General features: G+C 35.2%; 5 protein-coding genes, 1 long non-coding RNA gene, 1 other non-coding gene and 1 pseudogene across 8 annotated transcripts; all 8 read right to left on the bottom strand.

Annotated features, from left to right (window-relative positions):
• Positions 1–3,405: 3,405 nt before the first annotated feature.
• Positions 3,406–5,615, bottom strand: LOC145625204 (cysteine-rich receptor-like protein kinase 44). The gene is made up of 7 exons (XM_081678279.1): positions 5,420–5,615; positions 5,278–5,340; positions 5,009–5,145; positions 4,671–4,881; positions 4,319–4,556; positions 4,048–4,201; positions 3,406–3,979 (listed from the first exon to the last, which is right to left on the bottom strand). Exons 1-7 carry the CDS (start codon positions 5,613–5,615, stop codon positions 3,686–3,688), a joined length of 1,293 nt encoding a protein of 430 aa, XP_081534405.1. The 3' UTR covers positions 3,406–3,685.
• A 258-nt stretch (positions 5,616–5,873) lies between these two features.
• Positions 5,874–7,465, bottom strand: LOC145614648 (uncharacterized). Its single transcript, XR_014107133.1, has 3 exons — positions 7,261–7,465; positions 6,662–6,712; positions 5,874–5,960 (listed from the first exon to the last, which is right to left on the bottom strand). It is a non-coding gene; the product is annotated as an uncharacterized LOC145614648 (long non-coding RNA).
• A 459-nt stretch (positions 7,466–7,924) lies between these two features.
• LOC145614641 (cyclin-L1-1-like) lies at positions 7,925–11,551 on the bottom strand (annotated as a pseudogene). Its single transcript, XR_014107132.1, has 7 exons — positions 11,472–11,551; positions 10,881–11,114; positions 10,483–10,564; positions 10,230–10,370; positions 9,948–10,131; positions 8,830–9,110; positions 7,925–8,660 (listed from the first exon to the last, which is right to left on the bottom strand). The product of XR_014107132.1 is annotated as a cyclin-L1-1-like (transcript).
• Positions 11,552–15,286: 3,735 nt separating this feature from the next.
• LOC145624033 (uncharacterized) lies at positions 15,287–16,162 on the bottom strand. Its single transcript, XM_081676955.1, has one exon. It carries the CDS (start codon positions 16,044–16,046, stop codon positions 15,468–15,470), a length of 579 nt encoding a protein of 192 aa, XP_081533081.1. The 5' UTR covers positions 16,047–16,162; the 3' UTR covers positions 15,287–15,467.
• Positions 16,163–32,013: 15,851 nt separating this feature from the next.
• On the bottom strand, positions 32,014–44,042 carry LOC145625203 (uncharacterized). The gene is made up of 3 exons (XM_081678278.1): positions 43,405–44,042; positions 32,983–34,040; positions 32,014–32,915 (listed from the first exon to the last, which is right to left on the bottom strand). The coding sequence occupies exons 1-3, from the start codon at positions 44,040–44,042 to the stop codon at positions 32,014–32,016; spliced, it is 2,598 nt and encodes an 865-aa protein (XP_081534404.1).
• On the bottom strand, positions 35,591–35,697 carry LOC145625834 (small nucleolar RNA R71). Its single transcript, XR_014110735.1, has one exon. It is a non-coding gene; the product is annotated as a small nucleolar RNA R71 (small nucleolar RNA).
• Positions 44,043–53,913: 9,871 nt separating the features above from the next.
• On the bottom strand, positions 53,914–54,465 carry LOC145625202 (uncharacterized). Its single transcript, XM_081678276.1, has one exon. The coding sequence runs from the start codon at positions 54,463–54,465 to the stop codon at positions 53,914–53,916; it is 552 nt and encodes a 183-aa protein (XP_081534402.1).
• Positions 54,466–61,122: 6,657 nt separating this feature from the next.
• Positions 61,123–63,229, bottom strand: LOC145625201 (uncharacterized). The gene is made up of 2 exons (XM_081678275.1): positions 62,788–63,229; positions 61,123–62,744 (listed from the first exon to the last, which is right to left on the bottom strand). The coding sequence occupies exons 1-2, from the start codon at positions 63,227–63,229 to the stop codon at positions 61,123–61,125; spliced, it is 2,064 nt and encodes a 687-aa protein (XP_081534401.1).
• Positions 63,230–72,089: the final 8,860 nt, after the last annotated feature.

Here is a 72,089-nt window from a genome sequence, read left to right as displayed (position 1 = left end):
GGTCGGGTTGGTGAACCACGGTGCTTGGATGGTGGTTCTAGGATTGGTTGCGGGGTCTTTTGCTAGGGTTTCGTTTGTAGGTCTCGTTTTTAATTTTCCGTCTTTTTCTTATTTTAGTCGTTGTGTGTGTTGTTCTTTAGGGTTTGTTATTTTTGCTTTTTGTGTGGTGCGTTTGTGTGCTATGGGGTGTGCAGATCGGTGTGCCGATCTTCTGGTGCATGATTTGAACCGGGTGTTTTGGCTTTGGGGCTTTGGTTTGATCTTCTGTCGGTTTATGCTAAAGGGTTACGCTTCCAAGCTGGGGTCCGTGTTTGAATTAGAGATTGTATTGTCAATGGCGAAGTGTATGGTACCAAGTCTGATTTCTGGTCGAGGAGTACGGGATTCTGAGTCAATGAAGGTTCACGTCAGAAACTGCAACATATTGCCAGACCCCCTTGCAAGAGGCTGCATAGGACAGCGTTATATGAGCCAAGGGTATTTAAGAATGTCATTTTGCGCGTGCAATTGTAGTTTCCTTTATTTCGAACTTGTAATTGGTTCTGTTGTCTCTGTATTGTTCGATTACGATCTCTTATGTAAGTGTCGTATGACTTATTATTAATGAATTTTAATCTCCCCCCTTCAAAAAAAAAAAAAAAAAGGAAAAGAGCTTATGCACTAAGCCCATATCCTTTAATCTTTATAAACCCACAAGCTTCTTCCCCTTCCAATCTCACGTAAATCCCACTCCCTCACAAATACTACTACCTTGCCTCTTCATCCTATTTCACGCATAAAAAAAAAAAAAAAAAAAAAAAAAAAAAAAAAAAAAAACCTACTGTCGACGCACCCCACCTTTGGCGACCACCTGCTACCACGACGCCCGACCAACACACGTCGCCAGCCACTGTTTGCCTCCTCCTAGGGTTGTACACAATTTGGTCTGAACCGTAACCAAACCAGACCAAATCGTATTTTAGCGGTTTGGTTTGGTTTACGGTTTATAAAAATAAGGTTTAGCTTCGAATTTTTTGTAAATACGATTTACGGTTTGGTTTGGTTTTTTAAAATTTATAAACCAAATCAAACCATATTATAATTTTTAAATAAATAAAAAAAAATTATTATATATTAAAAAAAAATTTAAAAAAATTGTTATTTTTTATTGTAAATTTGTAATACAATTTAATCCGTTGGGCTAATTATTTAAACTTTATTATAAGAAAAAATGTCATCTCAACACAAACCAAACCGTATTTTGCGGTTTGGTTTGGTTTGCATTCAAACCGCATCAAACCAGACCATGTTCACCCCTACCTCCTTCTCTCTTCCCCCTTCTTTTATTTATGCTATTCACAAGTCCTAATTTTTATATTTTTGGATGTGATTTGCTATTATTATGAGTTGATGGTGTTTATTTGAAACAAAAGATTACAAGTTTATGATCTTTATTATGTTTAAATTATTGAATAAAATTTCAGACTGGTGTAATTAAGAAAATAAGGGTTTAAAACTTGATTTTTATGGATTTAAGGTTCAAAAACGTGTTGCTTACAATGTTATTTGATTATACTATGTTTAACTTATGTTAAAATTATATATTTATGATTAAAACTAATTTTTAGGTTTGTTAAAGTTTTAATTTTGGGTTTTATTTGAGGTAATTTCATCAATTCATGATTCTACAAATAATTATTGGGGTGTTACATATACACCTTGGAGTAATGAACTTATGAGAATATCCCTTAATAAACTCAGTAGCCAACAAAATGTTATCCCCAATATGTTTACTAGGATTAAACCTGGCTTGAGCACCATCCATAACCTCCCCTATCACCTTAGCAAGCCTAGCTGTAATGATTTTAGAAACCAGCTTGTAAATTACAGTGCAGCATGAAATTAGTCTAAACTCTTTGACATAGGAAGAGTTAGTAATTTTAGGGACCAGGGTGATAGTGGTGCATTTCCACTATTTTTGCATATTATCAGTGTCAATGAACTCCTGAATACCTGAATATATGTCATGCTTAATATCATGCCACACTTTCTTTAAAAAATAAAAAAATAATAAAAAAAAGTGAACCCATCAATTCCAGGAGCTTTAGAATCATCAATATTCTTTAATGTAGCGTCAATCTCATCATGAGTAATAGGAGAGAGAAGAAATTGTTGTGAGTAAACACTCAAATGTTCCCCTCTCCTCATAGTAGTCATATCTATAGCAGGAAGCCAAGTAGCTCTTTGACCCAACAAACTTTTTTTAGAACTTACTGATCTCACCAGCTACTTGCTCAAGATCTATAACTCATCCTGCTCATTAAAAATAAAGTCAATTTTTGTTTCTTGAATGCCTTTGCTTCATTATAGAGAAGAGATAATGATTATTGGCATCACCCAACTTCACCCAATCTACCCTTGACTTCTGTCTGTAGATACTCTCTTGAATACCAGTCCAGTATTTTATCTGATCATTCGCATTAGTTTCTTGATTCTAAAGATTAAGATTATCAATATTACCAGCTAACTTTGGATAACTTCAAAAGCCATATGAGCAGCCTCTAATTTCTCAGTTGTCTTCCCAAAATACTGTAAGTGCAAAGCCTTAACCTTGCCCGTAACATTTTTAAGCTTATTCCACACTTTCATCATAGCACTACCAAACACAAGATAGTTCCAAGCTTCCATAATAGTATCTTGTAACTTCTCATGCATGTTTAGCAATGCAATTCAACAATCTGAATGGCCTACCTTTAGCAGAAGTCGCAGTAGAGATTTCAATCAGCACAAGGATGTGATCAGAAATAGCATGAACAAGGTAAACAGCCTCAACATGCCCACAGGCCACAGACATCCAACCAGGCTTGGTTAACCAAACCTCTATCAATTCTGGAGCAAATTCTTAGAAATTTTTAGAGAAATATAATTCCAACCAATTAAGTTTTAACATTTTTTAGGAATAAACTTACATGGGCATTAAATATTCCAAGAAATGTACGCAGTACTTTTTACATCAAATCAAACAAGCAATAATGATCCATATGGTAAGGTGTCATAAATTGTGAGAATGATAATGAATTTGAGAGTAAATTTGCGAAGAAATCCTAATTCGTGATGCTAGGCATAGTAATGACAATTCATCCCCACTAGCTCAGTTTCTGAGCTGTGGTATTGGTGGTGTAAAATCCGTAAACAAAAATTACATGTTTGAGGTTGAAGTTCCATTACCATGGTAATAATAACCATAAGTTTTCCTTACAAATTTACATGCAAAATTATTATCATTTTCATAATTTATAACCACGTACCAAACGAGCAAGTATCCTACTACTGGTACTATAATTTTCATTTAATAATTGTCCATAAAACATTTTAGCCATAATACTAGCGATTAAGAGTTGGTATAATAAAGTACCAAAAAAACAAGTCATTGGATGGATTCATGATTGAAGACGCGATATCATACAACCAATTTTGTAATAACAGTACTAAAGGAAATTTTATAGTTAGTCCAAGAGTATGCTGGGATTTGCCAAGAGCTGCACTTTACGATGTTTACAACCAATTGGATTACACTTCACTACCTTACACATATCAATCAGATTGATGATCAACATAGGTAAGGAAATTGCAAATTTACGTATTGTCCATTCTAGCAACACTTCACTCCCTACACAAAACAATCATATTGGTGATTGACACATAGTTAGTTCTGAGACCAAGGAGTTGAATCAGTGTAACTTCTTCTCGTCGTAGATTGGTCTGAACTGCTGCTGTACAGGAATGCAGGGGGTTGAGGCGTCGAAAGGGTTCCATCAGCTGCAGAGTAAGAGTTGAGCATGTGGACTATAGTCGCCATTGTAGGCCTCTTGTTAATATCCTCTTGCACACATAACAAACCCAAATGTATGCATTTTATGACCTCATGGTTTGAATATGTGTTTCGCAGCATGGAATCAAGAAGCTTTAAAGGTTCTCTGTCTAACCAACAACTCCAAGCCTGATAACATGCCATTTATCAATTTCATGATTATAATTATGAATAGAGAATAATAGTTTACAACTTACATGGCTCAAAAGCTTTAAGCTGCCTCCCGATTGGTAGATGACATCGCCAACCTTTCTGCCACTCACTATCTCCAAAACTAGCACGCCAAAGCTGTATACATCTGATTTTATAGAGAACTGTCCATGAAGTAAATACTCTACAGCCATGTAACCACTGTAATTCACGATAAAAATTAAAGAAAAGTCAGTAAATAAAAAAAAACGCCGTAGTCTATAAAATCACCATTCTGCTATTAAATTCTGATTTCTTTCTTTTTCAGGTTTAACATACTAAGTTCCAACAACTTTGCTTGTATCAATATGAGTTTGATCAAAGGCACAGATCCTCGCCATGCCAAAATCTGCAATTTTTGGGTTCATCTCTATATCGAGCAACACATTAGCAGCTTTCAGATCACGATGAAGAATTCGATCAGGAGAGTCTTCATGAAGATAAAGCATTCCTCGAGCAATGCCTTTTATTATGTTGTAACGAGTTGACCAGTTCAATTGTCCCCGTTTTTGAGAATCTGTTGTTAAGTTTTTCATTAAATTCCATTAGCCAAAACCCAGAATGTTTTGTATCTAAATACTATAGAGTGTAGACATAATTCAATAATGCAGTGGCTATAATATCTACTTACCAAATAGAAAGTAGTCCAGACTTTTATTAGGCACGAATTCATACAGAAGTAACTTTTCATATTCTGTTAAGCAAAATCCAACCAGCCTCACCAGATTCCTATGTTGAAGTTTTGCTAACAATAAAACCTCATTCTTGAACTCTTTATCACCTTGATTAGAAGTTCTTGATAGCCTTTTGACTGCTATTTCTTGTCCATCTGATAAGGTCCCCTGAGCCATAAATTATTATTAGTTTCGAATTAGTTTCTAACAAGTAAAAATAGTCAAACACCAATATATACCAAGACAATGTCAATTTTTTCTGATTATATGGAAGTAGTTTATTAACTTTATTTACCTTGTAAACAACACCAAATCCACCTCGGCCTATTACATGATCCTCAGAGAAGTTGTTAGTAGCAGCCTGAAGAGTGGCCACATCATATTGCAAGGAGTCGGCTTTCATGATATAATCTCCTGGTGATGGAACCAAAGCTAAAGGAGGCAGAGCAGAAGGAGCCAATTCATTCAGTATCACATATCTTAAGTCATAAGGAATAATAATATAACGATCAGCATTATGCTTCAATGTGCCTAAAGAATTTGAGACAGCAGTATATATAGCACCTTTATTCGGATTATCTGTAACAATTGTTACTGGAAGCGGAACAGGAGGCTGAGTCGGAAGAGCTACACTTGTTAAAACATTTTAATCAACTACGCAGCATTACTTGAGAAGATTTAAAATATACTTGGTTCAGGACATTACCATATTGAGTATTATTTGCAACATTTTGTTCTGTTGTGTGCTTCCTTTTACAAAGATATAAACCAAATATAACACATGCCATTGTGATCACTGCTAATGGAGCAACAATGGCAGGAACTATTACTTGAAGCTTAACTGCACAGTGCACACTAAAGCAAACTTCATTAAATGGATCAATAAGAAAGAAATAATTCATTGAAATACTACCTTTTTCTCTATGCATTTCATCAAAATTACCTTTTTTGGCGGGTGATTCTGAAGGTGGGAGATGAGTATGCGGAGATGGAGGTGAATTAGCTGTGATATGGAAACCAAAATTGTCTTGCTGTAATCCTCACTATGGCAAATATTGACAAAATCTCAAATAAAAATGATCTCCGAGACTGTAAGCTACAAGCTAAGAGACTGTCCTAAGGCTAAAGACTTTTGCAAGTGTGATGAGTGCAAAAATTACAAATACCTCCCGTCGGTGTAGGCGGTGTAATGGAGGAAATGTCACTTGGCGGAGGCTGTGTCGATGTTGGTGGTGGCACTTGGACATCTATCACATTAATATAAAAGATAGAGGGAAATAAACAGGATTAATCTATGATGCTCCATATTATAGAACTAAATGTTAGTAAGAAAGTTCATGAATTCTACACACATAGCAAGTTATGGTCTAGCAGGGTACTTAGAGCTTTAGAGATCAAATCAAATTAGCAACGCCATAGGAACCGGTACTTCCCTCACTCCATAAGTCCATAGGAGCCATAAGGAATTAGATCCAATATGATCATTCACCTTGTCCAAAAAACTACAACATCTTGAAAAATCTCATGTCAATTATTGTTTATGTGATCCTTAATAAAGTATTAGAGCTAGAGAAAAGATCTTAAAGAAGCCACATAATTGACATGTTCCTAGAACTGAAACAACTATTAAGCCATTAAGGTAATGAATATACGAAAATTTAAAACATATTGAGATTTTATATTTATGTACTGATGTACAAAGTTTATATACAACAATTAGCTTTTTTCTTTTTCTTTTTCTTTTTTCTTTTTTTTTTTTTTTTTTTTTTTGAAGTTCTTTGAAAGAAAATAAAAAGATAAAACTATTTTTCCTCTTCCCTCAAAAAAAAAAAAAAAAAAAAAAAAAAACTATTTGTCCTCTGTATGACCGTATCTATACAACACACACCCAAGGAATTACGGATACCATTTAACATATAAGAACTTATGTAAAGGAGGGTATTATTACCTTGGCAAAAGGCATTGAGAGAAGCCACAGAATCAGCAATGCCACAGGCACCTAAAACAAGGGTAACATTAGGTGCAAAGGAGGGATTTTCAGTTATAAATGTGTTTACATTGCAAAAACATTGCTTCTCATTTACAGCACTTTGTTGGAGGAGATCACAGCAAATAAATTCAGTGATATTAAACGAAGGGCTGGATTTATCAAATTGCGGCTCTGTGCTATTCAAATTATTTGAGACGCATTGATCATATTTCTCCCAGCAAATCCCTGATTGTGATTGGACTATTGGAAGTGATAACCAAGTTATTCCAAGCATGATCACCAACACACAAAGTTTGGCCATTTTTAATCTCCTTTGATGATGCAAAACTAATTATATTTCATGTTGTTTGAGAATATAATGTAAAATTGATGAATTGAACAGCATGAAAGGGTGGATATTATTGTAGGTTTGACTTGACCCCAGGATTATATTAAATAATTTGGTACTTAAATTATAGTTTGAAGAGTTCTCTAGTTTGAAAATGATTAGTTATTAGATTGTGGCATTGTGCCTATCAACTGCTAAGTCATGTTTCCAGGTTGTCAACATGGCATACCTGAATTTTGTTGGCACATAGAGCCTGATGCCTGCCTCCACTTAGATCTTTCAAACACCTAAATTGAAGTCATGACTTGTAGTAATTCTTCAATTTTGCTCAAGATAATGGTGGATTGGAGATATACTCGTGACTTGCTTCATTCTTTCTGTGGATAGACTTGATTGTTCATCGGAAGAACTTCAGATATCATCCTCAGGTACAGTTTCCTGAATATTTAAAGAAGGATAATCACATCCTGCAGCAAAACCCAGCCACTGCACGTAACATTTGAGAATAATATATGTCATCCTGACTGAAAGGCTAGATGCCATTGGTGTGGCAGGACTTCTAAGAGCAGACAATTATGGAACGGAGGGTAGCTAGTAGCTACTAATGACTACATCCTTGGTAAATACACAACAAGGCAATCTTCCATCAAATTCCTATAATCAAAGTTTTTATCTTACAAAATGATGAAAGGGGAGGCTTGTGGTATTTACAAACTGGTGTTGCAACTAGCAGTACTGTATCTTTCATGCGAAACAATAGTTGATCAAACTTACAACACCATGCTTTGTAGACAAAATTTGAAGACATCCAAAGTGCAAAACATTGTTTTCATCAAGAATATAACTTAAGTCACATTAAGACATGCATTTATAGATGTTGCAAAATTACTCCGTTCTGATTTTGAATCGTCCCTTCATCAAATATGTATTTCTGTAGATGAATTAACCTTTACACAAAGTGATAAATAATTTGCATGGAGTTGTCATGAGAATACAATTTTACCGTTGGTGATATTGGCATGCAATAACAAAGTCGACTTGTCTCTTCACTCTAACGTGGGCCCCATAAAAAAAAAAAAAAATTAAAAGCAAGCTCCAAACAAATTGCGCAAGACACAAACCGGTTTGTTTTTACAAACCTATTCAACATTTTCTTCTTCTAGCAATAAGAGGTTTATCCCGGGATCGGTGACTTCTTTCATTCACTATCTCCCATTCAATATCATCTCGCTCTCTTTCCCTGTAATAATCTCTTCCCCTCTCACGATCCCGGGACTTCTGTCTATCCCTGTTCCCGTCTCTTTCTCTATCCCTGTCCCTAACCCTGTCTTTCTCTCTATCCCTATCCCTATCCCTATATCTGTCCCTTTCTGTATCCCTGTTTCGTACACTACTAGTTTCTGTTCTGAGTTCAGGCTTCAACCTGACCATAATGTCCTCTCTTCCTTCACTGTCATTTGCCGTGTCTCTGGACTCACCATCACTTCTCTTAGAATCTTTCATCTTGTCAAGTGCCTGTTTTACAAGTGCGTCTCTGGATCCCCCAGTATCAACACTAGCTGCAGCACCTGAAGCCGTCTTTGTCACACCAGTATCAGCACTAGCCACTGGTGTATTCACGGAACCTTCCTGGAATAATGCGGAAACTATCAGAAAAGGCAAGGCAACTTAAACTAGGCAAAACTATAGCATAGTAATTAAAGTTAACAAACATGAATATGCTAGAGGCAATCAAATAAACATTGCTGGACCTAATAGTAGAGCCAGTATGGTAAAATGACAGACAGGTGATGCTTACTTTGGGTACTGCAGTATTCTGTGAATCCCAAGACTTGTTCGATGATGTGAAGGAAACTGACTCCTTACAAACAGGTATATACTTGGCCTTTGGACGACTATACAAATGAGCTAGAACTCTACAGAGTACAGACTTCATCTATACCAGATTTATCTGCGTCGAAGACCTTCCACCATGGTGGATTCTCGGGAAGGGGGACTACAAACCTTCCCGCAGCAGCATACACAACTCCACAAGCGACCACTTCGCTTTTAAATCGAACACACAGTGTAGTCTGTAAACTGAGATAAAACATAAATGCAGAATTAAAATATGATATATATAGCGAAGAAGAACTCAACTACCACAAAGAGTACCTAGCCAAACATATACAGTATACTTTTTAGTACCCACATTATTAATTTAAATAGTCCCAAAAAAAGAAGGAAATATAGAAATATCATAATAGGCTGCAGCCTGCGGAAGACAGATAGGCAGACAAGGAGATAGTCTGGTCAATCTAGTGAACATAGTCTAGCTACAATAACTAGCGGCAGTAGGAGACTAGATGGAAATAGAAATAACGGCATATTGTGGCTGAAAGCCAGTAAGTACAAATAGCAATCACAATGGTGATTTTGTATTTGTTGATAAACGAAGGCTTTAGCATGTGGTAGTCATCAATTTAATCATTTCCAATGGTTAATATTTGATGAATTAAATTTAACCATAACAGCATATCATTACTAAAAGTTAAATACAAGCATACAGACCAGGTAACTACAAAGAGAAATTCCAACAAAAACTCTATGACACTTGATACAGAATAGGAATTCTCCTAATTGAATGCCATATCATTACAACGCCAAACCAGCACTCTCCAAAGGGCATAGCACTCCATAATTGAATGAAAAAACAGTAGTTGCAAGAGATTAGGAGCTGCCTGAAATTCCTAGCCTAAAATTTCATCTGACTTTAAAATGAACTATGAATCAATGTCAGCCTACAATATGAATGCATGAAACTTCAAGAAGATTATGATTTTAGGATAGAATTCAGTTATTCAAGGCAAAATAAAATAAACACAAATTCAAGCACAGAGAACAGAAAGATGTATGATATTAATTGATGTGAGATACCTATCATTTCCTAGATTCCAAGCATCTTGCCTTAAATTTGAAGGTTCTTTAAGTTCAAGGACAGGCTGACAGCTAGGTAGTTTGATATGAATTTGTGCGGGTGCTCGACATGACAAATGAAACACATTTCTTTCAGGAGGTGTCTTTCTGTTCTTATCAACTCCATCTTCAGCTCCGAATATTTCTGTTACAAAAGGGGGATGAAAAATAATGGTGAGTAAAAAGTTTCAAACTTAAAAAGACAAAGATACTAATAAGAGAAATACCCGACTTGATACATACTTTAGAATAAAGATCCAAATGTTGGACAGGTAAATTTTCCCTTCGACATTCCATTCGATGGAAGACAAAGAGGACTTGTCTGGCCTTCCTTGGACTCTCCTCAAGTTTTGATGCCAGCCAAACACAACTGGCATCTTCTCTCTGAAAATCAGTAAAATTAAGAGGCAGCAGCAGAATTAGTCCAGAAACCAGTAAGAAAATCACAGAATTTCATGTCCAACCAAAATAAAAACAACAGAAGTAGAACATTAACCTTAGCATAAAAGCGGGCAAATGACTTTTGGCAGTAAAATCGATGGAACAGAACTTGACCAGTTGCCATAACAGCTTGAGGTCTAAGTTTCACAATTAAGGACAACAAACTCCATAATTTATTATGTAATGGCACAAATACTGTATGGGGCACAAACACTCCATATCACCTCAAGCTATAGTAGACAAAAATCACGGAATATATACAAAAAACAACAACAAAGCCTTAGTCCCAAAATGATATGGGGTCGGCAAACATGAATGGTCATAAGGAATCGTACCCATGTCCAACGCTAGGACACTTACTTACCCATGTCTGACAAGAGTACCCAAGTATGAGTAACATTAAAATACATGGAGAAATAAAGAAGCAAAAGATAGAATGGATGTGAAGGATACAATCTAAGAAGGATACCGCTCTCTTGGATCAAATCACAGCCATAAATGAGGAGAGTAATTTTGGTTTCCTGATCAATGGCATCTTTCCTTGAAGGCGAATTAGTTAGGTGGTCTTCCGTCAAGTAAAATGTGTCGATTGCTGTGTAAATCATCTTCCACCAATGCCCAACAAAGCTATAACAAAGGTTTAATATTATAGTTCAATCCTAATTGCCCTGTGCCATTGCCGCCAGCCTGCAATGGGCGCAAAGAGAACAGAACAGATTCGTATTCATTATTCCATCCTAACAAAAGGGGTTACAAATAGAATTCTGCGGAAATTAGGCAATCATCAAAAGGAGGAAGAAGAGGTTTAATTGACTAATTTTACAGTTCAATCTTAACATTGAAGGATTGTGCAATCAACTTTGATTCAATTATCACATAATTTTAGAGATATGTGATTCAATTATCAAATTTGTAGCAACACAATCGCTGGATATAATCTTTGTATTTAGTTCAGATTTCGAACCCTACACTTGACAATAAATTGAATTAAATCCTAGATTGAGAAATTGATATGATAATTACTTAAAGAAATCAACAACTTACCTGCAACAGATAATATGTAATGGAGAACGTCAAGTACGATGTTCAGTGCGTTTCAATGGAGAAATCTGTCCGGTTTATAATGATTTAAAATTAAAAACATCAATTTCGCTTTTACCCTTCTATTTTAGGAATTCTGTACGGAATATCTTTTATACTCGTATAATTTAAGAGTTAATTTAACGAGGAGCCTCCAAAACCCCAATACTAAACTTAGTACTTGTTCTCATTGACTGAACTCAGCTGAACTGATCTGGGCTGAAATGAATATTTTATAAGAGAAGGAAATTAAAAGCTGAAATGAACTAAGCTAAACTGAACTGAATTGAAAATAAACTTATGAGAACAGATCCTTAGATTTTCAATAGTATCAAAGGTTGTTAGGTATTTTTTTTAATGCCTAATTGTTAGACATTCAAACTTCCTCAATTGGCAACCCGCTACTCGTTTGGTTGACACGAGAATTTAGGAATTTGTATTTCATGAGAAGCTATTTCCCTAATGAAATTCCTACAAATTACCTAAACTTGTTTAGTTGGCAATGTGGGACTTTAAAAATCCCATGATTTTTTATTAACCAAAGGGGGCTAGGTAATTAACTTATCATGTTTTTTTTTTTTTTTTTTTTTTTAAGGAAAACTTATCATGTATTCCCATGAATTTAACAATTTTCCAACTCGTCAAATCCCATTAATTCTCACTTCCCCTATTTTACATTGTTAACCAAATAAGTTCTAAGACTTCTCAATTCTCTTCACTCAAGAATAATCTGAAGCAATTTGAAAGAAAAAAGGAATACTAGTTGAGTAGTTGACGCCACTACCTCTTAATCCAAGTTTTGTTGACGAAAAGTCAATGGAGCATCAGCAGACATTCAAAATGATAGAAAATGACAGAGGATTCGGATCTGCACCAAGACTTCATGAAAAGAATTAAGTACAAATTTCCACAGAGATTATCAAAATTGATTGAAGATGACACTCGGACAAAGCCTTAGAAATAGTACCATTGGACTATTGGAGTCATCCATGGAAACAGGTAGTTGGGCGATAAGAAGCGTACATACTAAAGTGACAGGTTAAGAATATGTAGAAGCTGCTTTAGCTATGATTCTATCCTCGTATACCTTCACGTCCAATGTTACTATTAAGTCTGATAACCCCCTAAAATTTCACAGAGAACAAAACATGAATAGAATACACACTGAGGATTTCTAACCCAAAACATAGCTTACTTTACATCAGATACTTGAACAAGCTATCCATACTCAATAGAAAGCAACATGTTGTACTCAGCAAAGCTAACAAGAAACTAGCACACAAGATATAATACAACAAGAAAATTAGTAAGAGATTCTGATCATTAAATGATTGTTTGAAGCTCACCGTACATGGCTTACAACTAATCAACTATGGAGAAAAATGAATGGAAGATAAGCATATCAACGGGCTAGAAAATTAGCAGTTGTTTCCGCGCTTACAAACAGAGTGTTCGAAGGATTCTACTACCATTTGACTGCTCGAATTCAAGAAAATGACATAAATTCCAAAGGAATTCGTCAATAAAGAAACTGAATTTGCAAGATAAGGTGGATTTTGACCACTGTATTCTTCAGAAAATTTTGCTAGAACAGGATCATTGCATGAGAAAATAGCAGCAACTATCAATATGTGATATAATCCAAGCATCACGTTTATTTATAAGCTTAAACACAAAATTATTCCCAGGCAGCAAATAGCACAAAATATAAGATATATATAATACAGTTATCAATACCTATCTAGAAAGCTTCAGCTTTTTCACATATCTTCAATTCATCTTTGAAAGGAATGGAAGTTTAGGAACCAAGGCTTCAACAGGCACAACCGCACAACTGCCGGGTATCTTTTGAATCAATTCTGCATAGCTGTTTACTCTTGAATGGTGGACAAGAGGCAAACCCATCGAAAACCCAATACAGCATAGTAGTACAACCTGAAATGTGCTTGTCAAAGGAAAAAGCTCAAGGCAATTGTATCAATTCTTCATGGCCACAGATAGACAAAGGTAACAAATGTAATTACAAAACTAGAGCAACCTCCCCATGTGCCCTCCCTCATAAGTGAACCTCGTTAATCATCATACTAATCATCAAGGTTTTAAGGAAGTCACTCTACCCAAACATAACTAAAAAACAAGTGCCTATTCTACACCACCTTTACTTAGACTCATTATCAACTTTCAAGCTATGCTATCTAACTCTGCTAGTAGAATCATATGGTGGAACCCAATAAGTTATAAAATCAAACCTAAAGAATACATACTTTTGAGGATGAAAAGTCCATAAAGGCAAAAATTTAATAAAGTAATCTCAAGCTTTCAGGAGCCCCCAGACTGCATGCACTGGTAACTGACAGAAATTGCAGTTGTACAAACGCACTACTGGTAGAATATAGCCTATACAAATAATTTTAGCGACAATCTCATCGGAAACAAAATAACCCTAATTTCCCATGGCCGTAACTCAGGAAGCCCTCTAAAGTCTTTTTAAATTTCGCTTCCTTGAAATGTCGTTACCTTGCAGGAGCTGATTCATAGCTACCAGCCTACCATCATCATGCCAAAGACAATTCATGTTTTTAGTTAGTGGATGAAGGATGATATGCTGAGCATCAACATGAAAAAGCAAATTATCTGGAAAGAATTAGAGCCACTTTGAACTCAAAAGTATGAGAAGCGAATGCCCAAATTTCACATTGATTGCAATCCTTATTCGGAAGTATTTAAATACATAGCACATGTATGTATTAGGATTCTACATGGTAATCAAGCACAAAGCAGATAACAATGTGTGTGAACACTCATTTCTTTTGATCAAACAAAATCAATAAAGATTGAAACAACAGTGAGATTATAACAACAGGCCATGGCCCATAACTGTATGAAAATCATAAATCTGATCCAGCTAAAGCATGAAGGTTATGATCAGAGTTATTACCATCACATACCTGGTAAAAATTGTATGCTTCCGTCTCCTTGGTGTTTCCAGAGGAATCTACTGGAGTTGGCAAGGTCTTGCATTATCAAATGAAAAAGATATGGACAACTTAGGGTCTTCCAGACTTCCAGTGATTCAACTAGCTTTAACTGCATATATTGATTATGATTCCTTTGATAATCATTTTCCTTCATCAAATGAGACCAATTTATACACATATATTTTTGTTTACCACTTTAGCTGAGCTATCATGCACAGATTAAATAACTTTTTCTTTCTCGTTATTAGCAAGTCTTATCAACTACATCAATCGACTAGCCCACATTCACAAGTGAAGCTTACAACAGCGAATACGCCTTGAGAATTTATCAACCCTCCTATACCTTATCAGATAAATGTTGTCGATATCTGCAGAATCATTTTTTAGGCCTTGAAACACCAGTAAGACGTGACATACCTGGTTTTCACCATATTCTTTCTACTGCGAAAGAATTCAGCTTCCTAGATCCTACCATTACTAAAGTAATATACAGAATTGTTGATACAGACTACAGAAAAATTTTATTTTGTTTAATTTGTTACAGAGAGGAATTATTAGTCGTTCTGATTTTTACATTTCAATTCAATCTCCGAGTTCATACATACCAACAATTATATTAGCTCCACAATAAAACAACTGAACTCGAAGCAAAGTAGAATATATAAACTCGAGATTGGTTCTTCCGACATGTTCAACTCAACCCCCTAATTCATTGAAACAACATAGCACCATAATCCTAATCAACAGCATTCACAGCAACAATACAGCATAATACAAAAAATAAATGAAAATTGAAACAAATTCAAACACAAATTCTTGCAGAAAAATTTCATTTCAACTCAAGATCTTCTATTGAGTGTACATTTCTCCAACTACTTCAGATTAACATTACACGCAACCAAATTCGATAAACAAAGTAAAAATTAAACGAAAAATCGCAACAAAAACTCAACCAAACAACAATTGAACTAGTAATAATAATCTATTTTCTAAGAAGATCATCAGAAACGACCTTAAGCTGCTTGCGTTGCTTAGATTTAGCAATCTTCTTAAGAGTTTTAGGGTTTGTAATTTTCTGAAATTTAGTACCAGATTTCAAGATATTCTCTTCTTTCTTCTTCTCTCTCTCCTCTTTCTGCTTCCTCTTCGCAATCTTATGCTGCCGAATCTCTTCCTTCAACTCATCCTTCCTCTCTTTGTACGCCTTCTTCAACTCTTTGTCTCTCTTCTTCTGCTCCAACGACACCGGCTTCCGACTAACCGCCATTGCCGACGACCGATGCTTCCTCGGCTGCTTCCAGTTCCTGCCGGAAACTCTGCCGGCGATAACTCCGTCGTACGTCGGCCGACCAAAAACTGGCTTGTTTGGATCGTCAGCGGATGAAATTGCGGCTCGTTTTGCTGGTGGATTCACGATTTGATTGTCGTTGTCGCTGTCGACCTCCATTGATGCATCAAATTGAGCTGTTCCAGAGGCGAAAGATTGAGCTTCGCGCTTTCGTTTGGCAGTTTTGCCGCCGAAACCTTCGTCCAAGCATCGGAAATCGATTGTGCACGCCATTGATGAGGGAGCTTGGGGATTGATTGATGAAGAGAGGTTTGTAGAGAATTTGGTGCCGCTAAAACCCTAATTAGTGGTTTAGGGTTTCAGAAAGTTGAAGAATGTGTATGGCTGGGGTATTTATATGGATCAGCCTGTTTTCGTAGCTAAAGAATCAATTGCATATATGACCATTTTATTGTCTTAACTTTTAAAAGACCGGTCGTAAACTCTTAACTATCCAAAAATTTTGCTAAGGGTGTATATCTTGATGTGTCATAGTTGCATAGCCGAGAGAGGTAATATAACCAATTGCCCGGTTTTCTTTTAGATATATATGTCTTACTTGAAAGCTCAATAAAGAATTCAAGATAGTCTTGACATCCGTCATAATAGACAGCTAAAATGACCCTCGCCTTCAATAAAAATTTTAGAAATATTAAACTCCCTAGCAAGGAGGCCATTTCGAAGGGCAATAGCTTTTGCAAAGAAGGTCGGACATGAGCCTAAATTATAAGTTCGACTGGCCACGTGATTACCCAGGTGATCCCAAATTACAACACCTGTAGTAATAAAATTTTGAGTAGCAAAACCATCAAAATTAAGTTTACAAAGGGCAAGCAGGGAGGAGACCATGAAACAACAGGGGAAAGGGTAGGCGGGGGAGACTGAGGGGGTGGCGTAACAAACAAGTGTATTGCATCAAGAAGGAGCGAGACTCCCATTCCTTAAACATAGAGAAAGCTCAAATGAGTATATTTAATGACTTAGAGTGGTGTATAACTCATTTATCATCTAATTAAATGGTTTAACGTAAAATGAAGCATTTAATTAAATAAGACGGATTAATATTCATATTGCCAACGTGAAATTAACATGACTCAATCCACTTAGGGGGCAAAAATTATGGCATAGATGAAAGTAATTTGCTAGAGGGGAAAGCAAAAAATTAGGGTTCCTTAATCCAGAACCGAAACCTATTAGGAACCACAGGGTCCGGAACCAAAACCTATACAAAAGATTCCGGTTCTGGGTAGCAAAATGGAGAACCTGTTGCAACCGATTCAGATTCTCAAATTTTTGGAACTGGAACCTGTAAAGTACCATGTAACGTCATAAAAGTATCACTTATACACCAATTCTAACCAATTTTTTTAAATAATAAATATCAAAATTACCATTAGAAATAAGTGTATTAAATTTTCTCAACAATTACTATTTACTTGTTTTATTTGCGAGTTATAAACATTATAAATTAGTGACCATATAGTTTTTTTTTATAAAAAGTTATGTAGCAAGTTATTAATTATATTACAAGACAGGGTACTCTGAATCGAAAACGAAAGATGTAGGTTCCGGTTCCCAATTTCTAGGAACTTGTTCAACAAGTTCTAGTTCCGGTCCCTAATTTAAGGAACATGTTGCAATAGCTTTCGGTTCTGATTCCCTATTTAAGGAACATCAGGTTCTGGTTCAAGAATTTTAACAAGGTACCCTGTTATGCTCACTCTTAATTTGCACAGAGTGATCATATTTTTACTTAACATGACCACGCAGCACAAACCACGCACAAAAAAGCGGATTAGTGTCAACGGTTGTTGACAACCTTAATTTGGGACAATACATCATGTTTAATTAAATGGAACAAATTTAATGTTCAGGTTCTCTAACTTGTTTGCTTCCAAACACAACAAGAGCACAACATGACACAACATATTTGTCAGCTCTAGTCTTTACCTACCAAATAAGACACTAGGCCCTTTTCTTTTGAGCTTCTAGGGAGAGCACAAAACTGTAGGAATCAGCAGAGCAGAGTTGAGCTAAACAGATTTTAGCAGAGTATAGCAGATTTTAGCAGAGAAGAGCAAAGCAGGACAGGATAGAGCAGATTTCACTACATGGGTAGAGCAACTACTACTACTACTACTACTACTACTATTACAAAAAATTAGTGGGAAGCCGAGATACAATCTAGGCCCCCACTCCTCTAGCTATATAAAAGTCTATCCTAGTAAAAATATGAGCAGCAGCACGAGCAATTATTATTATTATTATTATTATTATTATTATTATTATTATTATTATTATTATTATTATTATTATTATTATTATTATTATTATTATTATTATTACTACTACTACTAGATTAGTACTATGTGTTACACAGTGATGATAAATATTTAACCTGATTTATATTATATGAGATTAAATATTATCATATGTTTTTCATTTAGTGGGATTATATAAGTTTACTTGCTCTTTTCTTCTTTTAATGTATTTATTTCATAATCAAATGAGTATGTTAAAGTAATCATAAAACAGACGTTTAGAAAAAATAGAATTAATATAGTTTTGTATGTGACTTGAGAATTTATTTTGAATATATTATTAATACCTTTTCATCAAGAAATATCATCTCAATGCTATGCCTATAATTCGTATCTTAATTATCATATTTTCCTTTAATGGAGTTATGGCTTCAATGAACTCATATTGATGTGCAGACATTTTCATATATCCTACATGATTAGAAAAGTTACTACCGAATAATCACAATAATTGACATCAACATGAGTAAAACTAAATTGCAAATTGAAATATGGAAGAAAAATATTTTCATACCTTCAAATACATAAGACACACACTAAAAAAAGGTAATGTTGAAAAAAAAACTGGAACATATAGATATATTGGAAGCTTCTACATTACAATTAAAACCTATCAATTTATCTTAGAAAATTGAAACAATTTTAAATAGCACACTAATAAATGACTTTTTACATTGAAGTATAAATTTTACAACGTTGATGATACATTGATACCATATCATAATTGTGATGAAAATTAAAAAAAAAAAAATTACAAAATATACGTAATTCTTATATATATTCATGTATAATAGCGATTTATTTTTAAAATGCACAAATTAAAAATAGGTTTTATATAAACCGTGCATCGCACGGATTCTAACCTAGTTATCTAATACTTCCTCTGTTCTTTTTTACTTGACCTGTTTCTTTTATCACGTTTGCCAATGCAAAACTTTAACGGTTAGTAACTTTAATTCTCTATAATTAAAAAAATATAAAAGTTATATATTATAATAGTACTTATTGAGACGAATTCAAAATGATCCAACATAAATATGTTTTTCCTTACATATTATTCACAAAACACGGTCAAAGGAGGGGTGGTGAATACTGTAAAAGTCAATACGGGTCAAGTAAAAATGAACGGAGGGAGTACAATACTTGTAGTTTTTTATAAAAAAAAATTTTTAAAAATAATAAAATTTTGATGGCATGATACAACAAAATGGCGGAAATTTTTTAAATGTGGAAGCGGCACTTAGGATAGAGAGGGGGTGTATGATGTCAGCAAATTTCTATTTTAGTAATAGTTAATAAATTATTATTATTTTATTTATTTTATTATTATTATTATTATTCAATATTATTTTTACTATTATTATTATTATTTTTTATTATTATTATTATTATTATTATTATTATATTTAAATATTAGTTATTATTATTAATATTAATTATTACTTTGTACTATTATTATTAAATGTTAATTATTATTTTATTAAATTTTAATAAATAATTGATAATATTATTATAAATACAAATTATAATTATTATTAAATGTGAAATATTAATATTATATATTACTATTAAATATAAAATCATATTTATTATTATTGAATATTAATTATTGTTATTATTATTATTAAATATTTATTATTATTATCATCGTTAAATATTAGTTATTAATATTTAAAATGAATTATTATTATTATAGTGTATAATTATTTTTATTATTAAATGTTAATTATTATTATTGTAGGAAATATTTCAAGCATCCCACACATAAGCTCCACTGTGATCATACACTTAAGTATGGTGGCACTCAAAGGGAAGGAAGCTAGAGCAAAAGAGTCGCCGATAAGTTATAGGAACTTGTAAACTGTTCACAGGGTGAATGTTACTTCCTTTCACGATCCAAGAGATTGCTAACTCCATAGTCGTCTGGAACCATGACTGATATTCAGGGATGAAGGCACAAATCAAACCTAAAAGAGATTGAACCTGCCCTAAATAGGCTTCTACTTTATTCTTCTCAAATTCATGTGCGCTTTCTGACTAACATGCAATCAATATATTAATCCTAAACCTGTTTAATCTATGTTAGTTGAATATTAATGCAGAAACAAATTTATTATTGACAATCACTTGAATTAAAATCATATTAGCCTAAACAAAATTGTTAATTATCTTATTAAGCGTGATTACAACACAAATTCCATTTAAACCTACGAGAGAGGGCATGATCAAGCAATAACAATAATATCAAGCAACATAATAACAACAATCATCATAATAATATCCTCATCAAAGCATAATAATATTAGCAAGATCCTAGGCACGATACTAACATGATTAATAAAAAATCATAGCATGTCATTAAACATTGAAAATCAAAACTTTAGCCCTAACATGATACTAACATGATAGAAGAAAATAGAAAGCAACCTAAACATGATACTAGAAAGCAATAAATAACATCCTAACATGATATTAGGAATTAATAAAAGCATCCTAACATGATACTAAGAATTAATAAAAGCATCCTATCATGATAATATACTAGGAATTAATATAATTTAAGCATGCTTCCTATAGATATATAACAATAAAACTACTTACTTTGTTTCCACGTATCTCTTTCTATCAAAACAATACACACGATAGTAACTTCAAGGAAAATATTAAATAAAACAATTAATTTAAATAATTGAAATAGGGATTTGGGACCAAACCCTTAGAACTTGTCAACCTTTTACATCTAGGGTAAAGGCAACTTCAAGCTTGTCTAGGTGTGCCTAAGTCTCGTGAATGCGGTATTGTATTTGAAAAGGCAAGTTTAGAAAGAGGAAGAAATAACAAGCTTCTAGCTTTGAAGAGAGAAGAGAATTAGAATTAGATGATTGTTGATGATTAAAAACGAGGGGAAAAGACCCTATTTATAGAGAAAACATCCGAAATGCTTCGAAAAAGTCAGAATCCTACTCGAAGTATAACAGAGCCTATCGCGGCGCAAAAGGCTCTCCGCAACGCGATGGATTGATCAGGATAAAAGTCATGTACGGAGTCCTTTTCCTAATATAATTAGTTAATTAGACTTCGTAATTATCTTAATTTAAAATCAGTTTTATCATCTAAAACACTTGTTTTATTTCAAATTAAATTCCTTATCTTTTCTAAAAATAATAATAATAAAAATTATTATTAATCCTAACTCCATTAGAATTTAAAAAACCTTCTAGATTATTCTAGAAAATTAAAGCAATTCCTAATAAATTTAGGAACGATTATTAATGGGCCCTCCACTTGATCATTGGGCCATATAAAACCCTTTTTGGCCCAATTTAATATTTTAGCCATACGTCCCTCATTATTCATCGGAATTGGGCTTTTAATATATTATTGGAAAACTCCTTTCAAGCCCTATCCAACTACACTATTATTATACCCATATAATGGACCAAACTAAATTAGGAAGGACATTTCCCATAAATAAGGCACAAAAAAAGAAATATTTTTGAAAACAGAAAGAAGTATTTTTTTTTTAAAACACAGTTGCATCACGAGACTCTTTCATATTTCACCTCATTCGATAATCAAATGACGTGAAAATTATTCATCACTGGGTTTGGTTTTTGGGGAGACACAATCAGGTTTTTACAATTATTATTATTATTTTTAAATATTATTAATTATTATTATTAAACATTTATTATTATTATTAATTATTTTTAAGCAGAACAAATTAAAATAGAGCAGATTTCAACATAATAGAGCAGAACTTATCAAAGTAGAGTAGCTCAAAAGAATAAGGCCTAGGTCTGCTACACCTAGAGGCACAATGTGCATAAATGTTGGATGGGCTTGGTCATTTTTATGGAATATGCAAGCCTCTCATATTGATATACTAGCAAAGCATTTCAAAAGGGGTATGCTAATCTTTTTGCATAGCAAGTTGAGACTATTATGTCGTTTGCTTTGTTACATGTTAGGAGTTATGAATAAGGTGTTAACACCTGAAGTTAGGGGTGTTCGTTCGGTTTTCGGTTTGGATTTAGTCTAAATTCAATCCAATCCAATCTAAAATACTATTCGATTATCAAATTCCCAATCCGATCTACTCCGAATTTTTCTCCCAATCCAATCCGTATTAAAGTTCAATTATTTGGATCCGATAAGAAAATCCAAATTATAATGCATTAATTATTGGCGCCTAATATGATTATAAAAATAAAGCTTTAATATTAATACAAGTCTTCAAAAACATGATTAAAATAAATAGTTCAACTATAATACCCTGTATTTTCATACGTATTTTCTAATTAATTAATTAGGAATTATTTTATTTAAAAGGAATTTTAATAAATTTGTTACTTGGAAAATGATATTTGAATTTTGGCGCCAAAAGTATTTTGAAATCTAATTATTATTTTAGATAAGATTTATAATCCATTTATCTTATGTTAAAAACCGGATTATTTATATATTTAAGATATTTTAATTAAAGCAAAATTATATTTTATTAATTATATTAAATGGCCAAAAATTCCCTATTTAGCTAGGAAATTCAAATTTTCTATGTGTAGAAAATATGATTTTCTTAGTTATTTATAGGTGAATAATTGGTATTTAATTAATTAATTAATTATTTTATATTATTTACACAATTATTTTTATTCCTTAAACCGAGCAAAAATCTTCCTAAATACTACTAGGGGAAAGATTTTCGGCCCTCTTGAATTATTTTGGGGGAATCTATTTTGGTAAATTGTATTTTTAATTATCTCCCAAAAATCTATTGTTTTCCTTAATTCTATTTTTCCATCTTCTTAATACTTGATCATCCTATTCTCCTACCTTTTATTCCTCTTAATTATTCCCCAAGTAATTCCAATTTCCATATTATTTTCATGACAAACATACCTTCCATATTTTAATTTATTACACATAATAACCTTAATATCGAAACTTTCCATATTTCTTTCATTCACTTCTCCAAGTAATTCCATAAACCTTACTTGCCATAATTCTTCATACATTTTCCTACCATAATTCATGCTCATTCTAGCCTATAAATACCCCTTCAATTCATGATCAAACTCTCACTCTAATTCTCATAATTCTCTCTTATACCTCTCTTAAATTCTTTTCTTATTTCTTTCTCTTTGCTCCTCCTTGCGCACCACCTCCACCGTGCACCACCACCTCTCCGGCGCCACCTGCAGCCGCCCTCCACCTCCGGCACCACCTGCTGCCGCCGACAGTCCCCTTGCCGCCACCTCCTCTTTCTCTTCTTCTTGGTTTCTTATCTTTTCTTCTTATTTTCTCTTATTCAATTAATTATTAGTATTATGGGAGATTTATAAAAATTATTATAACTAGTTTTATTTAAATAAAATCATATTTTTAATGATGTTTATGAGAAATTAATTTAAAAGGTTCATGTACATATAGTTGGGAGGTTTTAAATTTAGTTATTGTGATTATTTGTTAACCTTATATTGATTAAGGTTATATTTATTTGTAGGGTGTGTTCGATCAAGATTCTTGAGGTTCCTTTTGTGTGATTTTGCTAATCAAGGATCAAGGTATGTTAGGTGGCTAGATACCTTGAAAGTGATTGGTATGAATAAGTATGTTTGAATGATTTTATGATGATTGAATTAAATTATATTGAATTGAATTATGATTTATGAAATAAAAGTATGTTTAAATAATTGGCTTTAATAATTAAATTTGAGTATTGATTTTATATCATGTTTTAAATAACTAAAATTATTATTCATGTTTAAAAGGTTTGATTTTGAAAGCGTGTGGAACTAAATAAAATGGAGTTTAAATTATTATTTTTAAAAGTTGAAATTATTGGATTTAAAGAGTATTTATTGAATTATTATTATTAATGCTTTACAAGCATGTTGGTAATCCCACTATGCGGATTTGGTTTATTGATAAGGCCCTGGAATTGTATGACCGGGTCTATCCTCAAGGATAGCCTTGTAATATAAGGAGACTAGCTTGGGGGGTGTGCACACTTGGGTGAGGAATTGGTTTTAAAGGAATTAGATTTTATTGAGAAATTGGTCTTATTGAATTGACTATTGATATTGGTTATTGAAATTGGTTTTGGAATTTTCAGTTGGAATTATTGGTTTAATTATTGGAAAGGATGGAATTGATTTCAAAAGCATGTTTGCTAATAAATTGAGTTTAATTATCTTGCACTTATCCTACTTAGCATATCACTATACATAATTAACCTTAAGTAACACCCTAAAAGTGTTACACAAAGTGGTAAAAGTGTTATTATAGACAATAGGTAACACTTTATTGGGTGATACATCCGCCCGTGTTACCTAAGGTCTAATGTAACACTTTGGGTAACATTAGGTAACACTTTCAAAAGTGTTATTATAAACCCTTTTATGTATCACTTTAACATGATTAGTATCATTTTTAAAGTGTTACTATTTATTTCTTATGTAACACTTACTTATCTTTAGTAACATTTTTCAATCATATAGTATCACTTTATCCGACATTATGTATCACTTTTTCGAACTTACATAACACTTTGTTGATTATTACGTAACATTTTTCAATCATGTTACGACATATAGTAGCACTTTATTCGACATTATGTATCACTTTTTGCAAAGTAATGTAACACTTTATAGATTAATAAGTAACATTTGTTATTTTTTTGGTGTTTAGAGAGCCACAAGGGTGGGGGTGAGAATCGATCCCAGGATCTCCTGGAATCGGGAGGGAAGCTCTAACCACTTGAGCTATTCCTCACTCTCAGTAACATTTGTTATTATTATTATTATTATTATTATTATTATTATTATTATTATTATTATTATTATTATTATTATTATTATTATTATTATTATTATTATTATTATTATTATTATTATTATTATTATTTACTATATTTTTTTTAAATATAAGAAGAAAAAAAATTATATGTACAACAACTATATGAATAAGTAATCAACACATGATAGAAAACAATTTGGATTGAAATACTTTCATAATTCTCACAAAAAAAAAAACCATAAACACCAATTTTAATGTTTGGCCAAACAATATAATAATCCAAACACAAAGAATATTAAGTTCTATCTCTAGCTTGGAAAAAGTAAGGAAAAACAAAAAAACTTCCAAATTTCAAAAAAGACAATGATAATCATATAAAACATTAATAATAACAACGTATAGCAGCACCTACACAACTAGCTAGCAGAACGACAGATGTAGTAACAGAGGCTGCCATCAGCAGTCTTTAGCGGCAACTAGCAACAACAGACAATAGTGGAAGCTTCCAGCAGTAGCAGACATTAGTTGGCAGCAACTAGCAGTAGTAGACATCAGTTGGCAACAACCAGTAGTAGAAAAGCAGTGGCAGCAAACCGAATGAGCAAGAGTCAGCAACATAGACAACAGTAGCAGCAAAAAACAGCAGTAACATAAAAAAAACAGCAGCAAAACATCAGCAAAACAGCGGTAGCAGCAACAAAAAAGCGGTAAAATTAAGTTCTTGTAGATCATCAGTTGCTATCCCTATTCTTCATCTTCATCCATTTGATCCTATGTGTGAAAGCATCATGTATCAAACAACTAGAACAAAGATGAAATAATTCAATAATAAGAGTTAGTGCTTTTAAAAATATTATACATTAACCATTACCTCATTTCGCTGTTGCTCATTAGAGTGTACAATGGGAATATGATCTGTAAGTTCTGGATTGGATGACACATTTTCAAGTGATCATGTCAAAGTATTCAACACTTCAGGATCAATTTGCTTGGGCGTCTTCATTAATTCTGCTACAATTTCTTTCACACTTTGGTGTTTATAGGGCTTTAAGAACTCATCGGGAATTATTGGATTGTTGCTCTTTCCCCTTAGTGAACATAATCTCGGTTGCTTTTTTCTATGGCCAAAGTTATTTGGTTTATTCATTACTTCATAGTATGCAACATCTCCATCAATTTCATTTTGAATTTGTACTTCCTCCTCTTGTCCTATAATGGAAATATAACAATTAAACAACTAATTTTAGACAAATAATCATATTCAAAAAAATATGCATACAACAGGACTTACGATGTTACTTTGGGTGGGTTCATAAGATGTTTTGTATTTATTGTCTGCTTTCCTTTTACGATTTTCTTTGTACATGAGTGCTAAGGATGGTGGCTTGTTTTCAACATCTAGTTGTTGCTAAAATAAAAAAACACATCCAAATAAGAATTGAATAAATATTGTTTACATGATCATAGTGAGAAAGATAAAGAAGGAAGAATGGTATAAAAACATACCAATTTATGTTGTTTCCTCGCGAAAGTCATAGGACCCATAGTGTGCCTATCTTTTTTATCTATACTTATTTCCCTTTTCTTTTTGCTGTCTTCCTCCATGCATGCATAACACACGGTTTATAGTTTAACACATTTCAATTTGAGAGGGAAATAAGCAATTGTAATATAAATGGAAACAAACAACATAACTTTACCTGGACTGGTTCCAAATTCCAAAATTCTAGCAACTCTTTGAAATGTGCTTCTGGAATTGTATTAGGTGGATTTGCCAACCTATCACCATCATTATCGTACGGACTAAAGTGTGTTGCCTTTACACTACATTTATATCTACGCCAAAGCCTTCCCATAGATGACAAAACACAATCTTTCCCATTTTTCGAGATAATGTATTTCTTCTGTATTAAGTAAAATATTAAACAACAAAATTAGGGAGCAATAAATTATGCCAGCTTTTGAATTCGTTAAAAAAAAAAAAGTGCATACCTTAACGTAACTCCAAATTTGTTCCTTGTCTAGAACATAATGCCAACTAATCTTGTTCAACGGCGCTAGAAAAGAATTACGAGCTAAAGTGCCTAAGAATCTTGTAAATGTATTCACAGTCTTATCATCAGGACCAATAGGCTTTCCCATTTCATTAAGAACAATAGGCTTACGCTCCTCTAATGTCCATTCATGGACATCTTTACACATAGTTGGTCCTCTGGTTTGCTTACTTTTTAGAAGTGCTACATGAATATTAACTCTACAAAGTCATTAAAATCATATATGGCTCTTAACATATCTATCTTAAAATATTTAAAACGGAATGATAGTGATCATTACCTATTTGTTCACTTTCGTTCTCTTGATTCATTAGTGGTACATCTTGTATTATTCCTAGCTCCTCAGGGGTAAGAGTACTCAAATCCTTACTAAAATCATCTTCTTCATCTTCATATTATTCCAAAATGCGTTCATTTAAGCCCATATGATTCTCATAATCTTCTTGTAAGTCATGTCCAAATCTTTGTGGTTGTGAAAAACTTTGTGCTTGTGAACTCCCCAAATGCACTTGTGAACTAGCCATGTTAACAGGCTGTGAACTAGTCATGTTAATAGGTCGTAGTTGTCGTCGTAGTAATAAATCACTTTATTTGGCTCTCCTCTCTTTTTCTAGCAACTGTGTTTGCATTTTCCTATAAGCACCGAGTGAACCAGGGGCAACCATTGCCTTACTCTGCCCTGTCTTAGTTTGGGCACCATTCCCAATCTCAACCTCTTTCTCTTGCTAATTATGGACTGCTGATTTTTTCTGTGTAGTAGACTTGCCCAATTGGATTTTTCTTTGCGTTGAATCTCTCCCTTGTAACCCTTGATCTATGTGTTGTCTCTCGGTGTCTTGAAGATGCATCTTAATTTGATTAGCCATTGGTACTGAAGAGACACATGTCGTGTCCTTAATGTTTGTGGTTATCTTCTCTCTCAATGCCACAACCTTAAATTAAGTATTCACGAAAATCATTAAACAAGTATTACATGATTTTTGAAAAATTATGATTCACAAAATTAAGTTGAAAAAAAAAAACCACCTTCTTTGAACGAGATGTAACACCCCCAAAATTCGAGTCTTTAAAACAATAAGCTAGAGTAACCTTTAACTTTCAAAAACCCAACCATCGAACTCTGGGAGTGTTACTGCTACACTTATTTTCCATAGAAAATAAATGCAAAGCAAAAATAACATAATATTTAAATAAACTAAGTGGTCTAAGTTGTGGCAAAATAAAATAGTCATTGCATCAAAACTGCAATTATTTGAAACCAATAATTGAGAGGAAATAATTAAATTCGGGAATAAACTAAATTGTCTTAGCTACATGATTATTCTAACGTCTCCTCACACGTAACCGAGTACCTTCTTTACCAACCTGCAAAATAAATCAGAAACAAGAAAAGAGAGAAAACTCCCAAAAATCAGATAAACTGAGTAATTCCAACTCCATCCCGTAAAATAAATAATTTTAGTTCAAAACATTTTATACATAATATAGTCTCATAAATATTTTAATACTCAACCAAGTTCAAATAGTCACATAACATATTATTACTTTATTTAAGAAAAGGAAAGAGAAAACCAGTAAGCCGGGACTAGTCCTTGTCACCACCTACTTTACAGAGGGTCGCGCGTAACCCCAATTGGCCATAAAATAAACAAAATGTCCCTAGTGTGCACATCCCTCACTAATACCTAGTGATTAGGAGGAAGACTAACAACAATATACAATAATTTAAACCAACTAGTAGCAACCATAACTACTAGTGGGCTACCTATTCTTCACCCTTTCGGGTTTCATTTCCCTTCTTAAATTAAATTTCACTGTACATTTTATTAGATTATATCATCCAATTACACTATACACAAGTATTGCACAAATCAATTTAATTTCAAGTAACAATACTTCAATTTCAGTATTATTAGACCATAATCATCCTACATGACATATAGACCATCAATCACGTATAATCAATCATCTAATACCCAAGATTATATTAAAAAAAAAACTCATACGCTAACAAATAATCATATTTTTTCGAAATTACATATACTAGTACACAAAATAGAAAACTCATAAATAACATATGATTCCATAATATCATACGATAACACACTCATCACATATATTACATAAGCACGTATTTGACACATAATATTTCAAAACAATTTCCTAACGGGATTCTAAAGATGATGGACATTGAAAATTACCTTGATCGTGCGTAAAAACTCAAGGTAATTAACCTCCGTAACTTTCACTTAGTAGCCTCCGTCTACAAATAAACGATTCTAAGTTAGATAATTATACGACTATATATATAAAAAAATTGAGGGTGTGATTAATTTATCACAACCCATAATCTAGACACCCCAAAAACAAAATATAAACAACTAATTATAGAGTTAGATGGATCGTATTATATCATCATCATCTCCACCATTATCATCATCACCATTCACTATCATTATTCGTCCATCATCATCACCAAAATCCCCAAATTTCCACTAACCCAAATCCCAAATTCCACTAAAACGAAATTCCTTTATTTTTTTTTTTTATAGAAGAGATAGTTTACCTGAGAAAAGATTGAAAGTACGGTATTGAAATTTGAGGTTAAGGGGGCTTTATATAATTTGAGTTGTTTCGCATTCGAGAAATTTCATAAGATAAGGGTCAAACTTATCTTGAGTTTGTTACATAAACTCAATAAACAGATTTTCAAAATTCCTTTTTATCAGCTTTCATACTAATCTCTGTATGTTATCCAAAATCAGTTTTTTTTTTTTTATTTTTTTTTATCAAATCCGAAAATAATAATAATAATAATTTTTACAATTTGAAAATAATAATAAATAGTTTTAAAGTTTATTTATTTATTTTTGAAAAGAAATCGTTGACTAAAAATACTCCAAAATTAATACTCCAAAATTTGGGTTATTACATCTACTCCCCCTTAAAACGAAAGTTCGTCCTCGAACTTTAAAGTTAGCTCTCAAAAAGGCTCACAGGACGATAAAAGATAAGTTAGTATTACATTCTACCCCCCTTTAACAGTTTCGACCTCGAAACTCAGCGTACCTGCTCAAAAAGTTATGGGTAGCGCTTCTTCATATCATGTTCCGCTTCCCAAGTCGCTTCTTCAGAATTCTGATTAGACCATAACACTTTAACTAACTTTACCGCCTTATTTCGGGTACTTCTCGTTTTGGTGTTGAGAATTTTCACAGGGCGTTCTTCGAAAGTTAAGGTCTCATCTAGCTCAATAGTCTCGGGTTGGATAACATGGGCAGGGTCATGAACATACTTTCGGAGTTGGGAAACATGAAAAACATTATGAACATTGGCTAACTCCATGGGTAAGGCTAGTTGATATGCTACCTCTCCAACTCTCTTCAATACTTCATACAGGCCAATGTATCTAGGACTCAACTTCCCTTTTCTACCAAACCGCATGACTCCCTTGGTAGGTGAAACCTTAAGTAAAGCCTTTTCCCCAACTTCAAATTCCACTATTTTCCTATTCTGGTCTGCATATGACTTTTGTCGATCTTGAGCTGCCTTCATGTTTGCCTGGATAAGCCTAACTTGCTTCGTTGTTTCTTCAATCATTTCTGGCCCCAAAGTCAAAGACTCACTGATATCGCTCCAACACAAGGGACTCTTACATTTTCTCCCATACAACGCTTCATAAGGTGTCATTCCTATACTCGCATGATGGCTATTATTGTATGAAAATTCAATCATAGGTAATCTTTCGTCCCATGATCCACCAAAGTCCATCACACAAGCTCTCAACATGTCCTACAAGGTCTGAATTGTTCTTTTTTTCTATCCATCTATAGCAGGGTGAAACGCTGTACTAAACTTCAGGATAGTGCCAAATGCTTGCTGAAACATTTCCCAGAACTTTGATAAAAATCTTGGATCTCTGTCTGAAATAATATCTTTAAAAACTCCATGTAGCCTCACAATTTCTTTCACATAGGCAGCTGCCAACTGATTCACATTCCAAGTATCCTTTATTGCTATGAATCTTGCTGTTTTCGTTAAACGATCAACTATGACCCAAATAGCATTCTTTGCTGCCCTTGTAAGTGGTAATCCAATCACAAAATCCATAGAGATAGACTCCCACTTCCATCCTGGCACATCTAAGGATTGCAGCTTCCCTCCAGGTCTCATATATTGTATCTTCACTTTCTGACATGTAAGACACCTTGCCACAAACTCGGCTACCTCACGCTTCATGTTTGGCCACCAAAAATGTTTCTTAAGATCCTTATAGAGCTTATCTCCTCCTGGGTGTACAGAGTACGAGGTGTTGTGAGATTCTTCTAAAATCTTCCTTTTGAGATCTTCATTTTTAGGAATACACCATCTCCCTTTGTATTTCACTGTTCCACTATCATCTACATCAAACTCAGTTGTCGCTCCTTCTTCTTTCATCTTCCTCACCTTGGTCAACCACTCATCTAACATTTGCTTCTCACGAATCTCATCATATATGGTAGGTTTGACTGACATTGCATTCAACTGAGCGTTCACCTGACCATACTCTACAACCTCCAAGTTCAACTTCCTAAATTCTTCACAAAGTTCCTTGGCTAAAATCATCAAGTTCACTGTGTGACTTGTCTTCCTACTCACAGCATCAGCTACCTTGTTCGCCTTTCCTTCGTGATATAGAATGTCTGGGTTGTAATCGGTTAGCACCTCAAGCCATCTCCTTTGCCTCATGTTCAAATGAGTTTGTGAATATGTATTTACGACTCTTATGGTCCGTATACACCTTACACCTCACACCATACAAGTAGTGTCTCCAGATCTTGAGAGCAAACACTACAGCTCCTAGCTCCAAATCATGAGTAGGGTAATTCTGTTCATGTTGCTTGAGCTGCCTTGATGCATAAGCTATAACCTTCCCATGTTTCATAAGTACACACCCAAAGCCATTCTTAGATGCGTCAATATAGATTTCAAACCCCCCAGTCCCTGATGGTAAGGTTAAGACTGGTGCTGAGGTGAGTCTTCGCTTCAATTCTTGAAAAGATTGCTCACACCTCTCGTCCCACTGAAACTTAGTAGTTTTCTCATCGAATTTGTCAAGGGTTTAGCTATCCTCGAAAAGTCTTGTACAAATCTCCTATAGTATCCAGCAAGCCCTAAGAAAATTCTCACTTCGGTCACACTTTTGAGTCTTGGCCAATCAGAAACTGCCCGAATCTTGGATGGGTCCACCGCAACTCCTTCCTTTGAGATCACATGGCCTAGAAATGCTACCTTCTCTAGCCAAAATTCACATTTTGAAAATTTGGCATATAACTTCTTCTCTCTAAGAATCTCCAACACTTTTCTTAGATGTTCTTCGTGCTCTTCTCTATCCCTCGAGTACACTAAAATATCACCTATGAACACCACCACAAACTTATCCAAATATGGATGAAAAGTTCTATTCATGAGATCCATAAAAGCTGCCGGCGCATTAGTGAGTCCAAAAGGCATAACAGCAAACTCATAATGTCCGTATCTCGTGCGAAACGCTGTCTTTGGTATATCTTCCTCAGCAATCCTCAACTGATGGTATCCTGTCCTCAAGTCAATTTTTGAGAATATCCCAGCACCTTTAAGCTGATCAAACAAGTCCTCGATCCTAGGCAATGGATATTTGTTCTTTATAGTGTCATTATTCAACTCTCGGTAGTCAATACACAACCTTAAGGATCCGTCCTTCTTTCTCACAAACAAAACCGGTGCTCCCCAAGGTGACACACTTGACCTTATATAACCCTTCTCCAGCAACTCCTCCAACTGTACCTTCAACTCTTTCATCTCTGCTGGTGCCATTCTATATGGTGCTTTAGAAATAGCTCCAGTCCTAGGCACTAAGTCTATTTTGAAATCCATCTCCCTAACCGGCGGCATCCCTGGAATTTCATCTGGAAACACATCTTAGAATTCTCTCACCACTGGAATGTTTTCTATGGATTTCTCTTCTACACTCACATCTTGCACATGGCATAAATAAATAGGGTAGCCCTTTCGGATATAAGAATGAAAAGTCATGGCTGACACAATACTGATCCCTGGTTTTGACACAACCCCCCTGGTAAGAGATTCTATTCCCCTTTGGCCCCCTAAGAGACATCTTTTGGGTATGACACTCAATTCTAGCCTTATATTTGCTAAGCCAATCCATCCCCAATATCAAATCAAAGTCAGTTAAGTCAAACTGAATAAGGTTTGCAAGCAACTCAGTTCCAGCAATGTTAACTGGAATGTCTTGGTATAGGGATCTACAAGGAACTACCTCCCCTGACGGAATTGTTATATTGGTTTGACACAAAGATGAAGGTTTTAAAGCATGTTTATTCACGAAAGAAGTGACTACAAAAGAATGAGATGCCCCAGAATCAAAAAGTAAGTAAGCTGGTTTTGAGTTCACGAGAAAAGTACCCGTCACAACATCGGCATTAGAGTCAATCTCGCTTTGGTTCATGACATAGATTCTTCCATTACTGGTCCTACCATAGCCATTGTGGTTGCTTCCTCCGCCATTGTTGTTGCTTTGGCCATTCCTTCCTTGAGAATTGCCATTTTGGCCCTGATAATTGTTGTTGTTGAAGTGGTTGTTGTAGTTTGAGTTCCTCCCATAACCACCTCCCTTATTGCCATTGTTGTTACCTTGCCCATTCTGAGCTTGATTATTGTCATTCTGCTTCTTTGGGCACTCAAATTTCTTGTGACCAACCTCCCCACATTCAAAGCAAGTAAGCAAATCTCCATTGTAATTGCGTCCTGGATGGCTCTTGTCACATTTACAACATGGTCGGTTGCGAGATCCTTGCTCATTTTGTTGCCCTTGGCCCCGGTGATTATTGCTTTGATTGTTGTTGTTACGGCCTCCCTGCTGACCATTTCCACCATTCCCATTGCTATTACCCCCTAGGCGTGGTCTCTTGTCATAACCTTGAGGGTTCGATGAACTCTCACCATTCCCTTTCCTCTTATGCCTATCCTTGACCTCCTGCTCACGTTTGGAAATCCTCTCAATATTACAAGCTCTATCATAGGCCTCTTTATAAGTAGCAGCAGTACCAGCCCCGATCACCTTCTTTTTAGTTGACCTTCTTTCTTAGACTTTCTCTCTCTACTTAGTATTTTTCTCTCTCTTAAATTCTCTCTAAACTTTTGTTCTTAATACTTCCTTTAATTCCAGATTTATTTTTGGTACAATTTCTTCCCTTTTAATCTCAGCTATTTTAATTGCTTTCTTGATTATGATTTTAATTATTTACTTGATTGGCTTAGTTATGATGATTTGTGAGTAGTTTCATTCTAGGGTTTATGGGGATCCATAATTAATATGAAGGGATAGTTTGTTATTATTAATTATTGATATTGCATGATAATTTCTTATTGAATTGTTTTAATTCTTTGCAATTAGATTATGAATCGAGCAGATGTAATTTGATTGTGAATGTTTAGCAATATTGAATTGATGAATCGAGCAGATGTTAATTTAATATTAAAGGCTATTTTCAATAGGAACTTAGATCTAGTAAATTGCGAGAGCCTGTTAGATCTATGTTGATTAATAAATTGTGAGAGCCTGTTAATCATGTTATTTGCGCATTGTTAATTATTAATTACTTCGTTCTATCCCGGAATATTAATTATTGGTGAACCTGTGACCCTAGGCTTCTCTATTATTGTTTCTTTTCTCCCTAAACTTATTCTTCGTAGTATAGAATTCTTACCTAAAAATATTGGTTACTTAGATAATTTAGATTATAAAAATTAATTAGAATTAAAAAGACCTGTTTCCCTGTGGAGTTCGACCCTACTTCCCTATCTACTTTAGTTAGAGATTTAGGTAATTATTTTTGATTAGGGGATACGACTTTACCTTGTCAAAATTTGGCGCCGTTGTCGGGGAAACGGTTTTATTTTTTATTTCTGATTGTTTTTGTAGTCTAGATTATTTCCCTCTTTGTCTCAGAGAGCGTTAGTTCTCTGAGACAAATCTCATATTTGCTTCTAGTTTTTGTTTATGCCCAGGTGTTCCAGATCAGGTTATATCCCATTCGATCCTGAGATCGAACGTTCCTTCCATAGACAGAAAAATCTCTACAAGCAAATCCTGGCGGATTCTGGTGATAATAACAATAATCACCGCGACCCTCCAACTGATTCCAGCGATTTAGAGGTATCATCAGACGCAGAATCAGAGATGACGGCTCCAAAGAATCTTATTGATTATTCACAACCAAAGCTTACGGATTTTCCACATCTCACCCCTACTCCGGCTCTTGATGGGGTTCAATTTGAAATTAAACCTCAATTTATAACGATGATAGAGAGGAAGAAATTCAGTGGAGCCAAGGGTGAAGACCTGAATCTTCACATTGCCGACTATTGTCAATATTGCAACACCATCAGGCAAGCCGGGGTCACTCAAGACCAAATCAGGGAGATTCTCTTTCCCTTCTCTTTAACTGGAAAAGCTAAATTATGGTTTAATGGCTTAAATAGAACTACACTTGGTATAACTGACTTGGAAACTCTTGTTTTGAATTTCTATAACAAGTATTATCCTGCAGAGAGAACAGCAGTACTACGGAGTGCGATTCAGAACTTTTCCCAAGAAGCCGATGAGTCTTTATATGAGGCTTGGGAGAGGTTCAAGGACTTACAAAGAGAATGACCTCACCATAATTTAGCGCAATGGCAGTTAATCCAAGCCTTTTATAACAGCATTGGAAATTCCTCTAGAATAATTTTAGACTCTGCAGCTAGTGGGAGATTTATGAATCTTAATGTTGATGATGCAGGTCAGGTTATTGAAGATATGGCGATACACAATTCCCAATATGGGAATCCCAGAGGATTTGCTAACAAGGGGAAGCATAGTGTCGACTCTGTATCCTTTTTGCAAGCTCAACTAACCTCTATTTGCCAAAAAATAGATAACCTGAGCACTGCTAATGTAGCTAATGTTTCTGCGATTAATAATAATTCTAATGAGGCTTTCTGTGAAAATTGTGGTATTGTAGGTCATTGGGAGCAAGATTGCAGGAGTTCCGTGGAGCAAGTTAATGTATTCCAAGCTTATATGCAGAATAACCCATACTCCAACACCTACAATCCTGGGTATCGGAATCATCCGTACCTTTCCTACCGGAGCACTAATGTTCAAAATCCACCACCACAAGAACCACAGGCACCACAGCAGCAGAAATATTATCATCCCAATGCTAGCCAGAAGAACCAACCACAACAAACCCCCTCATCTTCCGACCCTTCTCTGGCGGAAATTAGAGCAATGTTGGTCAATATGCAAAAGCACATGGAGAGTAGAGATGCGACAATTGATCAAATTCTAGCGCATAATAAAATTGTAGATAATCAAATTGCGCAACTCTCCGCTACTCTACAAGCCCGCCAACAGGGAGCTCTGCCGGCACAGCCGACTAGGCCTACGGATCAAGCATTTGCAATTACTCTACGGAGTGGTTCAAACTATAAAGGGCCCCCTATGCCCAGAGTTGATGAACCTGTTTTATCAAATAATGCTAATCTTGATTCCATTAAACCAAACAATGTAGTTGATAGCCCTGCAGGGCTAAAGGATAATACTAACATATCTAATTCTACATTGCAGGGTAAAACTCCAGAGAAGGTGGCTACTCCAGACAAGAATAAGAATGCTCCAAAGCCAATTATCAAACTTCCTTTCCCAAATCGTCAATTGAAGATAAACTTGGATAAGCAGTTTGGTAAGTTCCTGAAGGTGGTAAAAGATTTGAAGGTAACAATTCCCTTTACTGAATTGATAACACAAATCCCCTCTTATGCAAAATTTATGAAAGAAATATTGACGAGAAAAAGGTCTATTAGTGAGGTAGAGACAATAGCTTTCACTGCAGAGTGTAGTGCCGTACTTCAAAATAAGTCTTCACCTAAATTAAAAGATCCGGGTAGTTTTTCTATCCCTTGTCATATTGGCAATCTCTTGATTGATAATGCATTATGTGATTTGGGTGCTAGTGTTAGCGTCATGACATTATATGTGTGTTCTAAGTTGAATATGGGTAAATTAAAAGCTACCAATATAACTCTACAAATGGCCGACCGTTCTTTCAAATACCCCTTAGGTGTTTTAGAGGATGTCCCCGTTAGAGTAGGTAAATTTTATATACCTGTAGATTTTGTTGTTCTTGATATGTCTAAGGATATGCAAACCCAAATTATTTTGGGTAGACTATTCCTTAACACTGCAGGAGCAGTAATAGATGTAAGAAGTGGTAAGTTAACACTATCAGTAGGGGATGATAAAGTTATTTTTAATCTGAATAATGCCCCTAAGCTAAAAGCTCCATGACCGAGGAGAAATGTTTCAGTGTTAATGTGGTTGTAAATTATTCTAACAAGCCCTAAGCTCTTGAAAAAGATCCCTTGGAGGCGGTATCTTGTGTTGCATCCTTTTCAGATGAGATAGACAAATGGAAGAAGGAAATCGATGCAATAGAAAGAGCACTTTACAATGTTGGTCTTAGTTTTGAGGATGAAAAGGTGGAACCGTTAAAGCAAGTTGTGCGAATTGAGCCTACGGTAAGTGTTCCGCCAGATCGAGTTGCAAATGTTGAACGCAATGACAATTTGAAGTAACACTCGATCAAAGAAGGATTTTTAGTGCGTAGCATTGAAGATCCCCCAATCAAAGTCAAAGAAGACCCACCAGATAAGGTGGTTTGGCGTCCCACAGGGTATGTCAGAAAGCTGAATTGCAGCCTGAACACCGCTAGACCGGGTGAGAAACCAGCCGATCAAGCGTTAGGCCAAGGGTCCTAGATATTGTACTTGGTAAGACGGTCGTGCGGGACCTAGATAAACCAGCGCTTTGCGGGAGGCAACCCGTATTTCTTGCTTTCTGTACTATTTCTCCTTTTCTTTAATTTTTATTTTGAGAGGCGAGGAGAGTGAAATTTTACCGTTTATAAGTGTTTTTGAACAGGTATAGGTTTAAGAGGTCGAAAGACATAGAAAAATTTGAAGACGAAGAAAAGCTAAGGAAATCTGACCGGGCACGGGCCCGATCGGGCGGAGCTCGCCCGATCGGGCGCGAAAGCAAAGGCAAATTCCAGCCTTAATTCAGCCCGATCGGGCGCGCAAGGCGAGCTGAACAGTCGAGCAAACTTCGCCCAATCGAGCGAGTTTGCCCGATCGGGCGCGTAAAGAGAGTCAGAAACTCGAGGAAATTTCGCCGGATTGGGCGAGGGCGCCCGATCGGGTGCAAATCGAGTGGAGAAAAAGATAGATTGGGCGAAGCTCGCCCGATCGGGCGAGTCATAGGGCGAATTTTTCGTTTGTGTTCGCGCCCGATCGGGCGGAGCTCGCCCGATCGGGCGCGCAACTTGAATTCTGGAAATTCAAATGATCCGCCCGATCGGGCGGGGCTCGCCCGATCGCGCGCGCCTATTTTGGCCGTCCCTTATAATTTTCTTCTTCCTTCTTTCCTCATTTTCTTCTTACTTCATCTTCTTTCCATTACTTTCTCTCTCTAAAACCTCCATTTTTACACCTTCAAACTCACTTCTTTTTCAAGATCTCCTCAAATTCATCCATTAAAACCTAAATTTTTTTACATGTTATTAATCCTCACATCTTCCTCCACATTTCCCACCTATTTTATCCTACTTTCTCTCATACTTCCTTCAAACCCCTAGAGAGAGAAAGCTCCAAGCATCAAATTTTTTCTCATATAATGGCCTCAAAACGTTCAAGGACCCAAAGGGGTGAGAGTTCGAGGGCACCACAACCAACGGTCAACCCGGATCTTCAAATTCCGGGATGGGAGGAGGTTGTCATTACCTCGGAGGAGCAACGGGTTAGGATGCTAAACCTCATCGATCGTCAGGTAATCTCTACCCGTTTTATTCATCATCCCACACTAGTTAGGTTAGGCGTAGATAAATATTTGGAAAAATTGTTCAAAGGTATAGGCATGAGTGGTTTCTTTCAAATGTGCCATGATACATATGACTACTTAACATTGGAATTTATTTCAAGTTTTAATGTTATTAAAATGAATGCACTAATTACTCATGTACAATTCCGATTATTAAACAACGATGTGAGATTAACTCTTAAAGAATTTGGAAAGTTGTTTGATTTAAAATCGGATAAACCAATTGAACCCTCTCAAGACCACACCGCCGTGGTCTATAAGAGGCTAACTGGGGAGGATTTAGTTAACCTCCAGCATGCCAAAGGGACGTGGATTCAACATCCCGTCCCAAAACTTTGGCAAAGATTTGCCGGCCTCACTATTTTTGGGAGGCATGAACCGGCAAATGTTAGGAGAGATGAATTGGAACTTTTGGCATCCTATGTAATTCCTACCGCTGAAAAATTGAACATACCCCATAGGATAGCCAATCACTTCCAAAGGGCGGCCAATGCGGCCGAGGCTAGTAGGTCTAGGGCACCTATTTATTTTGGGGGGTTAGTGACCCACATTGCTAGGAAACACCTAGGTTGGAACCCGGATGGGCATAGCAAAGTTGTAGGATCAAACCTCATGGACCTACCCTATTTAGGGAGTTTGAACTGGGTGCAACCTGTGGGGAGTGATACTTGGTGGATAGTCCACCGACAATCGGGTAGGAGGGACCAAGCCTTTACCTTACCCAACCCCGCCTTGACCAAATTTGAGAAGGGGAAGCCTTCTTATACTTTCGAGATAAATGGTCAAGGTGAGGTTCAACCACCTCACCCTTCACCACAACCCCACCATTCCCCCCTAGACCATTCCCCCACTCACCATTTACCACACTACCAACCACCTCCACCCTTCACATATGGCATGCCCACTTCCTCGGTCGATTACAACATCGACCCCAATGCCCCTTATGCTTTTAGGAGCCAATTAGACCGCATCGAGACGGGGCAAGGGAGAGTTGAGGGTATGATGCAAAACCTAGACTCTAGGTTAAGCATCTTAGATGGGCGGGTTGGTTACATACAGAGGAACCTAGGGAGGGGCCTTTATCCCATGTATGATGATTACGCCCGTCGGGGGGCTATTCCTCCCCGATTCACTTACTCCCGATTGGTTCCAATACCCCCAAGGAGGGTATTCTCACCCCGGTGCGTATGGTACTTATGTGGACTACTCTTCGGTCCACGGATATGGGGGTGATGCTCCTTTTGGGGGTATGGGTGGGAATGTGGACCCTAACTACTTTGCAGGTGGTTCGGGTTATGGTGGTGCTGGACCAAGCCAAGGTGGTGCCGGTTCGAGTCATGGAGGCGGATATGAGAGTATGGATGATGATGAGGACTAGCTATGCTGGGCTAGTTTCCGAGCCAATGAGGACATTGTCTGATTCTGGTTTGGGGGAGATTTTTGTTTGGTATTTTTCTTTTCCTCTTTTCTTTTATTTTTGGTGTGTTTTGTTAGGTTAGATTTCTTGCTTTCTAGGTTAGTTTTTATTGCTTTCTTATATATGAAAAATACAAAAAAAAAAATTCAAAAATAAAGAATTCAAAAATACGTTCCAATGAATTATGAATCATACTTCCCTGTGCCCCGTACTTGAGAAAAATTTGTTTTGATTCTTGGTTATTGATAATGAGCATTGTGGATTTGTTGGTTATGATTTGAAGTTTAATTGCTTGGATTCCTAAACATGAGTCAATTTTGCCCAACTACTTGTGAATATAGTGCTTGACTAGTTGATTTGGTTAGGAAATGTGTGATAGTTCCATAGTTCCTGGTATGTCAATGAATTTGAGTATTGATTTGCAACTATGACTAGTGTTTCATGACTTTTTATTATGCACATGAGGAGGACGAAGGCGTTCATTCTTTTAGGTAGCCTTCAGAGTATTTAGATACATTTGTTCCCTTCTTGTTACCCATGTTGTTGCTTGTGCCCTTTTATTGTTTATTTAGCCACATTACAAGCCTATATGAGCCCCATTGGTTACTAGTCCCAAGCTTGGCTTGGGGGAGCTATTAGTTGGTGAGGTGAGGGAGTTGTGGTGTGCACATTGTTTGCACAATGTGGGAATAAAAGAAGAGTGATTGTTCTTTGATTTTTGATTGGAAAATATTGATGTTGTGTTTCAAATTTGAAAATTCCAATATGAGTTAAAAAGAAAAAAAAAGAGCAAAAGAAAAAAAAATTAATGCTCAAATGTTCTATTTGAAGGTTGTTCTAGAGAAAAAAAAAAAAGAAAAAATTCAAGTTTGAAAAAAAAAGAAATAAAGAATGAGTTCAAAGTTTGTTTTTCACTCAAAGTTCTACATTATCATATTTTTATGAGTGATTATTGTAAGTGTTGGGATTGTTTATGATGATTAGATTTGTATTTGGTGGTTTTTGTTGGAGTTGGTTATGTTTATGGAGATGTATGATCATCATTATTTTGATCATGGGTTTATTAGGTTTTGGCTCCCTTAATGCATAGCTTTTCTCTCACATAATCCCAAATCTATCCTACCTTTACCCTAGCCTTACATTACAAGCTTTAAAGACCTTCCGACCTTGTGCATAGAAGTTATGTAAATGTGAAAGTGTTGTTTATCAATGCAAGTTATGACTTGTCATATTTCGAGTCGAGTAGTAGGATGAGCGTTCAATGTTTTTATACACACGAGAGTGTGAGTTGGGAGGGCATTGTTCACATTAAAGGGGTTGGTTGGAGAGCGATCGAGTACATTCTTTACTCGCCACATAAATGAGAGTTGAGTATGTGAGCACTAGTCTCGAATTCTATATGCTCTTGTGGTTTGCTCTACTTGACAATTGTTGGGGAGGAAGGGTGATTAGATGAATAAGATTGATTGATGTTGAAGCGTGTTCATTAGATTTACCTTGAATCGTTGGTTTTTGATTTGATTATTGGGGTGAAGTATGTTTTATATGTTCATTAATGAGCTCTTTGCTTAGGGACAAGCAAAGGTTTGGCTTGGGGGAGTTTGATATGTCCATTTTATATAGTGTTTTACCCCCGTCCCTTGGTCGTTATTAGTAGTGTTTTTGGCTCTTTAGAGCCACTTTTATTACTAATTGGTGCTTTCTTGTGTTTTCGTAGATTTGGTTGACTTTTGCAGAGATTTATGTTTTTGGAGTATTTTCCCGGGATATTTTAGAGCAACTACGGAAGCTAGAAAGACGCGACCACTTTTGGAGCCCAGGATCGGTGAGAGCCGGTGATTAAGGGCTCGATAATTGGGATCCCGAGGCATTTGGACCAAGTATTCGAGACCCGAGAGGAAACCCAGATTGGGCCGAGAAATCTAGCCCAATCGAAGTCCAAGCCTAAAGAGGAGCAAAGACCCGATCGGGCAACCTTTCGCCCGATCGGGCGCGATAAACCATAGGGCTGCATGCTAAGGCGCGCCCGATCGTGCGAGCATCTAGCACGATCGGGCGATGCTGCTTGGGAAGAACGCGAAGAAAAAGGCGCGCCCGATCGGGCGCGCATTTCTGGAGGACCTGATTAAGTTTAGTTTTAATTCTTGTTTTAGAAAACGTTTAAATACGTTTTTGTACGGAATTTTTAGTTGACCTTCTTTCTTAGACTTTCTCTCTCTACTTAGTATTTTTCTCTCTCTTAAATTCTCTCTAAACTTTTGTTCTTAATACTTCCTTTAATTCCAGATTTATTTTTGGTACAATTTCTTCCCTTTTAATCTCAGCTATTTTAATTGCTTTCTTGATTATGCTTTTAATTAGTTACTTGATTGGCTTAGTTATGATGATTTGTGAGTAGTTTCATTCTAGGGTTTATGGGGATCCATAATTAATATGAAGGGATAGTTTGTTATTATTAATTATTGATATTGCATGATAATTTCTTATTGAATTGTTTTAATTCTTTGCAATTAGATTATGAATCGAGCAGATGTAATTTGATTGTGAATGTTTAGCAATATTGAATTGATGAATCGAGCAGATGTTAATTTAATATTAAAGGCTATTTTCAATAGGAACTTAGATCTAGTAAATTGCGAGAGCCTGTTAGATCTATGTTGATTAATAAATTGCGAGAGCCTGTTAATCATGTTATTTGCGCATTGTTAATTATTAATTACTTCGTTCTATCCCGGAATATTAATTATTGGTGAACCTGTGACCTAGGCTTCTCTATTATTGTTTCTTTTCTCCCTAAACTTATTCTTCGTAGTATAGAATTCATACCTAAAAATATTGGTTACTTAGATAATTTAGATTATAATAATTAATTAGAATTAAAAAGACCTGTTTCCCTGTGGAGTTCGACCCTACTTCCCTATCTAATTTAGTTAGAGATTTAGGTAATTATTTTTGATTAGGGGATACGACTTTACCCTGTCAAGTACCAGCCCCGATCACCTTCTTTTGGATCCTAAAAGTCAGTCCATCTTCAAACTACTGAGCCTTGGATCTCTCATCAGGCACTACATTACGACAAAACCTTGCGTACTCATTAAATTTCTCAGCATACTCCTGCACACTTATACCAGCTATTTGGTTAAACCTACTAAACTCACTGTATTTTTGCCTCTTGATATGCTCAGGAAAGAAACGATCCCTGATTGCTGTCTTAAAAGCCTCCCAGTTAAAATTCTTTTGAGCTCTTATGGTGGCTCCTTCATTTTCCCACCAAATATCAGCAGCCTCACGTAAATAGAATGTGGCTTGATCCACCTTCTGAGCATCAGGGGTACCAGCAGCAGTGAAAATCTTGTCAAAGTCACGTACCCAGTTCTCAACCAACATGGGATCTTCCTTCCCCATAAATAGCGGAGGTTTCAATGCAGCAAGTTTCTTAGCCATAGCAGCTTGAGGGTCATTGTCATTATTGTTGTGGTTGTTGTTGTTATTCAGCTGGTTTTGCAACAACCTTCCAAGGTTCTGGTTCATTTGCTCAAGAGCTCTTAACCTAGCAGCAAGTTGTTCAGAAGTCTCGGCCATTTGTGCAATTCTTCTCCAACGAGACTTGGTGTAAACGTGGTAATTTTGCATACACAGTCTGCACAATTTCAACACTGGTGTTACCACCATACACATTTTAACACGACATATTTAGATCGTGTGAATTGCAATTAAATCATCAACCACGACATGCTTTCATGTAACACATCAGCACATATAGAGACAAGAATTAAGCGATTTATTAAATCTTAATAGCATTCAAAGAGTCGGCCAAATTCCAAACCAAATAATGCATCAACTTAGCATTAGACTATAAATTCGCGCATTGCTTTGCGATTTCACTATCACCCGACCAAGTCATTACTAGTCTTGACTAAATTAAGCATAAGAACATCAGAGCTTTGTCCTATATAAATACAATAGATAGAAAAAAAAATGAATTGATATTTATTAATAATCATAAAATAGCAAGGTATAAATATATTAATCAAAATTATTTTATTGCAAAACCAGAAGAGAATGAAAATCGTCTTTGAAATAAAATACTAGTACTAAATAGCTCAATAAACTACTAGTTACAAATAAACCAAAACTATAGTTTCTAGTCATAAGAAACTAGCTTTTATTTTTAAAACTAATATATAAAAATTTTAACCAAATAAACTAAACGTAGCTTTAAAAAAATAAATAAATAATTCAATTACTATTTTCCCCTTGACTCTCACGAGCTTCACCTTCCTCGGGCTCATCCTCCTCCACATCATCCAGGTTATAGTCAAAGTCTCGCTTGGCTTCCATCATTGCCTTCTCAAGGTAGTCCACAGTACGGATCCATTGTTCATCATAATAATACTTATCATTCGGTTTACCATTGATGTATAAGTCAACATACTTTTTTGTAAGTTGAGAATAGGGTCCCTTCCCAATTAACGTGTGTAGAAGGATTTGAGATCGCCTCTCTGGAGTGAGATAAATAGATTGGCCCCCAAGTATATTGTAATGAAAGTGCTCAATGCAGAGATTTAAGCGGTACGCGTAATGTCGAATATTTTCATTATAATTCATACGAATCCCGTAAGGAGAATCAGGTAATAAATATGTACTCTTCGTAGCACTCGACTTTCTTGCAGTTTTAAGTACTCGTACCATCTAATAAAAGAAAGTAAATAATCACATAATAATTATTAAATGAAAGTAGTATAAAACACATAAATCCCGGCCTTATCGCGATTCCCACACTCACGACTTTCCTAAGCTTAAATCAATTTTAAACTTATGTACAAATTTTAAACCTAAATCTTTAATTTAATTCATTTTAGTCCCTAAATTTTGAAAAATCTTGGCTCTGCATACCAATTTGTAACACCCCAAAAATTCGAGTCTTTAAAACAATAAGAGTAACCTTTAACTTTCAAAAACCCAACCATCGAACTCTGGGAGTGTTACTGCTACACTTATTTTCCGTAGAAAATAAATGCAAAGCAAAAATAACATAATATTTAAATAAACTAAGTGGTCTAAGTTGTGGCAAAATAAAATAGACATTACATACAAACTGCAATTATTTGAAACCAATAATTGAGAGGAAATAATTAAATTCGGGAATAAAATAAATTGTCTTAGCTACGTGATTATTCTAACGTCTCCTCACATGTAACCGAGTACCTTTTTTTACCAACCTGCAAAATAAATCAAAAATAAGAAAAGAGAGAAAACTCCCAAAAATCAGATAAACTGAGTAATTCCAACTCCATCCCGTAAAATAAATAATTTTAGTTCAAAGCATTTTATACATAATATAGTCTCATAAATATTTTAATACTCAACCAAGTTCAAATAGTCACATAAATATTATTACTTTATTTAAGAAAGGGAAAGAGAACACCAGTAAGCCGGGACTAGTCCCTGTCACCACCTACTTTACAGAGGGTCGCGCGTAACCCTTATTGGCCATAAATTAAACAAAATGTCCCTAGTGTGCACACCCCTCACTAATACCCAGTGATCAGGAGGAAGACTAATAGCAATATACAATAATTTAAACCAACTAGTAGCAACCATAACTACTAGTGGGCAACCTATTCTTCACCCTTTCGGGTTTCATTTCCCTTCTTAAATTAAATTTCACTGTACATTTTATTAGATTATATCATCCAATTACACTGTACACAAGTATTGCACAAATCAATTTAATTTCAAGTTACAATACTTCAATTTCAGTATTATTAGACCATAGTCTTCCTACATGACATATAGACAATCAATCACGTATAATCAATCATCCAATACCCAAGATTATATTAAAAAAAATACTCATACGATAACAAATAATCATATTTTTTCGAAATTACATATACTAGTACACAAAATAGAAAACTCATATATAAATATGATTCCATAATATCATACAATAACACACTCATCACATATAATTACATAAGCACGTATTTGACACATAAAATTTCAAAACAATTTCCTAACGGGATTCTAAAATGATGGACATTGAAAGTTACCTTGAACGTGCGTAAAAACTCAAGGTAATTAACCTTCATAACTTTCACTTAGTAGCCTCCGTCTACAAATAAACGATTCTAAGTTAGATAATTATACGACTATATGTAAAAAAAATTTGAGGGTGTGATTAATTTATCACAATCCATAATCTAGACACCCCAAAAAAAAAAATATAAACAACTAATTATAGAGTTAGATGGATCGTTTTATATCATCATCATCTCCACCATTATCATCATCACCATTCACCATCATCATCACCAAAATCCCCAAATTTCCACTAACCCAAATCCCAAATTCCACTAAAACGAAATTCCTTTTTTTTTTTATTTTTTTTATAGAAGAGATAGTTTACCTCAGAAAAGATTGAAAAAGTACGGTATTTAAATTTGAGGTTAAGGGGGCTTTATATAATTTGAGTTGTTTAGCATTCTAAAAATTTCACAAGATAAGGGTCAAACTTATCTTGAGTTTTTTACATAAACTCAATAAACAGATTTTCAAAATTCCTTTTTATCAGCTTTCATACCAATCTCTGTATGTTATCAAAAATCAGTTTTTTTTTTTTTTTTTTTTTTTTTTTTTTTTTTTTTTTTTTTCAAATCCGATAATAATAATAATAATAATTTTTACAATTTGAAAATAATAATAATTAGTTTTAAAGTTTATTTATTTATTTTTGAAAAGAAATGGTTGACTAAAAATATTCCAAAATTAATACTCCAAAATTTGGGGTATTACATCTACTCCCCCTTAAAACGAAAGTTCGTCCTCGAACTTTAAAGTTATCTCTCAAAAAGGCTCACACGACGATAAAAGATAAGTTAGTATTATATTCTACCCCCTGTAGACACCTAAAAATGTCTCCCCGAAACCAAACCCGATGATAAATAACCTTTCACCGCCACTATTGGTCGGGTTTAGTATTTAATCCCGAGAGTGCTTAAAAAATCGTATTTTATTAAATCCATATTTTTGAAAGGTCCATGGATCAGTCTTGATGTTTGGTAAAAGCATAGTTTTTAATTTTAGCCCAAACTTGTTAATTAATTTTAAGCCCAAACCTTTTTATTTTATTATTTTATTATTTATTTTTGGCCCAAATATTTTATTTTATTTTATTATTTTAGTCCAAAAAATATAAAAAGCCCGAAATTATCAATCGGCACTTAAAAAGCCGAAAGAAATTAGGGTTAAAAATGAATTTAGACGGAAAAATGGACTGGAACTGACCGTGTCATGGTACAGCTTGACCGTGTCACGGGAACTGTTCCCGTCTAACAGTGGGACTTCTTGTGACACGGGAGGTCTGCCGTGACACGGGAAGTTCCGTGTCCTTTCCGCGTAAACCCTTAACGCGTTTTCCGTTCCGTTTTCTAAAAATTTCCCGCGTCACTCCAAAACTGACCGTGTCACGGGAACTTGTACCGTCTGACGGTACAGTCTAACCGTGTCACGGTACAGTTTGACCGTGTCACGGAATACTTTTTTAGGGTTTTTATCATTTTAGGGTTCCGTGTGCTCCCTCAGCACATTTCCCTATAAATACCCCCTCATTTCTGATGTACGGGGCAACCATAATTCGATTATTCTTATTTTTCTCTCTTCTATGCTCTTAACCTAAACACTAGCCTACCCTTTTCACTTCAAAATTCCTTCTTCAAGCACTCAAAGGAGTCCATATTTTACTCGAGGTTCTGTCCTTAAGCCAAGGCGTGAAAGGTAGAATCGTTTGAGGGTTTGGCCCCAAAATCAACCTTATTTTATTTAATTTAATTTAGTTATTGTTTTATTATTTCCTTGAAGTTACTAACTCGTTTATTATTTTGTAGTTGCAAACAAACAGATTCAAAGTAAGGATCATGCTCTTTTATTATTATTATTATTATTATTATTATTATTATTATTATTATTATTATTATTATTATTATTATTATTATTATTATTATTATTATTATTATTATTTTTCTAACAATTTTATGTTGTTGGAATTATGATTAAATTGGTTTTTATGTTAATATTGATTCTATTATTTATTTTGATCACTATATTGCATGTTAAAGGGAATATGTAATTGAAAATCACGCCTAATAAGATAATTTGGACAACCGGTTTAGGATCCTTTTAATCTTATTATTAATTGAAGTGATCACCAAATTTTTAAAATTATGTGTGCATTAATTTTGAACCAATTTAGTTAAATGATAGTTTGGAGCGAATTGAATTATTGTTTGTATGCCTTTGAGATCACAGAAATGCTTTTCACTATAAGAATCGAGTAGAGGCCAATACGGGCGAATGTGACTCCATGACTCACTTCGTACCATCATCCCCGATCCTCCTTTCGTGGTTCCGAACCATATGGAGTTAGTAATCTCATGGATTATGAATGGGGTGTAACCTTCACGGGTCAATCGTTGTTGCCTTCGCTGTCCCTTATTCGTGGTTGCCTTTTATGATCCGTGAACGGTTTACAAGTTCCTTAAAAACTTGTTAGCGGCTCCCTACTTTATTTGTCCCTAATCGTTGTCCCTAATCGTAATGTCAATTCCCACTTCCTATGAGTGCCAAGCATATTCACCACATGCTTTTTAACGTAGGCGCACTTCGAGCGACGCCTACACCCCCCTTAACAGTTTCGACCTCGAAACTCACCGTACCTGCTCAAAAAGTTATGGGTAGCGCTTCTTCATATCATGTTCCGCTTCCCAAGTCGCTTCTTCAGAATTCTGATTAGACCATAACACTTTAACTAACTTTACCGCCTTATTTCGGGTACTTCTCGTTTTGGTGTTGAGAATTTTCACAGGGCGTTCTTCGAAAGTTAAGGTCTCATCTAGCTCAATAGTCTTGGGTTGGATAACATGGGTAGGGTCATGAACATACTTTCGGAGTTGGGAAACATGAAAAACATTATGAACATTGGCTAACTCCATGGGTAAGGCTAGTTGATATGCTACCTCTCCAACTCTCTTCAATACTTCATACGGGCCAATGTATCTAGGACTCAACTTCTCTTTTCTACCAAACCGCATGACTCCCTTGGTAGGTGAAACCTTAAGTAAAGCCTTTTCCCCAACTTCAAATTCCACTATTCTCCTATTCTGGTCTGCATATGTCTTTTGTCGATCTGGAGCTGCCTTCATGTTTTCCTGGATAAGCCTAACTTGCTTCGTTGTTTCTTCAATCATTTCTGGCCCCAAAGTCAAAGACTCACTGATATCGCTCTAACACAAAGGACTCTTACAATTTCTCCCATACAACGCTTCATAAGGTGCCATTCCTATACTCGCATGATGGCTATTATTGTATGAAAATTCGATCATAGGTAATATTTCGTCCCATGATCCACCAAAGTCCATCACACAATCTCTCAACATGTCCTACAAGGTCTGAATTGTTCTTTTTTTCTATCCATCTGTAGCAGGGTGAAACGCTGTACTAAACTTCAGGATAGTGCCAAATGCTTGCTGAAACATTTCACAGAACTTTGATAAAAATCTTGGATCTCTGTCTGAAATAATATCTTTAGAAACTCCATGTAGCCTCACAATTTCTTTCACATAGGCAACTGCCAACTGATTCACATTCCAAGTATCCTTTATTGCTATGAATCTTGCTGTTTTCGTTAAACGATCAACTATGACCCAAATAGCATTCTTTGCTGCCCTTGTAAGTGGTAATCCCATCACAAAATCCATAGAGATAGACTCCCACTTCCATCCTGGCACATCTAAGGATTGCAGCTTCCCTCCAGGTCTCATATGTTGTATCTTCACTTTCTGACATGTAAGGCACCTTGCCACAAACTCGGCTACCTCACGCTTCATGTTTGGCCACCAAAAATGTTTCTTAAGATCCTTATAGAGCTTATCTCCTCTTGGGTGTACAGAGTACGGGGTGTTGTGAGATTCTTCTAAAATCTTCCTTTTAAGATCTTCATTTTTAGGAATACACCATCTCCCTTTGTATTTCACTGTTCCACTATCATCTACATCAAACTCAGTTGTCGCTCCTTCTTCTTTCATCTTCCTCACCTTGGTCAACCACTCATATAACATTTGCTTCTCACGAATCTCATTATATATGGTAGGTTTGACTGACATTGCATTCAACTGAGCGTTCACCTGACCATACTCTACAACCTCCAAGTTCAACTTCCTAAATTCTTCACAAAGTTCCTTGGCTAAAATCATCAAGTTCACTGTATGACTTGTCTTCCTACTCAAAGCATCAGCTACCTTGTTCGCCTTTCCTTGGTGATACAGAATGTCTGGGTTGTAATCGGTTAGCACCTCAAGCCATCTCCTTTGCCTCATTTTCAAATGAGTCTGTGTGAATATGTATTTATGACTCTTATGGTCCGTATACACCTTACACCTCACACCATACAAGTAGTGTCTCCAGATCTTGAGAGCAAACACTACAGCTCCTAGCTCCAAATCATGAGTAGGGTAATTCTGTTCATGTTGCTTGAGCTTCCTTGATGCATAAGCTATAACCTTCCCATGTTGCATAAGTACACACCCAAAGCCATTCTTAGATGCGTCACTATAGATTTCAAACCCCTCAGTCCCTGATGGTAAGGTTAAGACTGGTGCTGAGGTGAGTCTTCGCTTCAATTCTTGAAAAGATTGCTCATACCTCTCGTCCCACTGAAACTTAGTAGTTTTCTTCATCAAATTTGTCAAGGGTTGAGCTATCCTCGAAAAGTCTTGTACAAATCTCCTATAGTATCCAGCAAGCCCTAAGAAACTTCTCACTTCGGTCACACTTTTGGGTCTTGGCCAATCAGAAACTGCCCGAATCTTGGATGGGTCCACCGCAACTCCTTCCTTTGAGATCACATGGCTTAGAAATGCTACCTTCTCTAGCCAAAATTCACATTTTGAAAATTTGGCATATAACTTCTTCTCTCTAAGAATCTCCAACACCTTTCTTAGATGTTCTTCGTGCTTTTCTCTATCCCTCGAGTACACCAAAATATCATCTATGAACACCACCACATACTTATCCAAATATGGCTGAAAAGTTCTATTCATGAGATCCATAAAAGCTGTCGGCGCATTAGTGAGTCCAAAAGGCATAACAATGAACTCATAATGTCCGTATCTCGTGCGAAACGCTGTCTTTGGTATATCTTCCTCAGCAATCCTCAACTGATGGTATCCTGTCCTCAAGTCAATTTTTGAGAATATCCCAGCACCTTTAAGCTGATCAAACAAGTCCTCGATCCTAGGCAATGGATATTTGTTCTTTATAGTGACATTATTCAACTCTCGGTAGTCAATACACAACCTTAAGGATCCGTCCTTCTTTCTCACAAACAAAACCGGTGCTCCCCAAGGTGACACACTTGGCCTTATATAACCCTTCTCCAGCAACTCCTCCAACTGTACCTTCAACTCTTTCATCTCTGCTGGTGCCATTCTATATGGTGCTTTAGAAATAGCTCCAGTCCCAGGCACTAAGTCTATTTTGAAATCAATCTCCCTAATCGGCGGCATCCCTGGAATTTCATCTGGAAACACATCTTAGAATTCTCTCACCACTGGAATGTTTTCTATGGATTTTCTTCTACACTCACATCTTGCACATGGCATAAATAAATAGGGTAGCCCTTTAGGATATAAGAATGAAAAGTCATGGCTGACACAATACTGATCCCTGGTTTTGACACAACCCCCTGGTAAGAGATTCTATTCCCCCTTGGCCCCCCTAAGAGACACCTTTTGGGTATGACACTCAATTCTAGACTTATATTTGCTAAGCCAATCCATCCCCAATATCAAATCAAAGTTAGTTAAGTCAAACTGAATAAGGTTTGCAAGCAATTCAGTTCCAGCAGTGTTAACTGGAATGTCTTGGTATAGGGATCTACAAGGAACTACCTCCCCTGACGGAATTGTTATATTGGTTTGACACAAAGATGAAGGTTTTAAAGCATGTTTATTCAAGAAAGAAGTGGCTACAAAAGAATGAGATGCCCCAGAATAAAAAAGTTAGTAAGCAGGTTTTGAGTTCACGAGAAAAGTACCCGTCACAACGTCGACATTAGAGTCAATCTCGCTCTGGTTCATGACATAGATTCTTCCATTACTGGTCCTACCATTGCCATTGTGGTTGATTCCTCCGCCATTGTTGTTTCTTTGGCCATTCCCTCCTTGAGCATTGCCATTTTGGCCCTGAGAATTGTTGTTGTTGAAGCGGTTGTTGTAGTTTGAGTTCCTCCCATAACCACCTCTCTTATTGCCATTGTTGTTACCTTGCCCATTCTAAGCTTGATTATTGTCATTCTGCTTCTTTGGGCACTCAAATTTCTTGTGACCAACCTCTCCACATTCAAAGCAAGTAAGCAAATCTCCATTGCAGTTGCGTCCTGGATGGCTCTTGTTACATTTACGGCATGGTCGGTTGCGAGATCCTTGCTGATTTTGTTGCCCCTGGCCCCGGTGATTATTGCTTTGATTGTTGTTGTTACGGCCTCCCTGCTGACCATTTCCACCATTCCCATTGCTATTACCCCCTAGGCGTGGTCTCTTGTCATAACCTTGAGGGTTCGATGAACTCTCACCATTCCCTTTCCTCTTATGCCTATCCTTGACCTCTTGCTCACGTTTGAAAATCCTCTCAATATTACAAGCTCTATCATAGGCCTCTTTATAAGTAGCAACAGTACCAGCCCCGATCACCTTCTTTTTAGTTGACCTTCTTTCTTAGACTTTCTCTCTCTACTTAGTATTTTTCTCTCTCTTAAATTCTCTCTAAACTTTTGTTCTTAATACTTCCTTTAATTCCAGATTTATTTTTGGTACAATTTCTTCCCTTTTAATTTCAGCTATTTTAATTGCTTTCTTGATTATGCTTTTAATTATTTACTTGATTGGCTTAGTTATGATGATTTGGAGTAGTTTCATTCTAGGGTTTATGGGGATCCATAATTAATATGAAGGGATAGTTTGTTATTATTAATTATTGATATTGCATGATAATTTCTTATTGAATTGTTTTAATTCTTTGTAATTAGATTATGAATCGAGCAGATGTAATTTGATTGTGAATGTTTAGCAATATTGAATTGATGAATCGAGCAGATGTTAATTTAATATTAAAGGCTATTTTCAATAGGAACTTAGATCTAGCAAGTTGCGAGAGCCTGTTAGATCTATGTTGATTAATAAATTGCGAGAGCCTGTTAATCATGTTATTTGCGCATTGTTAATTATTAATTACTTCGTTCTATCCCGGGATATTAATTATTGGTGAACCTGTGACCTAGGCTTCTCTATTATTGTTTCTTTTCTCCCTAAACTTATTCTTCGTAGTATAGAATTCATACCTAAAAATATTGGTTACTTAGATAATTTAGATTATAATAATTAATTAGAATTAAAAAGACCTGTTTCCCTGTGGAGTTCGACCCTACTTCCCTATCTACTTTAGTTAGAGATTTAGGTAATTATTTTTGATTAGGGGATACGACTTTACCCTGTCATGTACCAACCCCGATCACCTTCTTTTGGATCCTAAAAGTCAGTCCATCTTGAAACTTTTGAGCCTTGGATATCTCATCAGGCACTACATTAGGACAAAACCTTGCGTACTCATTAAATTTCTCAGCATACTCCTGCACACTCATACCAGCTGTTTGGTTAAACCTACTAAACTCATTGTATTTTTGCCTCTTGATATGCTCAGGAAAGAAACGATCCCTGATTGCTGTCTTAAAAGCCTCCCAGTTAAAATTCTTTTGAGCTCTTATGGTGGCTCCTTCATTTTCCCACCAAATATCAGCAGCCTCACGTAAATAGAATGTGGCTTGATCCACCTTCTGAGCATCAGGGGTACCAGCAGCAGTGAAAATCTTGTCAAAGTCACGTACCCAGTTCTCAACCAACATGGAATCTTCCTTCCCCATAAATAGCGGAGGTTTCAATGCAGCAAGTTTCTTAGCCATAGCAGTTTGAGGGCCATTGTCATTATTGTTGTGGTTGTTGTTGTTATTCAGCTGTTTTTGCAACAACCTTCCAAGGTTCTGGTTCATTTGCTAAAGAGCTCTTAACCTAGCAGCAAGTTGTGCAGGAGTCTCGGCCATTTGTGCAATTCTTCTCCAACGAGACCTGGTGTAAACGTGGTAATTTTGCATACACAGTCTGCACAATTTCAACACTGGTGTTACCACCATACACATTTTAACACGACTTATTTAGATCGTGTGAATTGCAATTAAATCATCAACCATGACATGCTTTCATGTAACACATCAGCACATATAGAGACAAGAATTAAGCGATTTATTAAATCTCAATAGCACTCAAAGAGTCGGACAAATTCCAAACCAAATAATGCATCAACTTAGCATTAGACTATAAATTCGCGCATTGCTTTGTGATTTCACTATCACCCGACCAAGTCATTACTAGTCTTGACTAAAGTAAGCATAAGAAAATAAGAGCTTTGTCCTATATAAATACAATAGATAGAAAAAAAATGAATTGATTTTTATTAATAATCATAAAATAGCTAGGTATAAATATATTAATCAAAATTATTTTATTGCAAAACCAGAAGAGAACGAAAATTGTCTTTGAAATAAAATACTAGTACTAAATAGCTCAATAAACTACTAGTTACAAATAAACCAAAACTATAGTTTCTAGTCATAAGAAACTAGCTTTTATTTTTAAAACTAATATATAAAAATTTTAACCAAATAAACTAAACGTAGCTTTAAAAAAAAAAATAAATAATTCAATTACTATTTTCCCCTTGACTCTCACGAGCTTCACCTTCCTCGGGCTCATCCTCCTCCACATCATCCAGGTTATAGTCAAAGTCTCGCTTGGCTTCCATCATTGCCTTCTCAAGGTAGCCCACAGTACGGATCCATTGTTCATCATAATAATACTTATCATTCGGTTTACCATTGATGTATAAGTCAACATACTTCTTTGTAAGTTGAGAATAGGGTCCCTTCCCAATTAACGTGTGTAGAAGGATTTGAGATCGCCTCTCTGGAGTGAGATAAATAGATTGGCCCCCAAGTATATTGTAATGAAAGTGCTCAATGCAGAGATTTAAGCGGTACGCGTAATGTCGAATATTTTCATTATAATTCATACGAATCCCGTAAGGAGAATCAGGTAATAAATGTGTACTCTTCGTAGCACTCGACTTTCTTGCAGTTTTAAGTACTCGTACCATCTAATAAAAGAAAGTAAATAATCACGTAATAAGTATTAAATGAAAGTACTATAAAACACATAAATCCCTTATCGTGATTCCCACACTCATGGCTTTCCTAAGCTTAAATCGATTTTAAACTTATGTACAAATTTTAAACCTAAATCTTTAATTTAATTCATTTTAGTCTCTAAATTTTGAAAAACCTTGGCTCTGCATACCAATTTGTAACACCCCCAAAATTGGAGTCTTTAAAACAATAAGAGTAACCTTTAACTTTCAAAAACCCAACCATCGAACTCTGGGAGTGTTACTGCTACACTTATTTTCCGTAGAAAATAAATGCAAAGCAAAAATAACATAATATTTAAATAAACTAAGTGGTCTAAGTTGTGGCAAAATAAAATAGTCATTACATCAAAACTGCAATTATTTGAAACCAATAATTGAGAGGAAATAATTAAATTCGGGAATAAACTGAATTGTCTTAGCTACATGATTATGCTAACGTCTCCTCACATGTAACCGAGTACCTTTTTTACCAACCCGCAAAATAAATCAGAAACAAGAAAAGAGAAAAAACTCCCAAAAATCAGATAAACTGAGTAATTCCAACTCCATCTTGTAAAATAAATAATTTTAGTTCAAAATATTTTATACATAATATAGTCTCATAAATATTTTAATACTCAACCAAGTTCAAATAGTCACATAACATATTATTAATTTATTTAAGAAAGGGAAAGAGAACGCCAGTAAGCCGGGACTAGTCCCTGTCACCACCTACTTTACAGAGGGTCGCGCGTAACCCTAATTGGCCATAAAATAAACAGAATGTCCCTAGTGTGCACACCCCTCACTAATACCCAGTGATTAGGAGGAAGTCTAACAACAATATACAATAATTTAAACCAACTAGTAGCAACCATAAATACTAGTGGGCAACCTGTTCTTCACCCTTTCGGGTTTCATTTCCCTTCTTAAATTAAATTTCACTGTACATTTTATTAGATTATATCATCCAATTACACTGTACACAAGTATTGCACAAATCAGTTTAATTTCAAGTAACAATACTTCAATTTCAGTATTATTAGACCATAGTCATCCCACATGACATATAGACCATCAATCACGTATAATCAATCATCCAATACCCAAGATTATATTAAAAAAAAAAACTCCTACGATAACAAATAATCATATTTTTTTCGAAATTACATATACTAGTACACAAAATAGAAAACTCATATATAACATATGATTCCATAATATCATACGATAACACACTCATCACATATAATGACATAAGCACGTATTTGACACATAATATTTCAAAACAATTTCCTAACAGGATTCTAAAGATGATGGACATTGAAAATTACCTTGATCGTGCGTAAAAACTCAAGGTAATTAACCTCCGTAATGTTCACTTAGTAGCCTCCGTCTACAAATAAACGATTCTAAGTTAGATAATTATACGACTATATATAAAAAAAATTGAGGGTGTGATTAATTTATCACAATCCATAATCTAGACACCCCAAAAACAAAATATAAACAACTAATTATAGAGTTAGATGGATCGTATTATATCATCATCATCTCCACCATTGTCATTATCACCATTCACCATCATCATTCGTCCATCATCATCACCAAAATCCCCAAATTTCCACTAACCCAAATCCCAAATTCCATTGAAACGAAATTCCTTTTTTTTTTTTTTTTTTTTTTTTTTTTTTTTTTATAGAAGAGATAGTTTACCTGAGAAAAGATTGAAAGTACGGTATTGAAATTTGAGGTTAAGGGGGCTTTATATAATTTGAGTTGTTTAGCATTCTAGAAATTTCCCAAAATAAGGGTCAAACTTATCTTGAGTTTGTTACATAAACTCAGTAAACAGATTTTCAAAATTCCTTTTTATCAGCTTTCATACCAATCTCTGGATGTTATCCAAAATCATTTTTTTTATCAAATCCGAAAATAATAATAATAATAATTTTTACAATTTGAAAATAATAATAATTAGTTTTAAAGTTTATTTATTTATTTTTGAAAAGAAATCGTTGACTAAAAATACTCCAAAATTAATACTCCAAAATTTAGGGTATTACCCGAGACCTCAAGTTTAGAGCGTTTTTCCTTATCTTATTTTCATCCTTTTCACTTGAGAGGTTCAGTTCAGCCTCTTCATCAGGTGTATACTCGTCAGTATCTTTTGTCACCTTCTTCCTTTTTTTCGTTTGTTTCGATCCCTTCATTGACTGTTTCATTTCATAAGCCATGGATGTAACCCTAAATCCTTCATCCTGATTCTATTTTGTTCAATAGTTTTTTGTCTAAGTTTCTCATAGTCTGCCATCTAAATCTTTCTTCCTACAAATAACACACAAGGCAATCAGTTTAGAATTTTGTACAATGTCTACAGCAGATATCTGTTCGCAGATTCGAGAAAAAAAAATATGAGCATGTGTTTTATACTTAAATTGCTAAGCAAGAATTTATATAACTTGTCTAGTGTCCACTAATGTTAATAAGCATTACCTTGGTCTCTAAAATAATTTCCATTCTCTCGACAAAAATGGTGAGGAGATTTGCTAAGTTAAAAAAAAATGTAAGGAGGGAAACATTGAAGCAGAAAATGTAGCTTTTGATAGATACCACACCCAAAAAAAAGGCAACACACCAGCCAGATCACAATTCCTCTACAATAAATTGTTGCAGGAAGATATAAGCATATACAACACTATTTCAACACAAGTCAGATCACAATTTCATCAAAAAAACTCTCATTTATAATGACAGAATTAAATATGCAACACAAGTCAAGAGATCAAATCACTCCCCACGCATGACTCATACAACAAGCAGTTGCATCAGGTTCATTAAATTGTAAGGGACTAATCCCAACTCTAATCATTCAATACTCATGCTCATAATCAATTCACATATTTAAAATTAGCTTTGAATTTCAGTTCTGAAATTCAGAACTGAATTCAGTTTTGAATTTCAGTTCTGAATTCTGTTCTGGATTTCAGTTCTGAATTCAGCTTTGGATTTCAGTTCTGAATTTAGCTCTGGATTTCAGTTCTGAATTCAGCAAGTGAAGACAAAACCAGCCACTAGATTAGTTTAGGGAATTGTGTATATAAATGAAAACGGGGGGAAGCTTAGGGAAAACAGTTTGTAGTAGAGTATCTTTGAGTGTTTTGGGCTAAACCCACGAATTGAGAGCTGTAAGCTTAGGACTTGTGTTTTGGGGCCTTGTTGTTAGTTGAGAAGTGGTCTGAGTCCATTACAATCCCGTACTTAGTTTTCATAACCTGCATGCACTATATTCAAATATAACATTTGTTGCACATGATCTTGCCTTCAAAGATCTAGGTATTAAATCATCTATTCTGGAAATAAAGAGAAATGATTTACCCTAGATGATACTACATAGTATTTTACAGGACCTAGGCCTTAACACAATCAGATCAAGCAAAGTAAAAATTCAGTCCACTAAGTTTGGGTTTAGAGCACAAGGCTATCAGCCCTGACTTTATATTCACCTGACTGACCCAAGACCGAGTAAAAAGGTAATACAAATAACACAATTTCGTACAATTATTAATAAAAGCACTTGAGCAAATAAAGAGCATGCATATCACCTGAGTACCTGAGGACAGAAAAAGCACAAGATGAGCACCTAATTGCATAAAATCATGTTATTTGTCAGAAAGAGCAATGCAATGCAAATTTCGGTATACATAATAGTATGATCACCTTATACTCAACTCTTATCATCTAATAGTCTGAGGTAGATATTAATCTTGCTAATACTCAGACTGCTAATAGTGCAAAGATAAAAGTTAATTGAAATTATGTCAATAGTAGAAACTACCTCAGTGAAGCCGACACAACTCGCTTGCTGCCCGAGCACCAAGATAGCACACAACTCAAAACTGCCAAATGTAAACACTATCACTATAATATCAAACCTCAAATAAATTTAACAATTAAAATAAAGGTTAGAGTAATTCTAAAGCTCAACACCAAATTTAACCACTAACTAATAAATTTCATAAGAAAACAAGTTCAAACAGAAAAATAGCACACTTCAATAATAGTTTGTCAAATTCAAATAATAAGTTAAAACGAAGGTTAATTATCCAAAAAAAAAACAATCTAAACATGTCACTTTGATGGTTCCATCCAATCCCAATCTGTGTCATCTATATCAGAACATTCTTCGTGATTTTGATCTATCATTTCACGGTCAACAGGCACCTTAACTCTATCATAAGCAGCTTCTCTACACCAACTTTGGTGTTCATCATGGTTTGTAGCCAGAATTACATCCTCTGCATGCTCACGAACTTCATTCATATATGTGTGTTCAAATTGCCCCTCGGCATAAAAAAGTCTCTTGGCAAATTTCTGTGCACATAATGCCAATCTTCTTCAAGGCCATCTTGAGTATAGAAAACTTGATGCCCTTGTGATGCCAAGACAAAAGGATCATCTTTAGAACACAATTTCTTAAAGTTAACGCGAGTGAGAGCATAATCATCTACTTCCACATGGAACCAATCACACTCAAACAACACAACACTAAATGCACTCCAATAATCGACCTCAATTATCAATTTCATAGCCCCATAATATGTGACGTTACCAAGAACAGGATTGTGATCCTTGCTACTTGCGAAGCTTGGAGTCAAAGCAGTTAAAGAGACTCCGCTATTTTGAGTTTTACACCTTTCATCATGATCTCTAGTGTAGAACTTATATCCATTACAAAAATATCCAGTGTACCTCCTTGCAATAGTAGAAGGACCTTTTGATAGCCACTTAATATGATCCGGGACATTATCCACCACAATCTTTTCTCTAAACCAAACAATGAATTCATTGCTATGCTCTTGCGCCTCTTTCCACCTTCTTTTTTGTTTGTCTCTAGACTTCTTCTTCACAAAATCTTCATGTTCCCTTCATAGTATTAACCATATAAGTAAGGTAATAAAATAAAATATAAATTTCAACACAATGGATAAGATATTAAACAATTACTCACTTGATGTAATTCTCAACTTGGTCATCTTGACAATTAAACAACACATAACGATGTGCTGGAGCCATTGTGTCTGAATCAAGAGTGTATGCCTTCTCTTTCTTCTTCCCTTTCTTTTTCCTCCCAAGAGGATAACTTGCCTTAGGGAATAAAGGTAATTCTTCATCAATTTCATCAGTTTTCTATTGAATTTTGTTAAACCACTTAGATCGCTTCTTTACACTAGCATTCAAATACCTAGAGCAAAATATCAAGCACTCTTCAGCTAAATAACCTTATGTTATAGAAGTCTCAGGACGACATCGGTTTTTAACATATGATTTTAACTTTTCGAGGTACCTTTCTATAGGGTACATCCACCAATCACACACCGGTTCACCACGCTTGATTTCATCAACCAAATGAATCGGTAAGTGGATCATTATGTCAAAAAAAGAAGGTGGAAATATTCTTTCTAGTTCACAAAGAGTCAACAATTCTTGCTTGAAGGCGATCCAAATCTTTCGGATTGATGACTATCTTGTATATTTCCTTAAAAAAGCCAATCAATCTCATAAGAGGTAAAACAACATGCTTTGGTAAAGTTTTCCTAATAGCCGACAGGAGCAAGTGTTGCATTATTATATGAGCATCATGAGTCTTGTTCCCTGATATTTTCCCCTCCTTGACTTGTACACACCTTATAATATTTGATGCACAACCTTGGGGCAGCTTTGCCTTCTTCAAAACACTACAAAATATGCTTTTCTCTTCCTTCATCATTGAGAATGATGCTTTGGGCAACAAAACATATCGCTCGTCATATGCATCCACGGGATGTAGTTCTCCCCTTATACCCATTTCTTGCAGATCTAATCGAGCCTTATGATGATCTTTTGACTTTCCAAGTATGTCTAACAAAGTTGTGAGCACATTATCACAAAAGTTTTTTTCAATGTGCATGACATCTAAATGATGACGAAAACCACAATCTTTCCAATAAGGCAAAATGTGGAAGATAGAGGACTTTCTCCAAGGATAATCTACATATTTCTTCTTTGGTTGTAACTTTCCAAACTTGTTTTCCCAGTTTTCCAACAAGCTTGAAATTTGATCCCCTGTTAAAGGATCTGGAGTTGTCCTCTCTTCCTTTTCCCCATTAAAAGACACCATATCATGCCGCCAAGGATGATTTACATCTAACCATCGACGATGATCCCAATAACAGGATTTGTTACTATTACTCAAGTGATGATGATCAGACTCGTAGTGACAATAAGGGCATGCAAACTTCCCTTTGGTGCTCCAACCCGATAACATAGCATAACCTGGAAAGTTGCTGGTCGTTGATTGTAAAGCTGCATGCATCTTAAATGTTTGACGCTTCCCCGCATCATAGGTGTCCAATCCATAATCCCACAAATCTTTGAGTTCTTGAACCAATGGTTGAAAATAGAAATCAATGTCTTTTCTAGGAGAGGTGGGCCCGGTAATAAGAAGAGATAATATTAAGAATTCTGGCTTCATACACAACCATGGTGGTAAGTTATAATTAATTAGAACAACAGGCCATGTACAATGTTGTATGCTCATAGTTCGAAATGGATTGAATCCGTCACTTGCGAGGCCTAAACGAACATTACGTGTCTCATTAGCAAAATCTGGGTACTTTTGGTCAAACTCTTTCCAGGCCTCACCATCAACCGGATGCCTCAATAACTCATCTTTCTTTCTTTCTTCATCGTGCCACCTCATTAGCTCTGCTATTTCTGAACACATGTACAACCTTTGAAGCCTTGGTTTAAGAGGGAAATGCCAAAGAACTTTTTCAGGGACTTGATGCACTTTCTTAGATGGTTGATTGTTAATATCTTCTTGGGATTCAGTCTGTGTTTCTTTCCACCTTGGAGCATGAAAAACATAGCAAGACGTGGCAGCTTCATGCTCCTTCCAATATAGCATACAATCATTACGACATGCATCAATCTTGTCATAATGAAGACCCAGATCTTTTATCAATTTCTTTGCCTCATTAAAAGAGTTAGGCAAATTTGATGCATCTGGTAACACTTCTCGAAAAAGATCTAAAAACTCTGAAATTGCTATATTAGTTAACCCATGAGTACACTTCAAAAGGTAATAAACGAATAAGAAATGATAACTTTGAAAATTTTTTGCACCCAGGATATAACTCTTGTTTTCCATCTTCAACTAACTTATAAAACTTCTTAGCCTCATCATTGGGCTCATCTCCAACACCTTCATACCTTTCTGTCATATCTCTATGAACATCATATATCAAACGTTCAATATCGTCATGCATGTCTTCAACATCCCTCTTAGTATTTGATGTTGATGACTTGCCCTTTTCATAGCAATGCCATCCTTCAGTGCCAGGCTCGATCCCGTTTGCAATCAAATGATTGAACACTGTCTCCCTACGATGCCAAAAGCAGTGATAACACGCCTTACATGGGCAAGTAATTTGATCTCCAATTGCTCGTGTAGAGAACACTTTATCTAAATAATCCTCTACACCTTTCTCGTATTCATGACTAGATTGTAAGAAGTTGGTCCAACTACTCATTTCGTCTCCTTTATGAAAAGTTAAACATACACGAATTGAGAGATTGAAAACAATCACATATAATTTTAACATGTCTAAAAGGATGACAATATTCATAGACACATACTCCCATAAAGTAAGACATGTAGAAATAGTATTGTTCCAATAGAATTATGTTATACACTACTAAACAGATTCTACTCTAGGGACTTTGGAAGAAGCAAAAATAAGTTTCTCACTCATTATCACATTACCACATACTATGATGAGTACACTTTTAGGATGAAAAATAACATAAACAGGTTAAGAAGTTCTTCACACTATCTATATGGTGGTGGCAATTATATTTATATCTCCAAAAGATTATAGGAAATGTACAATTAGTCTCTTATGAGCCTCTACGAAGATAAATCCTCCATTATGAGCCACACACATGGACCTACATGAAATTGTAAATTTGTAATAATCTAATAAACGATTTAAATATTTATGGATGGTGAAAAATACAAAATCAAAGCAGAACCTTATCCCTCCTCAAATACATCATCTTTTCTCTCTATCACCTCAAACTCCATTACCAACAACAACAAACAACTGCTTTCACTTCTTCAATATCAATAATTCTACTACTAATCATGGTTTATATCATTATATGGAATTAATTGGAAATTTAATCCACTAACTATGCTACCCAATAGAGGCAATTACAATCAAAGATGGATTGTTTCATCAGCAATGAAAAAAAAAAGAGAAAGGAAACACAAATTCACTCGAATAATGCAAACAAGCTTTAGAAGTAGCAACTAGAATGCCCTCGACGACATGCATGAACTCCAAAAAAAAAATCCAATAGCATAGAATTAAAATTCAGAATCACAAACCAAACTCGAAATACCCAAATAAAAAAATTCAATTAAAAAATAGAACCACATCAAACACAAAGGCAATAACCATTCACAATTCAATCGAAAAATAAAAGCTTTAATTCATACATTCTTGAAAATTAAAGGTTAATAACCAAAAAAATTAGAAAACCATCCATCACAAATCATAAAGTACCTGAAATTAGAAGCATGAATACAATGAAACCAATATCACGATGAAATTGCCCAAGATGACTTGATTTCAGATTGCGCGAGACGACTGATTTTTTAAAGAAACTTCAATTCAGACAAAATTGCGCGAGAAGACTAATCTTATGATGAAATAGTGGAGATGACTGATTTCTGCTTAAACCTAATCGATTATCTATCGTTGCTAGGGCTGTTGAATTGGGAATGAAGATGAAATAAAATTTTGAGAGATTGCAATTTTCTTTTCTTCTTGTTTTTTTTATTAATCTGGCGGTTTTGGCCCAAATTTTGTTTTAACTTTGGCGGCTAATTGGCTATTTTAATGAATTGATATAAATTTGGGGATTAACACATGTATTTTTTTCCAAAAATAAGGTAACATCTATATTTGTGTTACCATAAAATGCTACCTATTTTAAAAGTGTTACTTTGAAATGTTACTTATGCTAAAAGTGTTACATTAAGTGTTACATTTTAATAAAGTGTTACCAAAATGTTACTTATAAATCTAATATTTTGCATTTTAAGAAGTGTTACTAATCATGTGTTACATAAACTCAATTATGCACTAGTGTATTTTGCTAATTCGTATTTCTTATTTTGTTTTGGTTCATCCTGTTTACCTTAATGGTAAGCAGTGTTGACTAATTTCAGGTGGAGTCAATAATTGAGCATATGGAGTCCCGGGAATTAGGAAATGTTGGTTTTGTGTTTTATTTTTGAGTACTCATGACAATGATTACTATTTATAGTCTATTATTAATAAAATAAGAGTATTACGCTGCAAAGTATTGGTTTTGTTTAGTAAGTTTGAGTAGCCTTGCGTAATCACGCGACGATAATACGTCTAAGTCTATCTCTACAGTATAATTATACGTATTATACTAGTATTTCCGTAGAGGAAGATTTGGGGGTGTTACATCAACATTATCAAGTCATTAATCAATTAATACAAGATCTACCTTATTAATTTTATGGAGTACTTAGCATTTGGGTTAAATTTCAAAAAACAAAGAAATCCATATTTATACAAGCTTTATTTTACAATTCGGTTTTCGGTTTGGATTATTGGATTTAGGGTCATCTATCCGATCCAATCCGAATTTCCAAATAAACCCCATCCGATCCGATACGATTTAAAGTTCGGATCCAATCCGAATTGATAATTCAGTTTGGATAGGATTGAATTTTGGTTTTAATGCGAATTTTGGACACCTTTAACCGAAGGATTACTCCATTGTTGATCAGCGTAATCTTCTTATTAGTGACATTTTCTTCTGTTTTCCTTCATTATTTTTCCACGCCATACTTATCCTATAATAAAACTTTGGGGTTAATCATTCCCTTTATCTATCTATTTTTTCATTATGAATTTCTTTGTATATTTATGTATAAACATAAATTGTTGGGGTTATGGTGCATTGAAGGTGAAGATTTATCAGAAGAGGAGAAAGAAAATGGTATTGTTGATGAGTTTTACTAAGAGAAAGAGATAATAATATAAGAAAGTGATGGGAAGTAGAGGAAGAAAAAGGAGTAAAGAAGATGAAAGTGGGTGGGAAGAGGAGGAAGAAGAAGAAAGAACAAACAGAGTGAACTAACTATACAGTGTTTTACAACAAAAGATTTCAAAGAGATTAAAAGAAAGGTTTTAGATATACTCCGATAATTGTTGTGTATATTTCTTTCAGATTATGTGGGTATTTATAGTACCCTTGCATGAACAGTGTTTACTCGATATATTAAACATACATTGAAATGTCTAATCGAGCATGAGGTTCTGAGAAGCATATTTACTCTTGCATGGGAAGATTAATAGTGACGTGTGGCGGTATCCTTAATCCGTTCATATTACGCATACGATGCGTATTACAACACGCCCCCTTGAACGGATTTCTATAGGGTGACTCCTATCTAAAATTTACATTTATGTAAAATAAATATTACCGCTATTGTACCTATATATTTATCTGCCTCATTAAAACCTTACAAAGAAAAACCCCGTGGGATAAAAACTTGGACTAAGGAAAAAGAGTACAACACATATAGGGCTGCCCCTAAGTTTAACACAGATCACAAAGACGACGCATGCCGGTCATATGCACGAGTTCTTGAAATTTTCTAGGTGGTAATGCCTTCATGAATAGATCGACTAAGTTGTTGCATGACTGGATCTACTTGACATCGATCTTGCCTTCTGTTACCAAGTCATGAGTAGAAAAGAATTTGGGGTCGATGTGTTTTGTTCTATCACCTTTGATGTAGCCTCTTTTAATTTGTGAAATACAAGCAGTGTTGTCTTCAAAAATTGTAGTTGAGCCTTCTTAGATTGTTTTGATGTCGCTTTCTTTTATTATATGTTGGGTCATAGATTGCAATCATAATATATTCCTTACCAACTTCATAAAGGTCAATCAATTCAGGTTGGTTTGATGAAATTGTTGTTAGTGTCTGCTTGGTTGACTTCCAAGAGATTGATGTATTTCCATAGATTAAAAGATAACCTATTTGTGATTTTGATTTTACTGAATTTGGTAGGTAACCTGCATCTGCATATTCCACGAGAGTAGGATTTTTGTTTCTTGGATAGAAGAGCCCTAAATCGATTATTGTTCCATGTATATAGCAAAGTAGGTGTTTTACTCCATTCCAGTGTCTGCATGTAGGTTTAGAGCTATACCTTGCTAACAAGTTCACTGAAAATGCAATGTCTGGCCTAGTGTCGATGGCCAAGTTTATCAAAGCTCCTATATATTGCACTTAGGTATGGCAACGCTGAACCAAGTACAACTTCACCTTCTTCTCGGGGTCGAAATCGATCATCTTTGATGTTTAGAGCACGAACAATCATTGGTGAATTCAATGGGTGTGCTTGTTCATATAGAAAATTTTTAATACTTTCTTAGCATAGATTGACGAATTAAGATACCATCTCTTATATGTTCAATTTGTAATATGAGACAAAATTTTGTTCTTCTATGGTCTTTCATTTCAAATTCTTTCATCATACATTTAGCGGTTTCTTCGATTTCGTTATGTGTCACGATGATGTTTAAATAATTAACATACACCGCTATTATGACAAAACCATTTTCGGTCCTTTTGATGAATACACATGGACAAATTTGGTCGTTCTTATACCCTCCTTTGAGTAGGTACTCACTTAAATGGTTAAACCACATCCTCCCAAATTGCGTTAAACCGTAGAGTGATTTTTTCAATTATATGGAATGTAGCTTTCGAGGTTGTGACCTCAAAGGTTCAGGTAGTTCAATTCCTCCGGGGACTCTCATATAGGTGTCAGTATCAAATGACCCATAAAGGTATGCAGTCACAAACATCCATCAAATGCATTTGTAGTCCTTTCCATGCTGATACACTTATGAGGAACCTTAGTGTCGGGGCATCTACCACAAGTGGATATGTTACCTCATAGTCGATTCCCGATCTTTGCGAGAAACCTTGGGCTACAATTCTAGCCTTATATCTTACAGTTTTGTCATTTTCATTTCTTTTTCGTATGAACACCCATCTATACCCGACAAGTTTCACTCCTTTTGGAGCCTGAACTGCAGGACCGAAAGCTTCGCGTTTTGCGAGAGATTTTAATTCAACCTAAATGGCTTCTTTCCATATTGGCCAATCACTCCTTAGTTGGCATTCATCTACATATGATATCTCGGTGTCCTCAATATCAATGATGATTTTTGTGCCAATTAAGTATACGTATGTTTTTACATTATCCCACTGTGTTCTAATGTGGACGTAATTTATTTAAATTTCATGATTGTCGAAGATTTCATTTTCACGCTCCACCTAGATTCATCTTGGAGGTTGACAATAATTTCATCATTTTGGATTTGATCCACTTCATTTGAGGAGTTTTCACCCTTTTTATTCTTCATTTCCACTCTTTTGGAAATTTCTCGGCTTTAGATCTTTAGCTTCGAGGGGTCTGCCACGTCTTTTGCGTGCTGCAAATTTATCTGAAAGTGGATTATCCATTTTCTTTTATGGGATTTCAACCCTAGCAAGAGCATTCACTGCTGGTATAAGTGACTTTATTACTCTTTTGTGTCAGTGAATGCGTCTGGCAATAATTGATTTACGATGTTTTGCTAATGTATAAATTTTTGCACTTCTTGTTCGCACGCACTTGTCCTTGGATCAAGGTAAGATAGATTTTGGGCATTCCATGATATTTTCTTTCCAGCATGGGTCCTCTTTATCTCCCCCTAAGGTTGGGAAGAATGTGTCATTAAAGTGACAATCTGCGAACCAAGCTGTGAAAAGATCACCAGTCAATGGTTCGAGATATCGTGTGATGGAAGGTGATTCATAGCCAACATAGATACCCAACCTTCTTTGTGGGCCCATTTTAGTACGTTGGAGTGGTGCTATGGGAACATAGACTACACATCTAAATGTATTTAGATATGTCAGGCTAGGTTCCTTTCTAACTACTAGTTGCATTGGAGATAACTTATGCGTTGCGCTCGATCTTAGTCGTAGCAAAGCAACGACATGCATGTATTATTGCATGTCCCCATGCAGAAGGTGGGTGTCTAGATTTCATGAATAATGGCCTAGCGACTAATTGTAATCGCTTTATGACTGATCACTAGTAGAAAAACTCAATTTGGCATCGGTTCAAAACCCCCTAAGGTACCGGTTTTGAACTGTTGAGAATTTGGGGGGGGGGGTGCCAATTCATCCAACAAATGCTACAGGTTCAAAACCGGTGACAATATCTAATATTAACCGGTGCTATAATTGATTTTTGGCACCGGTTTACCAGTGCCATAACAATTCCCTTTTTTTTGTATTAAAGTCAATTGGCACCAGTTAACCGGTGCCATTTCATGTATTTTTTTTAGTTTGCTTTGTTCACTTGACATATAGTCAGGGAATTAAATATAAGCAAAATAATATCAAAATCAACCAAGCTTTAAAATGAAATATAATCAGAAATATATTCATCATTAAATTGTTATTCTACAATACAAAAAAATAAAATAAATTACAACATCAAAATTAAAAAAAAAATATTACAGCATCGAAGAAAAAAATTTTACCACATCGAAGAAAAAAAATATTACAACATCGAAATCAAAATTCCAAAATCAACACCTTGATTCTTCATCACCTGCATCAATTAAAACACTGAAATTAATAAAACTTACAATAAACTAAAATTACGAAAGTTAAACCCAGAAAATAAACCAAGAAATCACGAAATATAAACCAAGAAATCCCCCCCCCCAAAACCCCAAAAAACCAGGAAACTGAAAATAAAAAAAAATAAACTAAAAAAAAAACCCAAAAACACATGCATTAACCCAAAAAATCGATTATTTTAATAAAAAATTAACCCAGAAAAATCATATTAAAATCCGAAAATCGATTAATGAAACCCAGAAAAATCAAATTAAAATCCAAAAATCGATTTAAATCGATTAATTAAACCCAGATAAATCCAATTAAACCAAAACTCAATTAATTAAACCCAAAACTCGATTAATTAAACTCAGTAAAAAACTAGAAAAATAAAAATAAAATTAAAAAAAACCCAAAAAAATCACATGCATGAACCTAGAAAAATCGATTAATTAAACCCAAAATCAAACCCAAAAACCTCTCCATCCTAAAAAACCCAAAATCAATTCGAAAAAAATCCAGAATAAATTAACCCATAATCAATTCGAAAAACCCTAAAATCAATTCGAAAAAACCCAAAAAAAATCGAAGATCAGTTAACCCAGAAACCCCAAAATCAATTAACCCCAAAATCAATTCGAAAAAACCCAAAATCAATTCGAAAAAAACCCGGAATAAATTAACCCATAATCAATTCGAAATACCCCAAAATCAATTCGAAAAAACCCAAAAATCGAAATCAATTAACCCAAAAAAATAAAAAATCAATTAACCCCGAAAATTAATAACATGCACTAACCTCGGACTTGGTAGCGGCGGTGGTTAGTGGCAGGTGTGGGATGTCGGAGAAGAGAGGTTGGAGAAGAGAGGGGAAAAATGAAGAGATGGGAAAGAAGAGGAGAGAGAAGGTGGACATAGAGAGGTCGGAGAGAGAAAGGAGGACAGAGAAGATAGGAGAGAGAAGTATGAGAGGAGGAGAGAGAAGGAGGAGAGGTCTAGGGTAGAGGTGATAAACATTGGCCCGGCCCGCTAGCCTGGCCCGATCCGACCTGAAAATAGGGCAGGTTTGGGCAAGCATAAAAACACATTTTTAGTTAAAAAGCCCGAACTTGGCCCAAAAAAGCCCGAAATACCCGTTTTGGCCCGACAAGCCCGCTACTTTTTTACGGGTTTGGGCATGATAAATTGTGTTAAGGCTCGGCTCGGCCCAATTTTTGATCACCTCTAGTCTAGGGTTAGGGTATATAAGGGAAGAAAATGAGGAAGGCCTTTTTTTTTTGTAAATAACAAGGCCACCGGTTCAAAACTGGTGGGATTAATGTTTTTCCCACCGGTTCAATTCGAACCGGTGGCAATATTCTCCCCACTCGTTTCCCCCCTTTTTTTCCCCACCGGTTCTTAAGAACCGGTGGCCTTAGGGCGGTGCCAATTTCGTTTTTTCACCTAGTGGATTCTGCAAGGCCATTTTGTGTATGAACATGGGCTACTGGGTGTTCCACATTTATCCCAATTGACATACAATAGTAATTAAATGTTCGGGATGTAAATTCTTCGGCATTATCTAACCTAATCCTTTGGATTGGATAATCCGAGAATTAAGCCTTAAAATGTGTGATTTGCGCAAGAAGTTTTGCAAATGCAACATTCCTTCTAGAGAGAAACTAACATGTGACCAACATGTTGAGGCATCAATTAACACGAGGAAATATCTGAACGCTCCACATGTCGGGTGTATTGGCCCGCAAATGTCTCCTTGTATTCTTTCAAGGAATGCAAGATTTTCACCTTCAAGTTTACCTTTTGAAGGTCTAACGATTAGTTTGCCAAGTGAACAAGCTTTACAATGAAGTTCATTTGATTGTGGGATCCATATAGTATTTAACGATTATCCATTTGAATTTTTAATGATTTTTTATCATCATGCTTGTTCAAGGATGACCCAAGCGGTCATGCTATATATTAAACATTTCCTGGTTGTCTACCTTGTGGTTAGACACCAAATATGTTTCAATTGGACTGATATAAGTAAAGTACAATCTTGAGGAGTATGTTTCTAATTTTTTAAGAGTCTCGTTATTTCTAGATTTTCTTTTAACGAGATACATATACTCCTTATTTTCATTGACGGTTTCCATGTGTTAATCTGATAAGGTCATAAAAGTACATTATTTTATTTATTAGACTCTTGTTTTTATATTGACTTTTAATGATTTAAACGTTTATTAAGTAAAATTTTCTTCCTGAGACACGAGTTACTACTATTTGATTTATTTGTTTGTAGGAAGAAATATTACGGTATCAAAATGCACTTTACCAAGCTCGGTAAAAGAAACAAAACTTACAAGTGAAGTCACATACGTTAAGCCCAATAGTCACATGTATCCTGAATATAACAAATTAACAACTTGACCCTCAGCCAAAGCAAAAAGAACAAAACAAAAAGAAAAATAAAGGAGCAGCTACTCATTTTTCTTGCGCGTAAAACACAAAGTTCTCCACCGACTATTGCGGGTACCAAACTGTCAAGCAAGAGATGATGAAGATGAAGTTGGATAATTATTGGAGCAAAATACTCGGTGTAGTGGAGATAATGAATGGAGGTTTCTTATCTTTTTGTTGGGGTTCTGGGGAGTTCTCAAATCGTTTTTTTT

This window comes from Chenopodium album, chromosome 3 (assembly GCF_948465745.1).
Source record: "Chenopodium album chromosome 3, dcCheAlbu1.1, whole genome shotgun sequence".
NCBI lineage: Eukaryota > Viridiplantae > Streptophyta > Magnoliopsida > Caryophyllales > Amaranthaceae > Chenopodium > Chenopodium album.
This window is presented reverse-complemented; position numbering and strand designations above follow the sequence as displayed.

What these genes read in the sequence shown, in the direction of transcription:
- LOC145624033 (XM_081676955.1), bottom strand. Translation starts at nt 16,046, where the DNA reads ATGGCGTGCACAATCGATTTCCGATGCTTGGACGAAGGTTTCGGCGGC.
- LOC145625204 (XM_081678279.1), bottom strand. Translation starts at nt 5,615, where the DNA reads ATGAATTATTTCTTTCTTATTGATCCATTTAATGAAGTTTGCTTTAGT. An exon ending in TGCAAATAATACTCAATATG is followed by an intron (nt 5,341 to 5,419) that starts GTAATGTCCTGA and finishes TAACAAGTGTAG; the next exon opens with CTCTTCCGACTCAGCCTCCT. An exon ending in GCTTAAAGCTTTTGAGCCAT is followed by an intron (nt 3,980 to 4,047) that starts GTAAGTTGTAAA and finishes GCATGTTATCAG; the next exon opens with GCTTGGAGTTGTTGGTTAGA.
- LOC145625202 (XM_081678276.1), bottom strand. Translation starts at nt 54,465, where the DNA reads ATGAACCAGAACCTTGGAAGGTTGTTGCAAAAACAGCTGAATAACAAC.
- LOC145625203 (XM_081678278.1), bottom strand. Translation starts at nt 44,042, where the DNA reads ATGTGTATGGTGGTAACACCAGTGTTGAAATTGTGCAGACTGTGTATG. An exon ending in GATGAGAGATCCAAGGCTCA is followed by an intron (nt 34,041 to 43,404) that starts GTAGTTTGAAGA and finishes GGCCTATGATAG; the next exon opens with AGCTTGTAATATTGAGAGGA. An exon ending in ATTTATGCCATGTGCAAGAT is followed by an intron (nt 32,916 to 32,982) that starts GTGAGTGTAGAA and finishes ATGTGTTTCCAG; the next exon opens with ATGAAATTCCAGGGATGCCG.
- LOC145625201 (XM_081678275.1), bottom strand. Translation starts at nt 63,229, where the DNA reads ATGAGTAGTTGGACCAACTTCTTACAATCTAGTCATGAATACGAGAAA. An exon ending in AAAGTTATCATTTCTTATTC is followed by an intron (nt 62,745 to 62,787) that starts GTTTATTACCTT and finishes TAACTAATATAG; the next exon opens with CAATTTCAGAGTTTTTAGAT.